The following is a 72089-nucleotide window of genomic DNA, read 5'->3' on the forward strand; positions in this document are numbered from 1 at the left end:
ATAATTAATATTAGTATTAAGTGTGTAAATAAGGTGCATAGAATCATCAGGACTCCTGAACCTCCTTCTGTGTTTAAGTCCTACAAAAGGCCCCACCATGTCTGTATTCCAAGCAAATGACACCATCGTAAATCAATAAAGAAACATAAAATCCATGAAACTGGGGATTTTATCATTTTTATTATAATTATTACTATCCATCCATTTTCTACAACCCCTGAGTTGCGGTGGCTGGAGCCTATCCCAGCTGTAATTGGGCGTGTGGCAGGGAACAGCCTGGACAGGTCACCAGTCAGTTGTAGGGCTGGCATACAAGAACAAACATCCAGGCACTCTGAAGCCCGGTTTAGACTGAGAGCGTGTTTTGCTGCTTGCATATGCTGCGCGTGTCTGCTCCGGCTCCTGCCAGTGCGGCTTTCACACGGGCCGCGAGTTTGCTGTGTGTCAGCTGCATCTCCCTGCTCTCAAAGCGCTGTCCTTCTTCACAAGTTTTACCTGAATAAAGCCCCCTACAAGCGACTTGATTCAGTGGATACAGGTAGTGTGTCGGAAACTATTTAAAATAAAAGCATAGGAGTTTCTCTACAGAAATTCTAAAACAGGCTTTTAATTTGCAAAGCACAAACCAGAAAAACACTTACTGTGTTTAACTTTCCTGTGACATATTCTCCCAGCATGGAGACGGAAAGCTTCACTACTAGGAGATCTTAAGAGAACAACTTTATCAAACAAGCATTTAAGCTTGTGGCTTTCCTCGGGGTTAAGAAACACATTGTAAACATTTTTCTAAGTGCATATGTGCTACAAGGATGTGATATGGCTCTCCATTTATTATTTTCTTCTCTAATATGGTCCATAGCCGCATGAGGTGCATGGAAAACATAGGCAAGACTTCGAATCTCTAAGCCAGGGTGTCAAACTTGATCACAGAAGGGGCCGGATTCTGAATTACGGTCTAACCTGTGGGCCTAACAGGGTCCACATTAAACCAAACGGTCCACCTAATTTTCGCCGGTAATACATTATGGGGAAAAAATAAGCACTGATGATAAATGATTTTGAGATTTAACAAGTCAAAATAGTAAGCTAAAAGGCTCAAAATCTGAGATTAACAGTCAAACTCAGTGCAAAAGATCAAAATGCAAATTTAGATGTTAAGATAATGCTTTTAAAAGGCAAATACATAAAATGAAAGTCACAATCATGTTTTAAAGGACAAAATATGTCTTGAAATTTAAAATTGTAAACCTAAAAGGTCAAAATATTAGATTAAAAAGTCAATTATAAATAGAAAAAGCCTAAATATTAGCTAAAGGTCCAAATAATAAATGTTAAACGTCAAAATATGGGATAAAAAGTCAAAATAATAAATGTAAAAGGTCAAAACATAAGATAAAAGTCCAAATAATAGATATGTCATAATTGTGGAATGCAAAATTGAAAATATGAAATGAAAACATAAATGAATTTCCCGCATTTCCTTTTATCCAATTATTTTTACTTTTCATTTTTTTACATTTTTATGACTTGAGGATATTTCACATCATCAAGGTAAGGGTTAACATTTTATACTGAAGGAAATCTGCAGACCTCATATTTTAGGGCCAGTTATAATAAGAATATGATATTATCTTGCGGGCTGGGTGTAACTGTACCATGGGCCGGATTTGGCCCCTGGGCCTTGAGTTTGACACCCCTGCTCTAAACTCTCCTGCCTGAGCCGCGCGTATCAGGCACGCGAGACACGGCGCACATGCAGGCAGTCTGAAAGCCCTGACTTGTTAACATGCAATCAAACTGAAAATCCAAGTGTGTCGCATTCAAGACGCGTGTGTCACGCTTCCAGTCTGAAACAGGCTTAACACTCACACCTACGGGCAATTTAGATTTAGCAATTAACCAAGCAAGCATGTCTTTGGTGGTGGGAGGAAGCTGGGGTAGGAGACATGCATCAGACAACATGCAAACTCTGCACAGAAAGGCCCTGAGCAGGATTATTATTATTATTATTATTATTTTTTTTTTTATTATTATTATTATTAGTAGTAGTAGTAGTAGTAAAAGTATTATTATTATACCGTTATTATTATCATTATCATAATAAAATAAGTACTTGTTGTAGAAGAGCTGCAGGACATCTGCAGTGTGCATAGCCTATATAGTTTATTTATATAAGTTACACTTTGTTTGGAGACATTTTATCCCCACAGATGTGGGCATCTTGGGTTAAATTTTGATTGAAATGATTAAAATGCACCTGCTTGCTCATATCTGAGTCTGTCCAGGATTAGCTCTTTAGTTCTAAGGCGTTATGACCATATTTGGGAAAAAATGCTTAAAATATTTCACTTCACAAGCTGTTTGCTTCAAGTAAAATGAACAAGGGCCTTTCATGCTTTTTGCCTGGGCCCTCAAAACCCCTAAAACCGCCCCTGGTCTTTAAGGAGTTGCTTCTGGTCTGGTGATGTTGGTACTGGTCTGGATTTTCAGCTCTGCTGGTTTCCAGGTGAGGCTGCGGAGGCTGCACGTGTCTGGTTTCTCCTCCGGGAGGGGCGGGGTCAGTTCGGGGGGGCGGTGATGTAGAGGAGGAGCAGCTGGTCTCGGTTCAGTCTGTCGCAACGTTTTCTTCTCCTGCTCTTTGTTTCTCAAGGAAAAAGTTCTGATGGACGGACTCTGAACGGTTCAAACCTGGTTGAAAACCGACCAAACCTGATCGAAAGTCAGCACTAGGTGGACTCGGAGCGTGACCTGGACCTGGAGTGGGACCAAAACCTGGAGCGGGACTCGGTGAGGGAGAGAGGAGAGTGGATTCTGCTCTCTGGCTGTTTGGATCAGAATCGCATCATGGGCTGGTAGGACGGACTTTGGTGGAAACTTTCACTTTTTGTCTCCATGGAGATGAGTTTTTCCCGCCACCTGAGGAGCTGATCACACTCTGATCAGGTATCGATACCTTGTATTGATCGTGTATTGATCGGCGGGATGGCTTCCCTCCTCCTGCTGCTGCTCGCGTTTTGGACCTACGGACATGCCGAGAGCGCGTTCCCGCAGAGGAACTCCTACAGCCTTTACGCAGGCGCGCACACCAACACGCACGGAGCTCGCGCCGCCAGCAGGCACAGGTAGGTTGACACGTGCACGGAAAGCCTGATGATGATGTTGAGGGTGATGGTGAAGTAGGAGGAGCTGACGTCAGAGTTTGATGACCTCAGTAAGAGTTTTAGTGTGTGTGAGAAGCTGCGTGAGTGGGACCAACAGATGTTTTATTGTGAAAGTGTGCGCAGGAAGTGTCAGTGGGCTGCTGGTTTGGATCCTGGTCTGGTTCTGCGGGTTGGATGTTTCAGATTACCAGCTGTTCTCGTGACGTCACTGTGATGCCACAGGATGGATACCAGTGTTAGGTTCTTGTGGCTCTCAGCTGCTCCTGATGCTGTTGGCTTTAAAGTCAGCACAGGTGGGAGGAAAAGTACCAATAGTCAGATATTCTCTGGGGTACCTGTACTGAGCATTTTTAATTCTGACAAGTTTTAACTTCCACTTTCTATCTGCAGACCTCTGTTCTCAGCCTGATATTTTTAAAACAGGTAGATCTACGTCATGATCGCTGCAGTTCATCTAAGGTGAACTATCTTCTCTGCCTCACGGCCTTCATCACATCCACACAGATTCCACCATGAGCAGATGGATGATAAAACACAGAAACGACAGATTCTTGGCGCCTCCATCAGTGCATACCACACAAATCACACACTGCATGACAAAAATACAGCATAAAAGATGTCAGCACAAGCCAAAACAGAACAAAAGGATAAACTGGAACTTTAAATGCTGATGTTTGTTGACAGTCGAGTTGCTATGATACAAAATTTTTACGTTGATATAAAACCCATAAAAAATCATTGGTATAAATACCTGTTTTGGTACCAAGGAAACATAAAACGACGTCCTATTCACCCAAACTTCGTTGATTCAGTGCGGGGGTGTCAAACTCAATCAGAGCAGGGGCTAGATTCTGGATTTAGGTCTAACCTGAGAGCCTAACAGGGACCACATTCAACTATAAACTGTCAACTTCATTTTCACCTGTAACAAATGATAAAAAGCACTGATAATAAATCATTTTGAAATGTTAAAAAAGTCAAAACGAAAAGTTTCAATCTCATGAAAATAATTTTAAAACGTGATAAAAGGTCGACACACAAAATTGAAATGGAAAAATTGTGTTTTTAAGCTGAATTCATGAGTTTGTGAAATAAAATTCGAAATCATGTGTTTAAAAGTCAAAATATTAGTTAAAATTTTAAATTTTGAGTCTAAAGGGTAAAAATATGGGATAATAGCCAAAGTTAAGGGTTGAAATGGTAAAAATAAGAGAAAAAAACTGAAAGAATGAATTATAAAGGTCAAAATAGGACTTAAAATTCAAAACTGTCAATCTTAAAGGTTGATATATGATATAAAAAGTAAAAATCAAGATTTGAAAAGGCCAAAGTTTGGAATAAAAAGTCAAAATCATAAGTTTGAGTCATAACTTTGAGAAACATAAAATGAAAACACAAATTTTCTTTTCCAACATTCCTGTTTTTATCTCTCTTCACTCTTTGCTTTTTCAGATCTTAAGGACTTTAACAAGGATATTTCAAACCATCAAGGTATTTATTGGAGAAAATCTGCAGACCTCATACTGGACAGCCAGTTATTATAGAAATATGCCATTATCTTGTGGCCAGATATTACTGTACAGTGAGCCAGATTTGGCCCCTGGGCCTTGAGTTTGACACCCCTGATTTAGTGACTTCTGACTCCCCACCTGTAAATCAGATTCAATGAGACACAACAAAGTCAGACTCTTCTAATAGCATGTATTAACAAATTATACTGTTTTATTTGCAGACATCCAATAAGCTGATTGTTCTAAACTAATTTCAACCAATATTAATAATCATTCAGATAAGGTAGTTCACTCTAACATTTAAGTCAATAAAGCACAGTTTAAAGTTTGAAGATGACTGACACCTAACTAAAACTCCCTGAACTTTAACATACATGAGGTCAATGTTTAAAGCCAGTATAGGCTGATGTAGACTGAAATGTACTCTTGATAAAGGCTGATGAATAGAGATGCACCATATAAGATTTTTACAGATATATAATATGCTGTTATGTGCATTACTAATTTTTGCATGTTCTGATATGGATAGATTTAGATGTACGCTAGTTCTACAACTTAAGTCCTTTTGAAGACATAATTTAAAGTCTGAAGATGAACAAACTTCAACCTTCAGTCCTTAGAATACACTTTAAAGTGTGATGAATGATGATAAATAAAGAAAAAACTTAAGCTGATGTAGTTCAGTTGGGCCACACTGAAACTCCATTGCTGATATAGTCAAACTATATCAGCTGTAAATATCAATCTTCATTGTTAGGGATGCACAATATTTTTAGCATGGCATTGATATTCGCAGGTATGAACATGTAGTCTGATATTTACTGCTGATATAGCCCTATTTTGGCTAATATTTACAGCTGATTAAAGCTGGTGTAGTCTGATATTAACATCCGATAAAGGCTGATATTTACAGTTTATATAGACTGATGTAGTCTGATATTAACATCTGATAATGGCTGATATTTACAGTTTATATAGACTGATGTAGTCAGATATTAACATCTGATAATGGCTGATATTTACAGTTTATATAGACTGATGTAGTCTGATATTAACATCTGATAAAGGCTGATATTTACAGTTTATATAGACTGATGTAGTCTGATATTAACATCTGATAAAGGCTGATATTTACAGTTTATATAGACTGATGTAGTCTGATATTAACATCTGATAAAGGCTGATATTTACAGTTTATATAGACTGATGTAGTCTGATATTAACATCTGATAATGCCTGATATTTATAGCTGTTATAGGCAGATGAAGGCTAATATTTACAGCTTATATAGGCTGATGTAGTCTGATATTAACAGCTGATAAAGGCTGTTGAAGGCTGTTATTTACAGCTGGCTGATGGGGGCTGATTTTAACAGCTGATTTAGGCTGATGAAGGCTGATAATAACAACTGATAAAGGCTGATGGGGCAGATCTTTTACAGTTTTAAAAGGCCAATGAAGGCTGATACATACAGCTGGTTAAAGAGGTTTAAGGCTGATATTTACAGGTGTTAAAGGTCGATGAAAGCTGATACATACAACTGATAAAAGCCAATGTAGTTACATATTTACAGCTGATAATGGCAGATTAAGGCTGATATTTACAGCTAATATATTAACCTATTCTGGCTGATGTTTAAGGGTTATTTATGAATTGTAAATATTAGCAGAATTTTCTTCATATCTTCCAGTGCTGATGATTTATTTTCTAAGCTAATATGTGCCGAATATCTTACCAATATCCCTAATCCTAGTAATGGATGAGATTTTACCCAAATTACTATCAAACAAATAATATTTACAATAGGGTAGGATACAAAACACTTTATTATCCCCTTGGGGAAATTTGTCTTGGCCTCCATCTGCTGCACACATACAGCTGCCACCTAAATGATGAAAGAGAGCTGTAAAAGAAACAATCCACACAGAGTAGCACTCAGCGATAATGAAGGATGAACCAATGAAAAACCACAAACAACATGAATGTCATGCATCCATTTTGCACAAAATATGCATATTTTGCCTGAGTTATCATTATTAATCCATGATAAACATATGCAGTAGGAGTGGAACTGTTCAAAGAGGTAAATGTTCAGTTTGTTCCTCAGTATTGGAGTTAAAGTTTAGAATGAATTCAGTACAACAAGAAAAGCAACAAAGTACATGAATGACTGAATGAAGGGAAGTAAAATCAGTTGGCCATATTCTCATGGCAGCCATGTTTGTAGAACTTCATGCTCAAGCTGCAACACTCAAATGTTATCATGTTATACAGTTATATTCCAGAGGGATGCATCAGTTTAACATTGGTGTTGGCTAGGCCTGGTCATTCCTGAAATTCATATAACAGTATTTTTCTTGCCTTTTATGGCAACACTTCAATGCTGTGATATTACAAATTTAAAAGTGACAAAACATTTAAATGCTTGTGTCTGTGTTACAACCCCCTTCCTTCCCCTATTACCCTTTGAAGGCGTTCTGAACTCATGTCTGAGCATAAGGGCACAGAAATATGAGTTGAAAAGCCTCTGTATACATCTTGTACCTGCTCCTGTAGTTTTAAGTTTTGTTTCCTTCCTGAGAAATGAAACTTAAAACTACAGGTGCAGCCCTACTCCTTAGTAAGATGCTGGTATAACACCCAGCTCTACATCAAAGTCTGCCTTTCAGTAAATTGCAGTTATATTGCCCAGCCCTACCTCACAGTCTACTTTTTGGTTAGATACATGCTTTCTCAACAAGGACTAGCCTCTCTGCAGCTCAGTCTGTTTCTCTTCTCATCCAGGATTTGAGATACAGTGGTGGTGTGCCACATGCACGGCAATCAGTTGCAGGTAAAGCTGGTAAAGCTGCCTTTGTGCGCTTTGCTTAAAAGGTGCATATTATGCAAAAACCCATTATCACTTCTTTAGGCTTTTCCAACAAAGATATGTGCACCTAGCCTGTCCATAATACCAGACAAATATATTTCCTCCCACCCTCTCTTTTCCACCTTTCAGAAAATGTGTGCTGAAACAAGCCGTTCTCAGGTTTTCCCCTTATGATGTCATGTGGGGAGTTAGCAATGCCCCCATGTTCATTTGGCCCTCCCCGTTTGGAAAAAACCTCCGCCCTCCTCTCCTGATCTTCCTCTCAGCTGGCAGCTGAGGGGAAGGTCAGGAGAGCCACATCCATTTCCTTAGGGGGGGCGTGGTCTGGGGTGGAGTCAGACAGCTCAGTAACATTTTAAACTACAGACACATCGTTCTGAGCTCGGCTGAAACAGAGGGCTTTTTAGACATGCAAATATCCGATACTGGAGTGTTTTTTCAGAAACAAACTTCACAGGCATGTTTTGGGGACGTCTGAGACCAATATAAACCTCCATGGATTAAAAGATGTTTTGGGGCTCTTGCCAAGAGGATCACGCCAGCAGTAGTCCGTGTGATATGGTTCAAGTGTGTTTTTGTTGCAAGAGGTTTTTCTTGATGTTTGAAACGAATTGTTCCACTGGGTTGAGACGTCCTGCTGCCGTCTTTATGGCTGCATTCCCGACTCTATCTGCACAGCCTGCTGGTGCAAGTAGACAACAAGAGACTGTTTAAAGTGTCCAGTTATTTCTCGGCTAACTTCAACCATACCAGAGACTATGCATGATGCAAACTCAGCTATTCTGGACAGACAGCTGTAGGGTGCATGCAGCAAACACTTGTCAAAAACCTGTCTGTCATTGCTTTTGTCATGTTTGAGCTTTTTCTCTTACAGCAGCTTGCACTTCAGATTTGTCTGTTTTCCACATTTGAAAACATCAGCAGCTGTCATCGGTGGGTCTTTCATTTATTGCTGAGGGGCCAATTAGTGTTAACAAGGCTACCATTGGCCAATGCTCCACTGATAAATTGGTCAAATATGAGAAAAAATCTTGGCATTGTGAGAATATTGTGCATGAAGAAGTATCAGCCATCAACTGAATAGTTTTTTTTAAATATCAGTATTTGCACTGACAAATTTTTTTTAAATTCCAGGTCATTTGTTTGATATACATATAGATTCTGACAACTTCTTCCAATGCATTATTTAATGATTAAATAGGGACTAATAAAAACAGTCAGTACTGAAATCCAGAGAGATGGGACAACATTTGATATTAAAGAACATGTTTAATAACCTATTAGCTACCATCAGACCAGATTCAGGGTCTGGTTCAAGTTGTTTTTGATCGATTTATTTGCAGCCAGTCAGATTATGACAGCCAAATTAGGATGCACAAATTACAAAACAGATTTAGCATGAAACAACACATCAGAGGAAAGCAATCCTATTTGAAACCGATTAAAACACGATAAATCTCTCCAAGAACAAAAGAAAAGCTGATGGTTTCACCAATCAGGGCAAATAAGAGAGAAACACATCAACCAATAAGATCAATTAGAAAATCACAGATAGATTTGGGAATTATGCCAGGGTAAAAATTGGAAAATGGTCCATTGTTTAATTCTGGAAATCTTTACTTATGAAAAATGCATGATGGGTAATGATTTGGAGTTAAGATCTGAATCGAATGGGATTCATTTTGAGTACTTGGCAGAGTACTGAGATTGGAAAATAAAAAAAGTGAAGCTGCAGGTCAAAAATACACTCAAGACCTCGGCTTTTATCATCCAGCAGTTTAAATATAACCCTCATACTCTGATTAGAGACTCTGAGAACCTAATGAGCCTCATATCTGCAGAGAAATTCCTGTAGTGTGAGGTATAAGAAATAAAGACGTGAAGTGTTAAGTATAAAAACCATCTTATCTGAGCTGAACAATGAGGACACTATAACCCTGCTCACATTAGTACATAAAACTAACACTACTGTCATGTTTTTTTCATGTTTTCCACGTGTTTTTCCATCATTTGAGCTTCCACTGTGACTCCTCTAATGACCTCATCTTCCCCTGCAGTAGTTTTAACCGCTCCGGTCACGTTTTGTTTGGAGGATTTTCTGGAAATTCAGTTAAAAGTCGGGTTCCTTTCTGATGAAACGTGACGACGGATCGTCACAGCGCTGCTGTGAATCGGATGGATCAGTTCCCACGCACACATGTTGACAGCTGGGTTTGAAATAGTTGCTGGTGTGTGAGTGTGGTTTGGTGGCAGGAGGCCGTGATGATAAGGGTGTGTTGTGTTTCGGTTTGTGTGTTTGTGGAGATAATGTTAGATCTAAGACTGTGATGTTTAGGGGTCTGTTGTTTTCCAGATCAGTGATTTAGTTTGTCATAGTAAGGCTTTATTTTGAAAAACATTTTTGCCCAGCATCTCTCCTAGACTGTATTTGAAAAATAGAGAACAAATAGAAGTCTTATGTTGTTGAATTAGATTTTTGCAGTTTTCAAAGTTGGAAAGTTGGAACATTTTTTTGTCGCTTGATGGAGTATTGATGTCTTTTCTTTAATAGAATAGATTTTGAGTGTAGCTAAGCTGTTTTATAAATAAAGTAGTGCATTAGCATGATTTCACTCATAACAAAGAGGAAGAGATGCTGAGAAATTTATTTTAAACTGGCATTTTGACACACATTTTAGATTAAAGACATATTGCAACTTCTGCTTTTAGAAAATATTGAAATTACTAATGTGAACAAACCTGTATCAATGCAAAATAACTGCATCCGTTACACAGCTGAGGCTGCCTTAGAGGCTGCTTACTGATTTATTTGATCATTTAAAATTCAAGTGTAAATGTCAAATCAGTGATTAATTGTGTTTAATACTTGTGATCTCAGTATCAAACAAAATAATCTTTTTTTGCCATAATTGAGCAGCCCAGCTTTAGAGTAGATACTGGTGCACCTCAAAAAATTAGAGTATCATGAAAAAGTTCAGTTTTTGTTAAGATTTACTTCAAAAAGTCAAACTTCCAAATATTCTAGATTCATCTTATGCCGAGTGAAATATTTCATGACTTTTTCTAGTATTAATCTTAATAATGATGGCTTGTAGCTCATGATAATAAAAAATCCGCTCTCTCAAAACATTAGAATATTTTGGAAAAGTCCGATTGGGTGCCATTTGCTTGTTGTAACTCCCCAAAATTAAACTTAATTTTTTGCATTCTTCAAAACTGAATCTAATAACACACATATGCAACAATTTAAAATGTGTGTTGGTCCATCTCAGGCAACTTTATTTAGTTTTTTCCTCTCAAGAAAGTGTTTATTTTAAAGAAATGGTTGGTTACATGTTCAGATAGTTGATATTTGTGACTAAAAGGCAAGCTATATTTTTCTAAAAGATCCAAAGCCATTTTTTCTTGCCAGTTATTTCTCCCACTCTGGTTGAGCAGACATAACCACAATCATTGGGAAGACTGCTGACTCGACATTTCTGTAGAAGACGGTAACTTACACCTTCTATGAGGGTAAGCCCTGGAAGGTCACTGCTGAAAGGGCAGGCTTTCCTCAGAGGGTGTATAAAAGCATTTTCACTGAAAGTTAACTGGGAGGGAAAAGTGTGGTAAGAAAAGGAGCACAACAGGGATGAGCTCAGCCTTCAGAGGACTGTCACACAAACCAGATTGAAGAACTTAAGGGAGCTTTACTAGGAGTGGACTGAGGCTGGAGTCAGTGGACCAAGAGTCACCAATCACAGTTATGTCTAGGTAATGGGATAAAGAGTTGTGTGTCTGGTGAGGAGCCTCTCCTGAACCACAGACAATGTTATAAGTGTGTCACCTGGGCTTATAGGAGTAAAAGAACTAGACCGTTGTGGTCTCAGTGGTCCAAAGTCCTGTTTGCAGATGAAACTAAACTTTAAATTCATTTGTAAATCAATGATTTTTGTTTCCAACAGGACTTGGCACCTGCCCACAGTGAAGCCAAACCTACCAGAAACTGGTTTACTGACTGTGATATTACTGGTTTTGATTGACCAGCCAACTGGTCTGACCTGAATCCCGTGGAGAATCTTTGAGTAAAATTCAAGAAGATGAGAGACACCAGACTCAACAACACAGACAAGCTGAAGTCTGCTATCAGAGCAACCTGGGCTTCATAATACCCCAGTGGTTATTTCTGCGCTCAAATAGGCTGAATGCAGAAATAAGCACAGTTTTCCAGATGGGTGACATTTTTGGATCATAAATCCTTTTATTGGACTGATGTTTTGAGATATTCTAGTATATTGAGATAGTGGATTTTAGCTCTATGTGAGCTGTAAGCTGTAATCATCAACATTTAAACATAAAGTCCTTGAAATATTTCCTATTTATGAGATGAATCTAAAATATATGGAAGTTTAACTTTTTTAAATTAAATCTTTCTCATGGTTTTCTAATTGTTTGAGATGCATCTGTATATTGAATTAACAGCATCAGAAGGGGGAGGAGGAAAGGGCAGTGAAGTGTCCTTCATGGAGTCCAGAGAAAGAAAGGCTAGGGTGAAAAATCGTCTCAGGTCTGGCTTTTTAAAGGCTTTGAAGAAATTTCTCCATCACTCTCATCTCTCTTTCTGCATTTCCCACCATCTCTTTTCAACCTCAGCGCAGCTTCAGCAGATAGCTGTTCAACATAAGTCTGGTTCTGCTCAAGGTTTCTGCTTTTAATGGGAACCTTTCATTGCTATGTGCTGAGCTCATGGTGGATTAATGCTGAGTCTATTTTTATTAATAGTATAACAGAGCGTCTGCTCTGGATCTCCCTCTTTGTAAAGTGTCAGGAGATAACTTTGGTCATGACTTGGTGCTATGACAGTAAAGACTGATTGAAGGTAAATTAAATGAGATGCATAGGTGTTCTTTTCCCATAGACAGTATATGGGTCTCATGAAATATTTAATAGGCAGGAGTAAAAGAATTAAACCCTGTATTGAGGTTTGTTTGTCAGAGTTAAAGGCAGTAGCACTCTTCCACCACGGCTGAGGTTTAACACCAAACAGAAGGCTAATAATGACAAGAACCTAATCTGTGGTAGAGAGATAAAGATACATGTGTTTAAGTCCTGTAATAGTTATCAGCTTCATTCAGAGGCTGAACACACACTCACACACTGGCAGTGAAACAGCGCTGATGTCATTGACAGAAAACCGAAACAAACGCCCGCCTGACTCATTTCCTGTAGAGAGAGTGACATCAATCACGCTGTCTCTCTCTCTCTGTGTACTTTTCTCCAAGGACCCCGGTGTACGGTTGGATTTTCTCTGCAGTTTTAAGATTAAAATCGAAGAAAAAAACACAATGTTTTGATATTTTCTACGGAATTGTTTCCACACAGAATCCTGCTCTTTGGCTCTTTCAGTACTGATACTCTATGACTTCATCCACAGGTCTGAGGACTGCCACAATGAAGCCCTAAGTCTGTCATTTAAGCGGTGGCCATCTTTGTGCACTGTTGGCAGAAATTAGCATATTTGGACGATAGGTTGGAGGCACATTGCTCTGTCCCATGGACACGTCTACGTGTCACTGGGATGTCCCACAAACTCTACTCTTGAAGGCCTTGTCCACATTCACAGTTATTTTTGGCCTTTTGTGCACAAGAAAACAGCATTTTAGGTCAGTGAAAATAAACTTTTTGGAAAATTCCTTCCAGAGAAGCGCTGAGCAGTATGGCCTTAAAATAAAAACTCAGTTTTCTTTTCAAACCAAACAGGATTCATAATTTTAACTGTTTTTTGGACACTTTTCTTCCTTCAGAAAAATGTAATGAAAAAGAAATAACAATAAAAAAAATGCATTAGTTTATCAAAAATATTCAACAAATATCGATTCTGAATCCAGAATGTGTTCACACTGGCATGATGAACCAGATTTATGCTTACAGCATCCCAGTGGGATTAAAAAAAGGAGATTAACCCCTTCAGAGTATGGAGAAAATGTTGGAAACACTGTATCAGTCTGCTGTTGATCATTCAGTTTGTGAGGAAATGTCTTTGTATGGAAGCCTGAAAAGGACACGCCTTTGCCAGTGACAGGCTGTTCTGCTGTCAAATCACGCTTTGTGGAACAGTGCATGTGCAACCACTTAGGAACTGAAGGAAAGAGGCTGAATGACTGAAAATGGAGAGAACGAGACACAGAGAGGCTGTGACGTGTCCCTCAATGTCTCTGCAGACAAGAACTGATTGAACAGTGACTTAAAAGAAGCTAATTCCAAAAGCGCAAGGACATATTCTTGTAAATATGTAAATATTTTAAAGACTTTTTGCAACAGAATGATTTTTTTACACCTCTTGGTCCCAGAGAGAGGGGAGAACAAGTTTGTAGAAAAATCATTACATTTATTGTGTTTAATACATAAAAAAATCTTTGAGTTTTAATTTCCACTTAGTTTTCTTTTTACCCACGCCGATGAAATCGGCAGGGGTTATGTAAAGGGTTCCGTATCTTTGTTTGTTTCTTTGTTTGTATGTGTACAAGATAACTCGAGAACGGAAAGTTGGATCTTCACCAAACTTTCAGGGAATATTGGGATGGTGACAGGGAAGAATTGAATAGATTTTGGTGATGATCCGCGCACCCGTTTCTTGGACTTTGACATTTTGAGCACAGTAGTAATCAGTGGAAGCTTAAGTTCCTCGGTGGCTCTGCTTAGGCATGGGTCTGCCGCCTCAGGCGGCCATTCTTGTCTCCTTTTGTCTTTATAGTCCCATAACTTTTTAAGTTCCAGTGACATTTCTGCAGCACACATATTCTCAAAGTCCAGGACGTCCAGAAGAGAAGGGTGTTTACAGCTTGACTGTGCACCACACCGTTGATGTTTTATAAGCTTAATAAGGCAAAAAGTTCAGATGAGACAAATAATAGCCCAGAGTCTCAGAGGGTTAAAAAAAAGTTTTATAGTGGATGTCTATGTTTGAATTTATCCCCTCTAAATGGTCAGAATTATACTGCTTACCAATAAAAATCTTTTTGGTCCCAGTATTGGCACCACCCCTGATTTTCTCATCGGTGCATCACTACAGTAAGCTTGTTTTTAGCGTGCACTACTTAGTTTCATGGAAGAGGAAGCTGCACGTGGATAAGCCTTGCTGATGACGTGCAGCATATCGAGACAATCCAGACAGAGCAGGATGCAGAGCACATGTTCCAGATCCAAATCTTGGTCCATAGGGGGAAACTGGACCTGGTTTAGGTCATGTGCCATGTGTGTTAGACAGCACTGCAAAACACAATCATAAAACCACATACTAGCCCAAATGATAACACATCAAAAATGTAATGCAAATAAATAACACCCTTAGTCATATGCCACTAATTGCCCATACCCACATTAGCTTTGGAACCTTTCTGTACATTTTCCTGAACTTTTGAGGCTATTTTTGTCCATCTATCATCCCAAGAATTGATCAATGAGACAACCTGCTTCGAGCTCTTCTCCCCCCTGCCTGTGTGTCTCTAGTGAGACAAAGTAACACTCACAAGCTTTGTATTCCTCTGTTTGTTTTGTTCATCCATCTATCCTGTTCAGTATAAACACACTTCTCACTGTTTCAAATCCTGAAGTGCCGTTCAGAGGCACATTCATCCTGATTGTTTCAATACGACGTTATAAATAAGCTTCCTCGTGCATGTGCTGTGAAAACTGATTCACTGAGACAAAGAAAACAATGATGAGTAGGGAGAAAGAGAGACTGAAGGAGGGGCAAGGGAAGCACCCTTGTGCAGGGATGAAGTGACCCTTAATAACCTGAAGAGCAGGGTAAAATAAAGATAACAAGGTGGAGGCCATAGGTATAACCAGCTTTATGCAGTACATCTACCTGTAAGGCAGTCCTATATGTATGTGTTCACTCTAGGGCCACTGATTGCCTTCATTGATTTGATTCAATTCACTATTTGATCCAATCTGATTTGATATCATTTCATAAAGGGATATTTTAGTCATATCAGGGTTTGCCTTAAAAGTTGATCTCAAACTCGTAGTATTTACATGACCATTTTACTTCCATGTGGCAATACTGCATTTGGCTTTTCTTTGGTCCAGCTTGCCTCTGTCTTTATAATTTTTAAATCCAAAAATGCAGCCTGATATCCTCATTTATGCTTACTAATAAAAGGACAAAACTCACAACAGTGACCAAAAAGACACGCATTCTTTTATCTATTCTACTGTACATTGTATGTTGCTATGAATGTTGTAATTTACTAGCTTTATAGAAAATCTACATGAGATGTGAGTTTATTAATCATCTGTTTTTAAATTATTGGAGTTCCTCTTCTTTGAGCGCTTCATTATTTCACTGCTGTTAACAGTGACAGTCCATGCTAATTAACATGGCTATGAAACAGCTGAAAATGGGAAGTGAAATAAAGCACAGTAAATAAAGGGCCTTCAGCCATGGAAGAAAGTATTGGCGCCCCTGGAATTTTTCCAGAAAATAAACCATTTCTTCCAGAAATTGTTCCAGTTACAAATGTTTTTGGTATACACGTTTATTTCGTCTATGTGCATTGGAACAAAACCAAAAAAAAAAAAAAAAAAACGGAAGAAAAAAGCCAAAATTGGCATAATTTTACACAAAACTCAAAAAATGGGCCGGACAAAATTGTTGGCACCCTCAACTTAATATTTGGTTGCACACTCTTGGGAAAAAATAACTGAAAACAATCACTTCCTATAACCATCAACAAGCTTCTTACACCTCTCAACTGGAATTTTGGACCACTCTTCTTTTACAAACTGCTCCAGGTCTCTCAGATTTGAAGGGTGCCTCTTGCAACAGCAATTTTGAGATCTCTCCATAGGTGTTTAATGGGATTTAGATCCGGACTCATTGCTGGCCACTCCAAAACTCTCCAGCTCTTTGTCTCCAACCATTTCTTGGTGCTTTTTGAGGTATGTTTGGAGTCATTGTCCTGCTGGAACACCCATGACCTCTGACGCAGACCCAGCTCTCTGACACTAGGCCCTACATTGCGGCCCAAAATCTTTTGATAGTCTCCAGATTTCATGATTCCTTGCACACAGTCAAGGCGCCCAGTGCCAGAGGCAGCAAAACAAGCCCAAAACATCTTTGAACCTCCACCAGTTTTGACTGTAGGTACTGTGTTCTTTTCTTTGTAGGCCTCATTCTGTTTTCTGTAAACAGTGGAATAACCTGCTTTTCCAAAAAGCTCTACCTTAGTCTCATCTGTCCACAAAATGTTCTCCCAGACGGATTGAGGCTTACTCAGGTACATTTTTGCAAACTCCAGTCTGGCATTTTTATGTCTCTTTGTCAGCAGTGGGGTTCTCTTCGGTCTCCTGCCATAGTGCTTCATCTCATTCAGATGATGACGTACGGTCCGAGCTGAAACTTTTGCACCCTGAGTCTGCAGGACAGCCTGAATTTGTGTGGAAGTTGACTGAAGATGTTTATCCACCATTCCAGCTATCCTGTGTTGCATTCTTTTGTCAGTTTTTCTCTTCTGTCCACGTCCAGGGAGATTAGCCACAGTTCCATGGATTATAAACTTCTTGATTATATTACAGTGGACAAAGGAATTTCCAGATCTCTGGAGATGGTCTTGTAACCTTGAGATTGTTCATATTTTTCCACAATTTTGCTTCTTAAGTCCTCAGACAGTTCTGGGCTCTTCTTTCTCTTCTCCATGCCTGGTGTGACACACACAGGCACACAACACAAAGGTTGAGTCAACTTTGAGACATTTTAACTGGCTTCAGGTGGGATTTCTAGATTGCCAGAACCTGTTACTGCCCCATGAAATGATTTACCTAAAGTGTTAAAGGGTGCCAACAATTTTGTTGGGCTCATTTTTTGAGTTTTGTGTAAAATTATGTCAATTTTGGCTTTTTTCTTCTGCTTTTTTGTGTTGTTCCAATGCACATAAAGGAAATAAACACGTGTATACCAAAAACATTTGTAATTGCAACAATTTCTGGGAGAAATGGTTTATTTTCTGGAAAAATTCCAGGGGTGCCAATACTTTTGTCCATGACTGTATATGTAAAGTTCTGATTATAGGTTTCTTTCAACGCAGTCCGAGAAAATTAGCAAGCAGTTGCATTAACTGTTTTCCACTCAAGTTAAAAAACTGCATAATACAGCGAACGTTTTCGACCAACTGAGGATGAGAAAGTCTAACAGCTGCCAGCAAGACTGGAAGCAAAGATTCTTGACAATTCTGAGTTTCTTCATGCACAAGAAATTTAAGAGTTGGACATGAGTCATAAAAAAAAAATAGTGCTGCAGCAATATGTACATACATCATGACACCATGCTTATAGCAACAACAGCAGCCAAGTTGTAAATAGTTTTCCTAAAAAATTTGTAATGTCTAATGACTTTAATTGTGCATGACTTTAGGGGCTGCACAAAGATGCACAGCAAAGGGGAGTGAGAACGCTCCTGGTTCGTACCTCAGTCAGGGCCTTTCTGTACAGAGTTTGCATGCTCCCCCTGTGCATGTGTGACTCCAAATTGGCTGTAGTTGCAAGTGGGAGTGTGCCTGGTTGTTTGTCTCTATATGTGATTGACTAGCATCCACTCCAGGATGTACCCCGCCTCTGGCCCAGTGACAGCTGGCATAGGCTCCAGCCCCCCATGATCCCAAATGAGATAAGCTCTGAAGAAGATGGGTGGATGGATGGATGGATTTAGGGTCTGCAGAACCCTCTACTCTCTGACCGTGTATATTTTTAACACGTCCATGCTGGTTTTGGATCTCATAATAACATGACATGGTTATTATGAGATCTGTTCTTTGTAATTAAAAGATAAAATATTATAATTATGGAATCTGTACCTCATATTTAAAAGGACAGATCTTGTAATTCTGAGCATTATGTATTTGGTGAAAGCTGTGTGCTTCTGTATGACACCACCAGAATCCAGTGAAGGAGTTTTTTCTAACAGCTTACCAGTTGTCACTGGTAAGAGATGGTCGAGGATACTTATTTGCTGTCACTGAGTGATTTTAATTCAGTCCTACCTCTTCATTCTGCAGCTCAAAGCTGACAGATGCTTCTTATACAGAGGATAAATTGACTTGAGATCAGACCAGCACAAGTAAAGATGAACATTTGTTGTCATAAATACACCAAAGTATTTAGGGTTGATGTTACTGATATAGACAGGCCTCACACTGATCGAAGCTTTGCTGTAGTTTGGGTTGAACCTCTCTGTATGTGATGTCACTCATGCCTCCAACATTAAATCATGTGTTTTATTTTCAGGACACTGTTGCTTTGTGTACTGAAGTCTGTCTTCTTAAGACTGAGTCATAGACGTGTTGGTATGTGTGTTTTCCTCCACGAGATTCCTGAATCACCATATGTTTTATATTAGAGTGGATGCACTCACAAGTCATCCTCTACTCTCTACTTGCTTTTATTATATCATCCATCAGTCGGTGATTTTTTTTTTTTTTTTCATTCTGTGGAATTAATTTGACCATTCTGTGTCCCATGAAAGCTCCACGTGGACAACCATCCATTTCCAAAGATCTCTGCAAGAAATGTTCCCAAAATTCGGTGTTAATTTTGGCAGCTATTTTTAGTTTTAGTCTTAGTTTCAGTCTTTAAAATGAAATGCATTTTAGTTTTGGTCACATTTTAGTCGTTTTTATCCTTTTTAGATTAGGCTACAACAACTCAGAACATTTTAGTCTAGTTTTAGGCCATAAAAAGTCCTCACATTTAGTCTTTACTTGTAGTCCAAGCATTTATTTTCTTGCCTAAATCTGGTATGAAACCGTGGTAGTGTGTTTTCTGCACTCTGCCAAACCTGGGGTCCCTGCTTTCTACAGCTGGGTGGCAGAATAGCTACAGATGCATTGTTTCTTGACAGATTTACCCCCAGTGGAGAAATATCATGGATTTATAATGTCTGACACAAACTACATTACATTTTAGTCTTGTTCCAGTCATCTTGATGAAAACTAAACTTACTTTCTGTCAGTTTTTGTCATTACAAATCTATTTTTGTTAGTCTTAGTCTAGTTTTTGTCATGGAAAAAAGGCTGTTGACAAACATTTTTAGTCATAGTTTTAGTCAACGAAATCAACACTGCTTGAATTTCAATACAAAAATAGTGATTGACTCTACAGCAACACAAAATGACCTCCTGGACACCCAGCTCTGATTAATGTTTTTTTTTTTTTTTCATTTACAGCCTGTGCATTATAACGGGTCACTGAACACAAAGACCAAAATTAGACATAATATTCGTCTAACGAAAGGCGAAATAATTGAAAAGTTTTTAAAACACCAAAAAAGCAAAATCACAAGTTTCCTCTGAATTTGCATCAATAATCCTGAAGTGCATGCAGTGATTCTTCTCTCTGTCTTTTTCTTCTAATGCTTTTATTTAGACATTTCTTTTATTAACATTTTATGGACGTAAGAATTTGTTGAGTAATTTGAAGCTCATGGTTAACAAGATTAGGTTAAAACCTAGTATACAGCTGACCGTAACTATAATGGATGCCTGTTGGCTGAAGTGTGTGTTCTGGCAGAGGGATTATTGTTTGGGTTGTGTAATTGCGCTGTGTCTGTGGGTTGAGAATGGAATGATCCCACAAGATAGACTGTTTCATTTATCCACTGCATGAATATATTTCACATTTATCTGGGAGCGCTCCCATAGAAAGTGTTTGGGAAGGGCAAGACTTTTCTCCAAAGGTAATTGAAGGAACGTTCTGTCCGTCACAGTAATTTTGGGCCAATCACAGTGACAAATGACGTTGTGTGCATGTGCTTCTCTTTAGCTGACAGTCTACTGCTGCCGTAGATTGTTAGTAGTGGAGCTTCTCGGTGAATTAATTTATGCCAAGGCCGCTCAAGGGATGTGCAAAAACGTCTTCTCTGCCAAGACAAGCTCTCGGTGTGGCTCTTTGCTCTTGTTTTAGAAATGTGGTCTAGTTTTGATTAAACTGCTGCTTTCCAACAGCTACATCCAAGCTAACAGCTACTGCGGCAGCTACCACTGGTTACACTGGCAGACCCAACCTGTAACGAGAGCAAACCCATTCTGAAGCAGGTCAGCAGAAGATCTAAAACACCTTTCCTGTCATGGAAAGCTTTCAGCGTTGCTCTCTGCCATTGTTTTAATAAAGAGACATCACCCAGTTCTGACAAAAGTGCTGCTGTGGCTAAGTCCGAGCTAATCATGCTACTAGCAGCAATTGTCTACACCCATTCACACAACAAGTAACCCTTTACCCCCCTTAACTCTCACAAACTCATGCTGAAGCAGGTCAGCAGAAGAGTGATAACATCTTTAACATCAGGAAAAACTTTGTGTTGTTTTTATTCCTTGTTACAATCAGAAACGTGCTACAGTTCTTGTAAAACTGACGCCATGCTAAAGCTACATCAGAGGTAATCAGTGCAGTGGAGGCAGCTGTTTAAAATGGCATTGAGTACAATTAAACCCCCACCCACTGCGCAACTCTGTATGTATGGCTCTGAAAGTAGAGTCAGTCAGTCAGTCACTTACAGACCTTTGTAGGGCTGACCTCAGCAGCCAGCCAAAAAGGTAGATTAGCATGTAAAATGAAATATTTCGCCTTCTTTCCTGTTCTCTATCCATCTGTAACGGACACTGATTTGCTTAATGAAACCTATTTGCTGACAGAGTAAAACAGATGTGTAGTGTTTTTGATAAAGGAGAAACCAAGAATTTCCACATCAGCAGCAATCAAACTAAAACCAGCTCCCTGGTGCAGGTTTGTGTGGAGGTGTTGATGTGTTTCTATATTCTTTGGAGTGTTATTTCTTCTACTATTTCTCCTCATCAGAAAATACTATTTCTCCTCATTGCTTTGATTATAACCACTGTCTGTCTTTGGAATGTGCACTGCTGCTCTCTCTCTGCTCATGTTTGCTTTGGGGTTGAAACTAAGACAGTAGATCTTTAGTTCTTTCATTACATTGGTTCTTATTAGTACTACTATACATTTAAAAGGGGATATTGTGTCATTTATTGCATGTGGCATTGAAGAATAATCAAAGTGTAGAAAACTTGGACAACCTTTATATCTGCTATTTCATAATTTTCCTTAAGTAACAACACTATGTCCCATCACAGATAGACAAAACAGCTGAACTTTTGACTAGCATTGTTTCCAGGAGTAACATCATAAAGATATCGAAATCCTGAGAAAACAAAATCTACTTGTTATTGCAGGAAATTGTAGTACAATAAAACGCACGGATGCATGTCCTCTTAGGGCGCCCATAAATAGACCTTTTGCATGTGATATCACACAATCTGTCCCATTCAGTCCCGCCCCTGCCTGGGCAGCAAAAGGGAAATGTCACTGACAAGATGTCAGCTCTAAATAAATACTCCTGTCCACCGATACCCTGTAGTATACTATGTAGTGCACACTTTGTACACCAAAAGTTTAGAAAGCTTGAAATGTCAGTATTAGACACCTGCAAATCAAAAAAATGTGAAACAGTGTTTTCCACAGCATTATCTCATTTGTGATGGAAGTCTACTTAATGGGCCAATGCTAACGCGAGCTAATGAAGTGTTACTAAACTAAACAAGATGTTGAAAATAGAAAGAGTATGCATGAATACTTTTTTGGAGTCTAATGAGTATATTCTGAATATTTTATGAATATTTTGAGTCCCTGACATTTGTGTTGTATAGGTTTGTTCTGATTCTGATACCAATATCAGAAATATGTCCAGTACTGCTTAAAATGCAGATGTTGGTGTTGGCGAGTGCACTAGTACGCAGTGATCCGATACCATTTGGTTTAACTCTATATTTTGCTTTGTGTAGCCATGCTAACTGTTAGTACTCTAAATGGGAAAACAATTTGCTGCTTGGACAGCACCTCATGCACGGACTACCATTTTAGAGCAGCAAAGAATGGTGGCTGTGTAACAGCTGTTCTCTGGATGTGACCGTTAAAATTCCTTTCAGACCGACGCTGTCGTACACAACAAGAAGTGACACAGTTTATCAAGCTTGCCTTTGTGCCCTCCCATTGACACTACTGATGCCTTTGAATACCTTGCAGCAGCATTTTCAGCATTTCAGACTTTTGCCGACTTTAATGATTAGACCCACACTAGTAAACCCGATATTTAACACATTTTTATCCATTTTAATCGAATTACGATCATTTATTAATGCTAGCTTGGATGCTAACGTGAATGCTAACCGCCATATTTTGTACTCTTTGTGAGGGTCTGTTAGCCAGTTGCAGGCTGTTCTATAATCACGTCAAGCTGCCCAGATAAGGCACGATATAGAGAGATAGAGAGAGCCTGTGATGCCGCCCCCTGTATCACTGTTATTTCAATATTTAGGAGTAAAACTCATTAGTCAGCAGAAAAATAACTTTAGGGTCACAGAGATGTTGTACATTATGATTCTATTAGTTGAGTCATATATACAGTACTGTGCAGAAGTTTTAGGCATGTAGAGCATTAACGGTTCTTCACAGGTCCCGATGGTCCACAACCCCGGGCTGAAGAGAGGAGAGAGGGCGGCCAGAGTCAGTGTCGACACATTTGCCATGTACGTGTGTCGCTCAGCAGCCAAGGCCGAGCTCAACAGCATTTCTTTCGTCCGGGCCTTTACACCCCGGGTAATACGCCCAGCAACCACCAACAGTTTTCAGGTGCTTAGAGCGACAACCAGGGGGTTGTGGCAACCTGCCCTAACAGTACCCTAGGCTATGTTTACACGCCACATCTACCCATAACTCCACCCTAAAGCTGTGGTTGTTTTGTTTTCATCAGATTATTTTCCCATGCCCTTGGTAATGTACAAAGACATCCAGAGCATGACCTGGGTTGTGTCAATTCTCCTTCCCACCCGATGGGGTCTTTAAGGTGGGCGTACTCACCATTACACGCCTTACTTCAGCCTCAAATTTCGGCCCAAACATGCCTACAACTTCTGCACAGTACTGTAGGTCTAAAATAATTTGCTGGTCTGCACAGTCAGTCCAGAAAGTTCACACTGGTATTGAATCAGGACTTGGTATCGGTCGATATCTGACATCTTGGAATCGAATCGTATCAGGAAGGAAAAATGGTATCGGAACATACCTTGTGTTGTACATGGTTCCTTTAAAAATGAGTAGACCCTCAGATTCATCTAAGGTAATTATTGACTAAAATTCACAGCATCCTAATGTCAACAGCAGTGACGGCTGCTGTAGAAAATTACCCCATTAAATTCATGTGTCTGCAAAAGCTGCTTTGTAAAGTTCCACTTTAGTCCAAATGTGACAAAGTTCATCAGTTCATTCATTTACTGCTTTACTAAAATCAAAATATCATTTTACAGACTGTAACACAAGATTTAAAACCATCCTCTCAAGGAAGATAAGTCAACAAATGTGAGTAGTTTTTTAAACACATGGAGAGATAAGTCTTGTCAAACTGTTTGTTAGTAGACTCCACAGTGAGATGTTGTAATCTCAGGGCGTCTGCCTTGAGCAGCACACATTTATCCCCCCTGTGGAGTCCAGAGACAGCTGCCGGAGGTGTTAGTGATGACTTCTGCTAGGGCGGATAAAATAATGGTGGTGATGAAACATCAAAGACTTGGCAGCGATGGCAGGTGTTGTGGCGAACATAAACGAGAATGATCTGGAGACAGAAAAAGCCCTATCTAGAGAGACAGCGGCAGTATGATAGGCTGACAATGAGGGTGTGTAGCAAAGCCTGTTGGATAAATGTGAGCAGCTGATGAAAACAGCTGATGTCTGCAGGAAAATATGAGAGCACGAGAGGACTGAATGCAGAGTGGTTTGAGAAATAAACAACAGGCCCAGAATGCAAAATAGAGACGCAACTTCTAACTTCAGCAGAGAATACCAGGGATGTAGTTATACTGAGGATGCTCTGGCTGATCAGAAGCCGATCATTATTGTTTTTTTTTTTAAGTACATGATCAAGATTAATGCTTCTAAAACCAAAACCGATCACATTTGGTTTATACTCAGACATATGCATCTAAGAGAAGCCCTGTTTGAGTGGTTTTGGGTATGTGATAAAGTTAATATCAGCCAGCATGTATACTGCACATCAGCGTTGAGAATCATAGTAGACTGAAATGCAGCAGTCATCTTGATAATACTCCCTCACCTCGTCTGCTGCTGCTTCTTCCATGGGTCAGTCATTCTCCTCTCAAAGCAGCTGAGGTCAAATCTCCAAACTTTGTAGCAAGTCCTCTGAGTGAAACTGTTAATACAGTGTTGCCAAAAGCTAGTTAGTTCATCAAAATAAAAGTCTTAAAATATATTAAAATTGACTTTTTAAATGTAAGGCCTTAAAAAGTCTAAAAAAGTTGTATTTTCATTAGTGAGCTGTCTTAAAATTTTGGACGACAAATTTAACTATTGATGTGTCTTTTTTAAATATTTGTGTTTCACCAACATGTATTTGATTTAAATCATTCTTTTTTTAGAGCATATGTTTGTTGTGCAATGTTATAATGAATATCACTATACTGTATATTGATAGAAAAGAGGTATTTGATGTGCCAGAAATAATCAAATTTGGGTGTTATGACCAAAACACCTCTTTTTCCTGCTCTAAAAATGCATTAAACCAGATAATTCAGTCCAGGTTACCGAGGATAATCACATGCCTTTTATTTTTGACCATCTGCTGTACAAAATCTGGAGTGAATTTTTGTCAGCTAAGGTCTTAAGAAGTCTTAAATTTGTTTTGTAGCCCTTAGGGGTCCGTGATCACGCCGGCGTGATTTCATCATGCCCTACTTTTGTCACATGACAGCATGAAAACAAAGCCACATTTCACATTGCAATCACTTTGTGTTGAAAGCATGACCTTTAACCTTTCAGTTTTTATTTGATGTCAATAGGCCAAGTAAGGCAGGAAATATTATCATTTTAATTAGTGGGGATGCTGAGCATCCATACTATTGATATTCCCGTCAGCCATTTTGTTTATTATTCTTCTTCTGTGCCGGCTATCTCCTCCATCATAGTTTGTCATATCTACACCGTTTAAACTTAAAAAAAATTCAGTTTCTTCGTCTTTCGACTGCTATGACTTTTCTCATTTCTAACTTTTATAATTTTTTTTTAAATATAGCTATTTTCATGCTATTTTCAGCTATTGAATGCACTTTTCAGCTACTTTTTGGCCCAAATCAGCAATTTTTATGCTGTTTTCAGATATTTTTTAGTTTACTTTCAGCTATTTTTTTTAAATCATTTTTGAGCTATTGAATGACCATTTCAGCCGCTTTAATTGCCATTTTATGCTATTTTATGCTATTTTTATGCTATTTTCAGCTATTTTTGTGCTTTTGGATATTTTCAGCAGTTCTTCCACAATTCAGCTCTGAGCATCCCCATGCAATTTCAGCTGAAACTGCAATTTTGATCTAGTTTGATATAAAATGAATGTTACACATAGGGGACAGTGGACCATGCTGAACAGGACAGGCACTGGTATTTCTTCATAATTTCAGTATAATGAAAATTGATTTTTAAAAAGGAAACATATTGTTTTAAATAACAATTTTTAAAAATCAATTTTTGTAGGGTGTTGTGTTTTTTGAGGCCCTATATCTAATACAGTTAATTAAAGTAAAAAAATATAGTTTTTATTTTATAGAGTTGGGGTAGTGCCGAAGAACAATATACCAAACATGAGCATGGTAAACGTTTTCTGAGTGGTTTATTTTGTCAGAAGAAAATTAATAAAATGGCAAAATAGCCAGTGGACTTCTAAGGATTAAAAGAGTGCAGGAACCCTGTTTAAAAATGCCTCCATAATCTGGTTTAAGCTTCTGGTGGACCAAAGCCCCACCAAAGCATTTTAGCAGGATAATGAGTACATTCCAAGTTTTCTCAACATCTTAACTTATTTTCCTCCATTCCAGGATAATAAAGCTGCTCTTCCTCCATATGAGGTAAATTCCTTAAGATCTCTGCAAAATTTACACATCATTATGTAAAATGTGGTAAAATGTGTTTATTTTGTCCTGTCTGTTTTTTCAGTCTTATATTTTTGTTCCACCCAAGATCCAAACTGTCTCATTTTTTCATTGTGCAGATGTGAGTATTTGAAATGTGGGTGGTCAGTAAGGAGACTGTGGTGGGTTCTGAGGCTAGATGAGAACCACTGCTTTAAAACATACCATTACTAAACTGACAAAGAGAGGAGTGATGTGATGGCTCTAGCACAGGGGTGTCAAACTCAATCACAGCAGGGGCCGGATTCTGGATTCAGGACTAACCTGAGGGCCTAACAGGGTCACCTTTTTAACCATAAACCGCCTTGTTTCATGAATAATAGAATATGAAAACAAAACCCTTAGCACTGATGATGAACGATTTTGACATTTAAAAGGTTTAAAAGATCAGTTTAAAGTCTCGCAATCTTAGAAAAGTTAATTTATTAGTTCAAAAAGGTCAAAACATGAAATTGAAATAGTAAAATAATGTTTTTTTAATGGCAAATATATTAGAAAGAAATCAAAATCACAAGTTTAAAAGGTCAAAATATGGAATAAAATTTGTAATCATGAAATTAAAAGTCAAAATATGATTCAAATTTTTTAATTGTTAGTCTAAAAGGTCAAACTATTGGATTATGAAGTCGAAGTCTGGAGTTGAAAATATGAGATAAAATACAAAATAATTGGTTAAAAAGGTCAAAATATGACTTAAAAATTAGAATAATGAATTTTAAAGCTTAAAATATTATATGAGAAGTCAAAATTATGAGTTGAAGCTCAAAGTATGAAATTAAAAGTCAAAATCCTAAGTTTGAGTCCTAATTGTGAGATGCTAAATTGAAAATGTGAAACTAAAACACAAATTAATTTCTTTTCCCACATTGCTGAGTTCTCATCTAAATATTTTTACAGATTTTGTGACTTAACAAGGATATCTTAAATCATCAAGGATAAGTTCACGTTTTTATACTTGAGGAAATCTGCAGACCTCATACTGATGGGCCAGTTCGAGCAGAAATATGAAATTATCTTGCGGGCCGGATTTAACTGTTCCACAGGCCAGATTTGGCCCCCGGGCCTTGAGTTTGACAGCTGTGCTCTAGCAGGTCATTGTTGTTAGGGGGTTTACTCTAGAGTCTGTTTGATAGTGCCTGGATTTTCATTATGAAAGAATAGACTGTGGTTGTTGGTGAATGAGTGTGTTAGTGTGTGCTGCGTTGGTCATCAAACTCTATAAAAGCAAAGCTGTAAATCAGTCCTTAAGTGTGTGTTAAGATTTAAAACTGTTTAGTGTGTGCCAGGCTTTCAATCTCCATGTTTCTGTGTTTAAACCACGATTATGATGTTAATACTGAGAGATGAACCACTGTTACATCATTACTGTAGATATGAAATTTATTCAGAACCTTTTTCCTGCTGTTACTGTCTAGTAGATTGATCCGACTCCCTCGTATGAGCATGTATCTGTTGTTGAACGCTCTTTTTTTAACTTAAGCAGCATCATTATCTGGACGTTTAACATCTGTTTGGCTCCTAAACAGCACAGCTTACATTCCTGCTCGCTTTTCTACAGCCCGGAAAAAATAAATCTTCATTATTGAATTAAAACACAGAGACAAGGCCTGTTTGCTCCAACATGGCCGACACTGAAACACATTCACACACTCCGCGTTATAACAGCGTGACATCAGCGGCATGCGCTGAATGGCAATTCATGTGATTTAAGTCACAGTATGACAAACTCTATCACAGAGTGGACGTATTTAATGGGTCTCTGTGTGCAATAGTGTCAGATGATCTACATGATGTTTCCATTAATAGGCTGAATTCATAAACTGGAGTATTAAGTTCATAAAGCAGAAAATGCAGCTGCTGCCTCCAGCTCTCTGGCTGTATTCCTGTTTATTCCCTAGAAGTCAAAATTTCAATGTTGAAGTGACTCCAATCAAGAAAAATGTCAGAGAACATTATTTACACCTTATTACTACCCTCTAAATTTGTGTTTTATTTCCTCCACATCTGTGTCTTTTTACACTGACTGAGCGTTGTTGTAAGGAGAAAAAGAAAAATATGTCTGACAGTGTCGTCAGGTATCGGAGGGTTACTCTTTAGCTCAGGCTTGTCCAGCTCTGATCCAGTACCTGGGGTTTGAGTACCTGCCAATACCAATCTGTAGCCCCTTCATGAAGTGATTGCAAATTGCAAGTTTTGCAAATTTATTAGAATAAAAGAAAAAACATCAAAAATATCACATTGTCATGAATATTCAGACCCTAAGCAACACCACTTGTAATGTAGCTCAGGCTCCTCCCATTCCTCTGGATCTTTGCTGAGAAGTTTCGATACTAGGGTTGGAGTCCACCTGTGGTAAATTAAGTTGATTAGATATGAGTTAGAACGGCACAGAAGGCCTCAGCTGACAATGCACATTAGAGCAAAAACCAAGCCATGAGGTCAAAGGACCTGCTGCAGAGCTCAGATTGTTCACAGGCACAGATCTGGGGAAGACTAATACAAATCTGCTACACAGTGGCCTTCGTAATTCTCATAAGGAAGAAGGTGGTACAACCGCTTCCAAGCACTGGTCACCCCTGGAAACTGAGCAAACAGGGGGAAGAACCTTAGTAAGAGAGATGACTAAAATTCTGATGGGCCACTCTGATCAAGGTGTAGCAACACCTCAGCAAAGTTCGGGATGCTTCAGACTGCAACATAAGAAAAGTAAAAAAAGTGTAGGGGTCTGAATACGTTCTGAATGTCCTATTGATTCTTCATAAAGGACGAGGCTGTGGATCATGTATGTGCTGCACCAAACTCCCCTAATTTAGCAAATTAACTTTCAAGAAATGAACACTTGTAAACTTAAGTTGAGCTTCACTGTGAGTGCAAAGCAAAACTGTCATTTTCATGTTGCTAACATTGTTCCTTAAAGGTCATAGATGGTAGACAACTGACAAAGCCTTTTTATGGTGTTGGAGTAGCTGGAGTGCGATCTCTTCCAAATTTTAGCTGGTAACACTGCACTGTGTGCTAACGTCATCTGCAGGTAACAAAGGTGAAATAATGAATGAAATGTGCTAGATATATAAACGTAGCACAAAAGTAATGAAAATTGTGTTTGGTAGATAATGTCTTTATTGTAACAATGCACTTGGCAATAAATCTTATACCGTTGGAAAGCCTGTTTATTACCCTTTTAAATGGTGCCACGTATGTAAGGAACATGCATTTGTTGGATGAGCAGCAGAGCTGAGGATGTGGTGTGCCTCCTGAGTTTATAAGGTTAAATTTACTCAAAGTACAGATATCTGTTGAGTTGTTTTGTTCACAGTGCAAATGAGAAATGCAAACATCTGTTCCATTTAGTTGAATTTGTCTGATCATGTTGGGTTCCTTTTAAGGCGGCTCTGTGGGTGAACAACTAACACACTGTATGATTTCATGAGTTCCTATGGGCATTTCACAAAAGTTGAGAAATCCAAGGGATTTTTCATTAGTAAACAAAGAACTAAATCATAATTAAGACAAAAAAGTGACGGTGAGCCAGATATCCCTGATTTGCAGCAGCAGTCCTCACTTCAAAAACCTCTGTCTTCTGAAACCAGCTCTGGGTTTTGATTACTGAGGCCCGGTGCGACTTATTGAGCAATCAGTGGCTTCACCTGAGGCCTTGATGACGAAGCTGGATTTTATCGAGTTAACTTCAGGATTAACCCTTGATTTTCTGTATGACAAAGCTGGATTTTATCGAGTTAACTTCAGGATTAACCCTGGATTTTCTGTACGACGACACTGGTTCACTTCTTACCAGGATAAATCACCACAGTAACTTATGCTAAATGGCTAACCTGCTCCCGAGCAGGTTATGTTCTGGATACGAGATCAGAGAGTATAAAAGCACTGCCTTCTGACCAATCAGTTCTCTTGGAAAATGGCCTGCCCATTATTAGAAGACTAGATGTTGGTGCATGGATCGTGAGAAGAGCGCTTAGGAGAGAAAGAATATTTAGGGATAGATGATAGATAAATTCCGGTGATTTCATCCATACAACAGAGACAGTGAGGAGAAATAAAGCCTTGGTGTATGTTTTTATATTTGATCTTTACTTGTTCCCAAGTCCTTTTTGCTTCACAAGGGTTGCATCTGACATAATGGGGTAATAATAATGGTCACGCATGGCATAACTGCAGAAACATGGATTAATGGAACACACAACTTCTCGTGCCGTCATGGTGAGGAATTAATATTACAACTCAAAATTCGCTGAGGAAGCTCTGCCCCAAACAGCTGTACTGTAATAAAGTGAAACCGTGTGATCAGAGTACTGTCTTTTTATATTGTCCGATGAATTAATATTGTATAATCCGACGAATTTACACATTAACAGAGTCGGCAATTTTCTGCCAGCATTCCTTCCTGGCTTTTGCTGCGTTGAAAGGTTTGCTCCTGGCCTTGATGATGGCTTTTAATTCCTCATATTTTGTAAGAATGATTGTCTGTTCCCCCATTGAGAAATATGCTGCTCTGCAGGGTTTCTCCATGTTTGCGATTGGTCAGACGCTGCAAACACCACCCCTTTTATGTGAGCACGCACTGATCCAGATTGGAAAACCCTGGGTGCAGTTGTGGAGGTGATAACCAGCGTACAGATGATCTGGATTGCGAATGTCTTCATAAGTCAATCCAGCTAACGGGGAGATATCCCGGGCGTGTTAATCCGGCTTCACACTTGCAGTTGTCAGCATAACAAGAATGAGATACATCCACACTGGTCAGCTGTTGTTTTAGCTTGCTCCATGGTATGCACATGCAGACCAGAGAACTGAAGATGGTACATAAACTGGACTATAACACAGGATGGCATGAAACTGAACTTTGCAGTGAGATCATGTACTTGAAAAAAAAAAAAAAACCTCTACTCTGTCTAATGTTTTTTATACTCAAAGATCTATTTTAGCTCACCAATACATACATTTCTCATGTTTTTCACCAGTCATTTAATTATTATACCTTGTGAATAAATATAAATGTATTTATACAGAATATATTTTAAACTGATAAGATACTAGAGAAAGTTAAATGATTTAAGTGTCTGATACCATTTATAAGTCGTGTTCAACCATCTTTGGAAAGTTTTCTTGTCTTTGATTATTATCATAAACTTTGTGAAGTGCACAAAAACATCGGCAAAAATGCGCAAAACTTTAGTACCAAGCACGTACATGAAACACTGTTAATACTTCCTTGCAATCTAGACAGTTCACAAGAATCTGCTCCTACTTTAAGTGGTAATTCCTTTCCTACTTACCTGTCTTATGGAAAAAGAACTTTCTGTTGTAATTTTGTACTGTTTGACACCCCTGAACAAAAAATAGACTGAAACTTTATGGTTTAATAATATTGGGGCAAAAAAAGTCTTAGGAACGTGACAGACTTTTGTGGGAGGACCACTGAAACACATTTGACACTCAGAGATGAGCTGTGTGGAAAAAAAGAGAATATAAACCGCTCCAAAACATCTGCACATGCTCAGTTTTGACCTTATTTGACCCAAACAGATGTTTTCTGTTAAACATTTGTATCTGCTGCTGACCAACAGAATAACAATGTGGAGTAGAAGAGAGTCATGAAGAAATGTATCTAAACCTCAGTGAGTTTGGCTGATAGTAAATCATCCAGCATAAAGTCCTGCTGTTAACAGGCACAGTGAGACTTTATATCATAATCGTTTTTGAAGAAAAGTCATGTGAAAGGAGCAGAGTAAGACCTCCATATGATGGTCAGAAAAGGTCACGGCTAAAATAGACAGAGTGAGACCCCCTTTGATATGAGATGGTTTGCAAAGGTCATGTAAGGACTGAGTCTATGTGGTAAATGTTTGTGTCATGGACTGTATATTAAGATGGATGGAGCAACAGCTGCCTGAGAGTGAAGACAAAATAGCAAGAGCTCCCCCTGCTGGCTGGCTGAAGTAGAAGTATTTATTAACTTCTTACACATGCATATAACTCATGATATACGCGTAATAATTTATTACAATGTTAGAATGGGATTTTTTCCTCAGATCCATATTTGGTCATGGTGGTTAGTTAAGGTTTGGGATGAATCTGTTACCAGTTAAATTATGCTAAATTCCCACAATAATCCAAAGGACAAAGTGAGTCTGCTAAAATTTCAAATACCATGAAAACTGTTTGCATTCACTACAGTTTTTCACCATTTCTAGGACACATTTATTGAGTCTTCTCCATTTTCCTTAAGAAATATTTAAAGAACAAAATTGTCGGTACACCTGGGCAAGTGGATATGAGAAAAGTTGACAATCAAAACAAAAACCATCCAACACAATTCCAAGATTTGCTGTTGCTTCACAGTTTTGCATCACTCAGACCTTCATAAGATGATTCATTTTTAGAATAAACACGATGAAGGTCTGAGTACTGAAATGTTGGAGAGCAACTGGAATTGCAACAGCTGAGAGCAGCGTGTGAAACTTTGTTTTCTTTATTTTTTTCATAGGAATATTCACAACTCAGTCATAGTTTACATATTGCATAGAGTAAGTGTGATTTTTCACACACCTTCCTCATTATCATTCCATGGGTAAGAACTTTGTCTTTCCCAGTTATCCCAGTATCATCTGAAATTGCTCTTCTTGGTCATCCCTGTCTTCTTTCCCCTCTTTCTCCTCTCATAGTCGTCTATCTCTCGCTCTTCCTCCTCAGACTCTCAGATTGTCTCATCTTTATTCTAGCAAAGTGTTATAACCTAAAATTCATATCTAAATATTTCCAGGCTTTAGTGAGATACACAATACTGTATGAATTACAGTGTTTTCTTATTCTCTCTAAATTTCTGTATTTTAATTAGAGCTGAACGATTTCGGAAAATAATGTAATTGCTAATTTTTCCTTTAATATTGTGATTGTGATTTGATATGCAACTATTCCTTAACTCTCTTTTATTCCTAAACAAGGGCTGAATTTTTTTTTTAAAAATGAATTCTGATGATTTGGATTAGTATTGCAGATTGGATATAATTGTTGCATTAAAAGAGTTTTGTTTTTTACAAAAAGTAAGGTAGAATTTTTTTATAGACTTGAATTATTGCATATGTCATGCATAGCATCTCTGCTGCAAAAAAAAGTTTAAACCTGCTATTTTGACACAAATTTCAGGTCGAAGAAATCTTGCAACTTCTGTGATTTTCAAATTTCATCAGGCCATATTGCTTTTTAATCTAATTTTCAATTAACTGCCCAACCCTATTTTCAGTTCAGCCCTCTTTTGCATAAATAACACCAGTACGATAGTTTTCCAGGCCCTTCTACCCCTCTCTACAGTCTGTTAATGTGAATGGAAAGTTATAAAATGTTTTCTCTGTTATGTTCAAGGGGGTGGGAAAATAATCCAAATTTGGATTAAATCAAAATATGGCCTACTGCAGTTTTCAGATTGCAAAGATGCAATATTTCCTTAACCTAAAATGTGAGGCAGACTTATGCAAACTTTTTAAGTGTCAGTTATGTAGTTTAAAACAAATCCTACTTAGTTTTTAAATGTTTGTCTTTAAAAAATGTAAAATCATCATCCCCTTCAATAACAGCTCTTATCAGTTTTGCAATGAATCAATATATTGCAATTATATTTTTTCCCCCCAGAATTTTCAGCCTTTAATCTACCAAATACTGTTTCTATTTATATAAACTTATTGTTTCTTTATTGTTTTTGAAATACGCAATATGGGAGGGTGGGGGGTATTGCGGTTAGGTCATTTTCCCAAATTGTTCAGCCCTTATGTTTACTACTGTTGATTGTAAAAAAAACCTTTGTCATTAGGGATGAAACAACGTTACACAAAACTCAGTCTCCCAAAAGCAGTCTGTTCCACCCATTCAGATTCAGAGCGTTGATAATTTAGTCTCGTTATCTGCTGATCAACAATTGAAAAGTGTCTGACAAGTTCTTTGACATGTGAGCGTCTTTCAGACTTCAGACTTGACTCTGCTGTTTTGGACCCGTCGTTGTGGAAAGGTGGGTCACATTTGTCAGCTGCTTGGCCGCCTTTTCTCTTACTGACATGTCCAACTGTGTTTTTTGTGTGTTTGTGTTTAACAGGAATTGGTGTGCGTTCGTGGTGACAAAGACGGTGAGCTGTGTGGTTGAGGATGGAGTGGAAACGTACGTGAAGCCTGATTATCATCCCTGCAACTGGGGGAGTGGACAGTGCAGCAGGGTGGTGGTGTGAGTATACGTACACACAAACATATTTTACTCCCTTTACCGGCAGATGTGTGAAGTAAACAGTGAGCAGTAGCGGAAGGATACAAAATGGCGAAAGCTGCATCGTAAGTTAGTGCCTGACACAGAGGGGGTTTTTAGGAGAAATAAAGTGCTGTGTACGTTTTCGACACAGCAAACAGGCAAGCCAACATATTTTCTTTGCCCATTTTATCGTAAAAGTCATTCATTTACACGGACAACATGTTCCCATCTACAGCCGCTATGCGCCGGCTCTTTCCAAGCTCATAATAACAACAGGATCAAATTAGACGGAAATCACTGGAGGCTAATGCTACCACTATAGCCAAGCACCTCATACGACCCAACTTCAAAAATCCTGAAATATCCCTTTAAATGGGTTTTCATGGACATGAGTGTCCCAGCTATGAGCCTTATCCTGGTTTTGATCATATCCAGGAGTTAAACAGTATATGATAGAGATAAATCAAGAAATGAATGGTAAATCAACTCTTACCATTACAACATTAGCTGTGCATCTCTAAACTTTTTATGTTCATTTTCTGTAAACCTAATACTCTGTTCCTTGTGTCTCTGCAGTTATCGGACATACATGAGGCCGCGTTATAAAGTCGCCTATAAAATGGTCACGGATATGGAGTGGAAGTGTTGCCATGGCTACAGTGGAGAAGACTGCAACGATGGTCCAGTTGGAGGAGGGGGAACACAGATATCCACCACCAGACCTCAGCCTAGGCCAGGACAGGGAAGTGGAGGACAAGGGGGAGGAGGATATGGAGTTGGAGGAGGACAGACAGGAGGCGGGGGATATGGAGGAGGAGGAGGACTTGGAGGAGTTGGAGGAGGACAGACAGGAGGGGGATATGGAGGAGGAGGACAGTCAGGAGGCGGGAGCTACGGAGGAGGAGGGCAAGGAGGAGGCAGCTCAGGATCTGGACAAAGCGGTGAGCAGGATCTCTTTACATTCATTCTACTATTTGAGCATAAATCCTTACAAAGATCCAATCCTTTATGTCGTTTGTCATGAGATAAATTGAAGTGTAGATTAGAGCATCAAAAGTCCAAAACGCTGGAGTTCCTGAAGTGTCCACCGGAGGCTGGCTGCCTCATGAGGTTCTGTGATAAAATGACAACTTTAACAGCAGTCAGCCAGTTGGTAGGGGGAATTCAGTCAGTTAGAAATAGTGTCAGTCATTAAGAGCGGTATGTTGCTGTTTTTCTGATTACAGACAACAAAAACATGTTAAGGCCAAGTATGAACTAAATTAACACCAGAAGTTCTGGAGGCCTTAAAAAATTTCGTTTTATATTATAGAAGATTTCTGTGAAAATTCTCAGAAATTTAAAAAACCCAGAATATCTTCAAATATTCCCTGAACAGTTCCGTTAAACTTCCTGAAAAGCCCAAAGATTAAAATATTTCTTTCCAAAAGTGTTCATGAAAATTCAGAAAAATCTCAGGTCAGGTCCACCCAAAATTTCAAAGCAGTTTCTACCAAAATTTCTAATTAAATTTCCCGTATTTGCAAATAAGTTCGCCAAAAAAATCTTTGGTAATTTATGAACAATTTCCTAACAAATTCCCTCAAATTTCCACAATAGACCCAGGAAATTGTCAGGGGTAATTCCCTGCAAAATTTTTTGTTAAATTCCCAAAAAAAGAAATTGTAAAATTTTACTGAGATAATAGAAAATGTCCAAAAAAAAATCCCTTAAAATTATCATGAAATCCAATAAAAAATTGAAAGGAAAATGCCCCCTAAAATAAAAAAAAAAACTAATTCTACCCCAAATGTCTAGTCATATTCTCAAAAAACTTCACATACATTATCTGAAATTCCATTAAAATTTTGGGAAATTTTCCAAATAAATTAAATACAATTGCCATGGAATGACCAGAAAAAATTTCAAGAGAAATTCCCTCCTAAATTAAAATTTTCAGTCATGATTCTCCATGAAAAGAATTCCTCAAAAGTTCCTGAAAAATTAAGGAACATTCCCATAAAATACCCAGGATAATTTGAAAGTTAACCCCCTAAAACGTTTAATCAAACCCTTCAGAATACACAAACATATTCCCCAAACATTCTAAACAAACAACATAAACTTCTATGGGATTTCCAGACAATTATCTCAAAAATTCTGAGAGCAAAATGTTCTATGGTGTTGTATATGTAAGTTTCTCTTATGTACATGCAGGGATTCAATAGTTTAAGACAGAAAGACAAAGTTATTATTGACCTTTGCTGACCCCTGCTGGTGACCAGCATGAATTTCTGCCTTTGCTTTGCCTTGTTCAAACTTCTCTGTTCTAAACTCTTCAGCATCATTGTCTTCCAGGTCGAGCTGAGAGTGAGAGGGTGAGGCAGCTGGAAGAGAAGATCCAGCATCTGACTAGAAACCTCAATGACCTCCAGACCACAATGAACACCATGAAGGAGAACTTCCAACAAGAGGTCAACAAGCCTGGCTTCAGTGGAGGAGGAGTAGGAGGAGGCTCCTCAGGAGGGAGAAACCCTGCAGATGCTGCTCAGCCAGAGATTAAAGAGACAATTAACAGCATCCAGAACAAACTGGACCAACTGGACAACCGCACACAGGTCAGATACTGCTCAGTTTATCAGAAAGATAAAGCTCAGAACCAATAGAGTGTTAAATTACATAAAAAATGTAATTTTATAAAAATAACCATGCTAATCAAAATGAACCAGACTGATGAAAAGAGATTAAAGGGTAGGTAAAAAAATACTGTAATTGACTAGTATTAACTATAGATTTATCTATGTTTTTCTCTTGTTTGACATTTTTGTCTTCTGGTAAAACCCAAGGTAATTTTACAAAGCACCACTAAATTTTTCAGGCTTGTTGGAGATAAGAAAGGTTCATCCACAAAGCTGCTCAGATCAGACTGTTCTTTATCCCGTTGGTCTTTATGAACAATGTTAAAGGGATGAAACTGACACTTCTGTTTCATTAGGCTCATGATAAAACCCTGGTCAGCATCAACAACCACCTAGTGAACGGGAAAGGGAACGACCTGGACGGAGGCGCGTCTGGAGGGGGGCTGAACGGAGGGAGGCTGAACACGCTGAAGGAGGAGATCCTGAGGGAGTTGGAGAGGAGGGTGTCCCTGTCCTGCTCCTCCTGCCAGGTATCACATCCACCTGTAGTGGCAGAGGTTGAAACGCTGACATCAAAGAGTCCCATTCTTGTCTGATGAAGTTTTGAGCTGCTCAGCAGTTCTGGGTGTTCTTTGCTAGATTTTTCCAATGCATGAAGCTCCAAATGTTTTTCTTTTGGTGAAAGATCTGGACTGCAGGCAGACCAGTTCTTCACTGGACTTTCTGTTGTGAAGCCAGGCTTTTGTGATGGATGTGGTATGTGGTTTAGCATTGTCTTGCTGAAATAGTCAAGGCCTTCCCTGAAAGAGACGTTGTCTGGATGGAAGTATATGTTGCTCTAAAATCTCTATGTACTTTTTAGCATTGATAGTGCCTTTCTGGATGTGTAAGCTGCCCATGCCACAGGCACTATTGCAGCCCGATACCATCAGAAATGCAGGCTTCTGAGCTGTTAAATGGTCCTTCTCTTCTTTGGTCTGCAGAACAAAGTTCTTGGTTTTGGAAAAAAAAATTAAATTTTTAGTTATCTGACCACAGAATGGTTTTCCATTTTGCCTCAGTCCATTTTAAAAAAGCTTCGACCCAGGGAAGATGGTAGTGTTCCTAGATCGTGTTTATATGTGGCTTCTTGTTTGCATGATACAGCTTTAGCTTGCATTTGGGGAAGGCAGGCAGGTACTTCCGAAAGTGTTCCTAAGCCCATGCAGTAATGTCAAGTCCAGAATCATGCCTGTTTTTAATGCAAAGCCACGTCAGAGCCTCAAGATCACTAGAATCAAATAGTGACCTTCAGCCTAGCCCCTAGCTCACAGAGATTTTTCCAGATCTTTTTTATGATATGGTGGACTATAGATGATGGAATATTAGAAGTCTTTGCAATTTTATATTGAAAAAAATTTTCCTGAGAATTGTTCCACAATTTTAGACGCAGTTTTTTGCAGGCTGGTGAACCTCTACCCATCTTTCCTTCTGAGAGACTCTTCCTGTCTAAAATGCTCCTTTTATACCAAATTATATTAGTAACCTGTTTCTAGTTAATTGTTGGCAAAATGCTTCTCCTTCCGTTTTTTATTAGTGCTTCTTACTTTTCCAGCCTTGTTGTTGCCTTGGCCGTACTTTTTTTTCATGAAATGGTAAAAAGTCAGAGTTTCAACATCTTCTATGTTCTTTAAGTTCTGTAAAAGTTCTACAAAATGGGGGTTTATGAGATTTTGTAAATCATTGCATTGTTTGTTTGTTTGTTTTTTCATTTTTCACAACGTCCCAACTATTTTTAAATGGGTTATATATGTAATATCACTCAGTAGAGTATCTTATTTTATGACAGCCAAGTAGTAAATTTTGCATGCCCCATTGTAGATATTTCTTTTCTTACAAGCAGTGGACTTTTCTTGACTTTATCTGGACTTTTATAAGTGTAATAAGATATTTTTGACTTTGTTTTCCAGGCTGGTGTGGAGGACCTACGGAGACAGCAGCAGGCTGACAGAGAGAGCATTCGAGCTCTGCAGAAGCAGATAAACGCCATGGATGTACGGTATCAGCAGGGCCTGGACAGGCTTCAGCGGGAAGTTCTGCGTTCACAGGGATGTTGCGACACCGTCAATGACCTCCAAAGACGCGTCACAGATGCTGAGCGCAAAATTAGCTCCGCTTCTGAAAACTTTGATGTCCTGAACAACCGCCTAGACAAGGAGCTCAGTGGGGCAGACGGCAGCAGGAACAATGAAAATGGCGGCTTTGGCGGAGGAGGTTTCGGGGGTGGTGGTGGAGTTGGGGGAGATGGTAGGGATGCTGTGGTGACAAAGGATGGACTGGACAATCGGCTGAGGGAACTGGAGCGGCGGATCAACAACACAGTCCAGCAGACTGAGCAGAGCTGCTCATTGATAGAGAATGACCTGAAGGATTACTTCCACAGAGAGCTAGGAGACCTAAGGACGGTGTTCCTCGACCGCTTTGATGACCAGGCCTACAGGATCGCAGATGTGGAGCTGGACGTGGGGCTGGTGAAGGACAGGGTGAGTGACCAGGACAAGAGGCTGTCCAAACTGGAGAACAGCACCACGCTCCTGAGCCGCAGGTTTGACGAGTGTGGCTGTGGAAGCTTAGAGGAGGGAGGAGGAAGAGGTGGTGGACATACAGGAGGAGGAGGTGACAGGGGAACCAGTGGAGGAGGGAGGTGGGGAGGTGGAGGAGGAGAAGGAGGGACGACAAGTGGAGGAAGAGGTGACGGAGGAAGAGGTGGCATGGGGGGAGGAAGTCATGGAGGTAGAGGAGGAACTACTGGAGGAGGATTGCCTGGAACAGGAGGAGAGAGAGATGACACAACGGAGAAATCTCTGGAGTGGAGAGTGGTCGCCAACGAGGATCAGATCCGGCACTTTAACACTCGACTCAAAGACCTGTCAGTGTCCGGAGACTCTCTGCTTGACAAGGTGAGACTTTTATTTAACTCCAGATTTTGAAAACAGAATCACTGTAATTATGGAAAGATGTTTAAAAAATAATTTAACCCTCAGACCACTTTTTTACATGAAGATGCATGCTCATGTGTATTAAGCTGCACTGTTGATCAGTTAGGGTCCAGATCTTGTCATTTGAGCTCAAAGTATTTAAGAACTAAATTTCGTCTTCAAAAATTTTTTTTGAAAAAAATCTACTGGCTGATCTGTTGCTGAATGACTATCTGATGTCTCTACAAAACTCAACGGTAACCACCCAACTTAGATCATAGCAGTCCACAGCTCCTGCTCCATTAATCAGAGATGTCGAAGTGGCACTTGGTATATTTTTAATTTCAGGCAACCACACCACATTACCCACAAGCCTTGTGTCTCTTAAAGAAGGTCAATAATATTTTCTAATGTCTTCTAAGGAACCATTTTTCTTCGTTTTCCATTTTATTGAAGATCAAATATTTAATTTGTCCAGTTGCAGTGACAAATTGAACACAAGTTTTGCACCTAAAAGCGAGTTCAGCCAATCGGAGACATCCCTGTGACACTCGAGAATTGTGGGTAATGTAATGCTGTTGACTGCAATTGTGAATAAACATTTTTCCCAGAATGAAGTGTGTAGTATACAAATTTGTTTCCTCTACATCAGTGGTTCTAAACTGGTGGGTTGGGACCCAAAAGTGGGCCAAGAAGTTCTTTCCAGTGGGTCATGAATGTGTGCCAGGAAAAAATAACTGGATAAATTCTCTAAGGCAGATGGCCTAACCTCCAATTTCCATATACAGCGACCGTGCTGTGATCCGCCGGCGAATCATCACATTGCGCTTTCTCTAATCTATCAGAGCAATTCCACAGCCGGTGCTCCAGACTGGCAGCGGTGCGTGCCTGAAGCGTCATTTTGCCCTGCTTCGTACAAGATACGCTGCATGTCTATTTTTAGCGCCAGCCATTACCAAACAGCATCAATACTTGTCGATTAGAAAACTTCAAAGATGAAGTCACAAACGTAGAATATCGGGTTCTTTCGAAATACAACACAATGCACGGACTCCTGATTGCAAATCATCACTATATCAACATTATGTCTCATCCTGCAGTGAGAGCAAAGGGTCACCGAGAGGTCAGTGGGTCACAGAGCTACAACGGTGTCATTGACGAGGAAAGGTTAATTTCTGGGGACTTTAGCCAAAGAATTCTACATTAAACCACAGATCCTTTAAGCAAACATTAACCTTTTAACTTCCTAATGTACTCACTCAATGGCAGAAGCAATAATATCATGGACTTATACCGGAAAGGATAAATGGATGGATATGGAGTTTTTTTTTGTGGGTCTTGATGCACAGACAGTTTAGAACCACATGCTCTACATCAGGAGTCATCACCTACATTTGTAAAAGTGCCAGCTTTTTGTCTTAATAGATGCTTGGGGGGGGGGTTAGGGTTAGGGGGTACAATGCAAGAAAAAAGTTTAGATAGCGAATAACTGAGTTTTTTTTAAATGATGTGTCTTCAACACAGAACCAGGATGTCTGAACTGAGGTGGCATGAGTGTCACTGCTCTGACCTCCATCACAGGATCTACTCTCACTACCTATTTAAGTCACCAGTAAGCAAATAGTTTGCATTCAGTCCCTTTATCATGTTGTTGTCTTGTTAATAGTTGTCATCATAAATTAAGACAGAGACAGTTATGTTAGGCTTTATGATTTCTATTCTGCTGTGATTACTGAAATTATATGATAATAGGTATGTGCACACTGGTAGTCTCTGAATCTTTTTTTTTCAGGACAGAATGAAGAGGTTCAAAAGAAATAATAGTGATGCAAAAAGCTTGTTATGCTAATTTTGAAGTTTTATCCTAACAATGCAGTGTGTAATGAGAAATAGGGCTAAACGATTTGGGAAATCAATCTAATTGTGATTTTTTTCTCCAATTATGTGATGGCGATTTAATGTGCAATTATTTTATATTTATTTATATTTTAAATTCCACATCTTATGTATTTTCAATAAATACAAGCAGAAAATCCCTCTATATTTTAACCACTGCAACATTCAATAAATTAAAGTAGGGCTGGGTGATTTCTTTAAAAAAATCTTTAATCGCATTTATTTTGACTTATATTGCAAATTCAATGTGAATTGTTGTATTGAAAGGAATGATCATTTTCACTATTCTAACAAAATGTGACACAGATGTTTGCATGATGGGTGGAACATATCTCTGCTGCACACAGTTTTTATTAACTGGCATTTTTAATACATTTTTTTATTTCAAAGAAATATTGCACCTTTTGCGATTTGAAAATTGCAGTAGGACATACTGCAATTGAATCTAAATTTTGATTAATTGCCCATCCCTAATGAGGAACCTGTCCCAGATTAGACTTATCTTGAGTGTTTAGTTTATTTTTAAGCTACCCCAATTGATTGGTGAGTCTATGGGTGCAACTTAGTTTTTCTGTAGTTGACTACAGGCCCAGTTAACTGATGATAGCACAGTGTGCTGACTCATACAGGAACATGATATTGTGCCAGTCACTGGGAAAGAAAACTTTTATAAGTCAGTGTGTTTTCATTGGGGGATTTGGGGATTGAATGTCAGGGAGTGACTCCAGTTATTCCCAGCTACCTTCAACTTCATTCTTTGTTATTATTTGAGTGCCCCCTGGTGGCAGAACTTACATACCATGCACTTAAATGCAAATACAAGGGAAAAATGCTTGTGATAATGCAATTTGATTTTATCATTATGAATAATGACATCATCAATCATCTCCTAGGTGGTGGACTTAAGCCATGATGTGCGTAAAATTAAAGCTCTGACTGGTGATCATGGTGAGCACTTCAACAGAATCGTGACTGAGGTGGAGATGCTGGGCCATGACTGTGAGCTGTGCCAGAAGGTGGACGAAGAGCTGCGAAAGTTGAAAAATCAATCCCAGGATGCACTGGGACGCATGCAGAACCACATCAACAGACTCAACATTCGACTGGATTCAGGGAGAGAAGGCTGCTCTCAAACCTGCTCACACCTGGAGGATGAAGTCCGCCTGATGAGAGACGATGTCAGGAGGTGCACCAGCAGATGTAGAACCAGCCCTGACACACCCACAGGTCAGAGAGACTTGCCAAGTTATCACTGACTAAACCTTAGTTTGAAATCAACCTTTCTATTTTCAAAACTGCACAAATACACATATGAACATAGCAGCAGAAGCACAACAATACTGTGCTCAAGCAAAAGTACAGCAACTTTAATTAAATATTACTTTTGTAGCAAGTAACTTATTTTGACTCTACTATTTCTGAACAGAAGTTAACTGCTCAACTATAAAAGCTATGTAAAACAATAACTCTTTCTAGGTGGTGGTTCTGGCAGCACTGGTGGTACTGGTGGACTTGGGCCTGGGTTGGATGCTGAGAAGCCTTTAGATGGCCACAGCGTGATTGGAGGCTCCATCAACAACAACCAGCTGAAGACTCTGCAGGGTGAACTGTCCGAAGTCATCCTCACCTTCAGCTCCATCAATGACACCCTTAAAGGACTCGAACACACGGTGCAGAAACACGGCAGCGTCATCACCGACCTTGGTGCGTCCATCTAAACAATATCCACTCTCTGCATCCATTTTCACATTTTCCTGAGTTAAAGTCATTAATTCATTCTTTGAATCCTGACAGGGAACACCAAGGATAAGATCATCTCTGAGCTCGATAAGATCCAGGAGGAGGTGACGGACCATGTCGAGGACAGCCGTGAGCGTCTGGAGGGGATGGACCGGGACATCCGGCGGTTCGAGAATACTCTGCTAGTGGAGATGGGAGACTGTAGGCGGTCTGGAGACGGGCTGGAGAAGAGGCTGTCAAAGCTGGAGGGAGTGTGTGGGAGACTGGACAGTGTCTCTGACTCCATCCTCAAAATTAAAGAAGGTATGCTTTTTTTTATATCGATCCTTTTTTCTTATTTATGATCTCTTTGAAACCCCTCAGTGTATCAATGGAAGTTTCATATTCAAACACAAACCAGACATGATGCTAGAGCTGAAACACTTGGGCAACATTAAGTACAATGAAAGCAGAGGCCATCTAAAGTACTATTCGCACAGTAGTAGTATTACCTGTGGATAATTCATGAGTTTCCCCCTGACGTCAGTGTTTGGTGAGGTGCATTTGCACGGAATAAGCAAAGTCAACTGTACTCAAATTTACAGACATTTCTTCAGATAAACATAAGGGTGCTTCATGGCTGCAGCAAATAAAGTATGCACAATGACATTTTTTCTACAGTTCAGCAATGTTGTGCACATCACGTTCTGAGGGGGAAGTTTCCTGCATGTGTCCTTTACGTACGGTCACTCAGAAGTTCCCAAACTTTTCCTGTCGGACCCCGCTTTTGCAGATGAAAATACTCTCAGGCCCCCCTGCCCCTCATATCGACATATAAATATATGTAAACGTACAACTGACAGTCACAGTATTTCTAACAAATTCCTTTTGTCTTAAGAATTTACTACCACATTAAACCTCATTAAACCTTGTAGTAATAACAACAGTCTTTGTGGCAATAGCGACGATCTTCAATTATTCCCTTAAACAGAGTTTTAAAGATCTGACTCTCTAAAGATAAACAATCTCTTTTAAAGGAACCCTGCATGTTCAGACAGGTTCATCTTGATGGATAGATACTTCTACCTCTCATATGTATATTGAACTAAAAAACTCACCAGATATCCTAGATATCTGCATTTTTAAGTTTGAGCTTATGAACTCACCAGGAAGCCGCCATGTTTTGGTCCGCATTGGTACTGTGACTCCAATAGTGCTCCTCCTCGCCATTCCTATGCAGTAACCATTTTTCCAGACTTGCTGTATGTTTTTCTGCTTGCAGCTGTTGCTGCCATAATAGCTTCATACCAGGCACGAGTTTGCTACGGGTTGGCTTTGTCTCCCTGCTGTCAAAACTCTGTCATTCCTAAGTTTTACCTCAACAAACTTCCTTACAAGTGACTGGATTCAGTGCATAGTGGAAGTGTGCCTGTAGCTTTTCAAAATAAAAGCATTATGTACATACGAAGGGAGTTTCTCCAAAGGAATGCTAAAGTGGGCTTTTACTTTGAAAAGTACAAACCTTTACCTGCAACATTTTGAACCATGTTGAAACAGAAAGCTTCATAAATAGTAGGTTTGGGGAACAATTTTTTTAAACAGACGCATTTTAGCTTGTGGCCTTCATCTGATTCTTCAAGAAATGGATTTTAAACATATTCCACCGATGTAGATACAAATATTTTTTTACAACACGGTAAATATTGCTCTGCTTTTATAATTTTTCTGTCTAGTTTGAGCGATAACCGCTTGTGGTGCAATTAAAAATAGAAGAGACTTCAAATCTTAAAATTCTCTGTGCGTGAGACATGCAGTGTCTCTAACACTGGCTGCCAGTCTGAAACAGCAGTTACTGCATAGGAACCCTATGGAGCGCTGCAGTACTTTGACGTCACACCACCAGTGTGGGCCAAAACATGGCGGCCTCCTGGTAAATTTATAAACTCAAATTACTCAAAATACAGATATCTTGTGGATTTTTTAGTTCAATATGTACCTATGAGAGATACAAATATCTATCCAACAAGATGAACTTGTCTGATCATGCAGGGTTCCTTTTAAGATTTATACCCCCAATCCTACATAATTTTTGTGACCATCATGGGCTACAGATCTTTTTGAGTCCTCTTCCGCTCCAATCCAAAATGTGGACAACATCTTGGACTTAAACTGCCACTGCATTGCTGATTCTGAGGTGGTGTTACGTATCCCTGGTGCCCCATAAACTAAACTAGACATCACGAAGAATAAACACTACTAGGGGTATTAAGAATTAGTGGGATTTAACCTTACAAGGCTTTATTTTCATATAAATCCTCATCTCAAATTAGCCGTCTCCTCCCAAAACATTGTGGCTATGTCACACTGCTACTCTCTGCTAAAATGTCAAGATTTGGACCTTAGCTGATTAATAATACCAATAAATCCCCATGTATGTAAGTTTTAGGGATGTGCAATATTGGATTTTTGCAGATATCTGATATGCCGACATTTACAGATTCATTTTAGCCAATACTGATGTTGAAACTGATATCTAAATATGCTTTTCAGACAAGAAATTTCAGTCCTTTTGGACACACATTAAGGTTTAAGGATGGCCAAGGAAACAGTCCTTAAAAAACACTTTAAAGTTTAAAGAATGAGGATGAATAAAGAACAAGACCTCAACTGACATAGGTCTGTTGGTTCAGCCTAAAACTCCACTAATTTATTAGTGTATATCAACAAAATGTACTGTTGATATATGCTGAAATACACAGACAAAATATCAGATGTACATTTTGATATCAGCCGTTACTGATATTTGCTTTTTAAAGATAATATCTGCCGATACCTATACCAGACCGATAGTATTGTGAATCCCTAGTAAGTTTTTCATCTAAAAAGTGGTGTGAGGGTTTAGTTGGACCACAATTAGGGAGGCTGTTTGTCAGTTGATTGGATAATGATGCTTTGTTAGGAGTGAAATTAGCACAGCTTAAGTTGTCTGCTTGAGCCAGCCAGTCTGTTGAGTGTTACTAGAGAAATGTTAAGTCTGCACAGCAGCTGGAGGATTGATAAGATCTGACAGTAAACAGATGAAAATGATCAGTAGATCCTGACTCTGTGGCTTGTGGTGTACTTCTTGTTCAAAGTAAAAGTGATCCAGCTGATTGTCTTTAAATTTACGAGCACAGCTGATATGCGTTGAGTCTCATGTTTTATTGTTTTCTATTCTTTTATTTCTCATGACCTGCAGGACTGAACCGACATGTTTCCAGTTTGTGGACATGTGTTTCTGGTCTGAATGACACTGTCATCCATCATGGAGGAATCATGGACATAATTCAAAAGAACCAGGACGACGTCTACACCAGGATGAAGACAATGAACTCCAGCCTGAACCAAGTCCTGAAAGACTTGCAGGGCTTCTCTGAGCATGACTTGACTGGTGAGCTCTTTGTCTTTGCTCTTTTTTATTTTTTATTTTTTGTCCAAGGTCTCTCAGTGACAGTTTCATACAGATGTCTGAAGAGTCTGGGATATCCCATTTTTCTCTAAAGCCTTAACAAGGTTCACTTCTGTTTGTGTTCTACATTTGTCTCAGCTGCTTCGGTCGAACATCCTTGGTCATACTTGGTCAAAAAGGTTAAATTCTTTTTTAACCCTCAGATGATCTTGTTGACCCGGAACAAAGATGTGTCAGTGTAAATAAAAGTTTTAGTGATTTTGTGAAATAAGCCTTTTTTGTGTAGTCGATCAGCTTCTCAGATGTTAAAATAATTACTTACGTGCATCTTAAGTCTCTTAAATGTTGTGTTCTTAGTTGTGCAGTCAAAATGTTTGGTTAATTTCGATTAATTAATCACAGGATGAAAAATACAATTTGAAATGTATGCTGATTAATCACACTTTGATGCTGTCACACAACTAGCTAAAGTAGCTTTGTGTCAGACCTGAAAAGACCAATCAGCATCATTCAAGGAGAACAAGGCAGTAGCCTACAGGCGGGCTTATGTTGTAGTTAAGCCACTCATTCTGGGTCCAAAGCCATGGTATGGTCACAGGAGATTTTTTTTGGGGGGTGCCAAATGTCTTCAGAATTTTGTTGCTATGGTATTTAACGATCGCCTAGTCATGGGATTCTAAATGCGTGAATAAAGGGAGTATACTCGCCTAATTTTTCTAAATTCATGCAAATAATTTGCTTCACTTGCCCATTAAATGGCTCATATGTGAGTGCCCACAAGACACAAGAAAGGAGGGGCTGCCTTCTCCAGCAACCGGCATTTCAGTCAGCTGTCAACAAACATGGCTGAGCTTGACGACACTGAGAGGATTGCTGGTTTGTATCTGCTGTGACAAAGTGACTGACTAAAGTTGTCACAACTTAACAGGCAATATGACCTCCTCACCAACTTTCCTCCAATACACCTCCTTCTTATTGCTGTGCTGGTAGAACAGGCAGGTTGTGTCGTGTAGCTCGGGGTAGCCACAGACAGACACCACAAGTTTCTCCTCCATTTTGCGGTTGAATGAACCTCCCCGCCTCAGGCTTTGGGTATCCTCTCCACTGTAGCAATCAGCTTGATTATTGCTGTAGGAAAGCAGTAGTTAGATCTGACCATGACCACATTTCTTTATCAAAACAAAAGCAATGAGCCACACAGAAAGCTCCTCATGGCAGAGGAGATGTTTTTGCACAACTCTTGATGGACTTCAGCGTTCAGTTTAGCCACAAACAAGTTTCACTGTCCATAAACTATGGCAGTCAGAGACAAAACTGCAAGTAAAAGCCACAAGTGTGGGACATAGGGATGCAACTGTAGAGGCTTGAGATGCACATTTTGTGTAGGGGACTTTTTTCCAAGCACCAATGATGCAACAGAAAAAAAGACTGTCCTCTTTTCTAAAATAATATTTTTCAAGTAATTGAATGAAGCTTGAACTGAAAGGCTGAGAACAATGGATTTAATAAAAACAATAATAAAGACAGTACACTGACACAGCTGAGAGAAACTGTAGAAGCTGTTACCTATTTAACAGTCAGACTGAATTCAAAGTCAGATGTTGTGTTGATGATATATCGTTTGTTTTGTAGGCACCACGCTGCTCAACAGAGGTTTGAATTAGCTTTTATGTTAACTCACTAACTGTAGTCAAAGTGTTGGTTTGATGTTTTAACAACCAATGGATTGAAGTCCCAAAAACACTCCCAAGTTTGTCTCATCCACATGTTGAATGTTGACTAATCCCAAAACATAGAGTCTGTCATTTTGCAAGATGAATATATATAGAAGTGGAGCTCAAAAAGAGCTCAAAGTCTCCATATCCAGCTGCTGTCTGTCAACAAATAACATTAACCCTTAGGGGAGGTTGTGCACATTTTACGTGCTTTTCATTCTTCATTTCTTGATCATTTCGGCTGTCTTCATGAGTATGGCATGAATTTTGGCAAGATCGGGTATTTTTATTTGATCTTGTTATTTCAGCTCACACAGTAAGTCTAAAATACACTGTTTAAAGTTAGAGTTACACTCAAGCTGTTAGGTGCAAAAAAATAATCCATTGAAACCCATTCAATCTGGGATTTTTGATCTTACTTCTATTAAAGCATCATACATGCATTTTATTATATCTGGGTGTCCATCTGAAAAAAATGTGCTAAACATGCAAAAAATAATAATGCATTAAAATCTATGTTGTTGGTAATAACTGTCATGCCCCAGGCTGTAATATTTCAACACAAAAATTTACTTTGCATGTATTGAAAATGTTGAAAATGTTTATATATGTTTATTATATATAAACATCAAAACACATGCTGGCATCATGACAAAATAACTGGCATTAAAATGGTTAAAATCTTTAAGAATTCATGAATATTTGATACCAGTAATTAGTTCAGCTGTATTTGGAGAAAATAGCTAAAAGAAATTAGAACAAGGTATTAATGTATAGTATTTTTATAGCTACCATATGACCATAAAAACCCATTTTTTGCACAAGCAGCTCGAGTGTGACTGATATTAAAACTATCCCTAAGGGTTAACACAACCACCATAGAATAAATCAAACGTACTGACAAAAACACCCTCTCTAACTACAGCTGCCAACTAACTACCAACTGACTTCTACCACTCACACCAAATCCACATGAGTACTGAAATCAACGTCATCAGTACCACACCACCTTCAAAATAATGAACATTACCACTAGGGACCTCACAAACAATGACACACAACCAGCATCAACACAAAAACCACTAACATTACCATAAACATGACTGAAACCAAGGCTAACATCAATACAATGCACACCAACACTACCCATATCAGTGTCAAAAAAGAACATTTATAGCACGAGGTTTACAGTAGGGCTGGAACTGATTCATACTGTGGTTGAATTGTTCTTATGTTTTATTAACTGAGCTACACCAGAACAGAGGAGCAAACAAAGTTCCTCTCTTTTTCCTCTCCGTCTATGGCACATACATGCACTCATTTCATCTTTCATCCCTCCCCTCCTCCTGATTTAATATGAGTAATGATAATCAGCTATTGTTTTATAGGATGTGGAATGTGAAGTAATTTTTGGCGTGCTTTTAAACAGATGAAGATGGGCCTTTATTGTTATTTTTTTCTGGGCTGTGCTTCAATGGCGAGCGTGGTTCAACTGCAGTTTACCTTCAGAGGAAACTTATAAAAAGTTACAGACTCAGCACCTACAATTATCACCATGCACTAATAAACTTTATCTTCATTCCACACAAAAAGGATAAAGATATGTTTAAAATTAAAAAAAAAACCTTGATGGTTTAAATTGTTTTTGGCGTTGTTGCTGCCAGATTATTAATAAAATTCATAATTTCTCTGATCTGATCTACACCCAGTAAGCAGAATTGAAGTGTTTTTAAACTTATTTTGTCTTGAATCACATTATAGCCACTGGTGCATGTTTAACAGTTCAGCTTCAACTGTTTGACTAGGGAAGACCATCCTGCGGTGCCATCCCTGTGCCAGCCATGGCCATGCCATGTCATGCAAAAATATCTGCAGTATATATGTGCATTCTCTTTCTTAGCCAGATTAGCTCAACATCGTTATCAGGAGTCATTTAATCACTTTTAAAGTATTTTCACACACAGACAGTGGTGCTGCTGGTAGAAATGGACACATACTCAAATACATTTATTAAAAAATACACTCGTTATGCAGCACCGTCTTCATGATGGTAATTAAAGAAATACCATGGCTATATTTCAATACCCTGGGGTAACTGCATGCAGTTTTTGCATGATTGATAAACATGCACTCTAGTTTAGCTTCAGCACACGTGCATTCTGGGCTCTTTCCCTGTTAATTTTCCCTCATTATTAGAAATGTATGAATAAAAACTAAACATCAGTTTTCTGTTGACAGACCTTATGAGATGCCTTTACTGAACAGTCCTTAATTCAAAACAAGAGGTAAACAGTGGAGATGGGCCAAATTGGCAGCAGTGGTGTGTAATCCTCATATTATGTTATTGTTTCAGTTGAGAGCCCCAGTTGAGAGGTGGAATTTCACATACTGTGGATTAAAAATAATGTGAAACTCTTTGTTATCCATATCTAAGTGGTCAGTTAATGACAGTGCACAGTAACAAACATGTCTGTCAAATGACCTGAGATGAAGAAATTATTTTTCAGAAGTAGCCATTTATATCTTGGGAACAATTGGAAACAAGTTTGGGGTTACAGTATATAAAAAAGACAACATGAAATAGTATCATCAGCCTAGCACAACAAAATAATCCAACTGATATCACCACCAATAAAACCAACACTACAATGAAACTGGCATCACAACCACCATCAACACAACACTAATCCAACCACCAGTGTAACTTACAGCAATGATATGTCTATGGTGTTATTTCTTGTTTTAAGTCTTTTGTTTTGTTCTACATGTTGCTGGCATCTTCTATGTCTTGTCATCTTCAGTCAGTCTCTATTTGTCTTTTTTGAGCATTTATGTGATCTAAGTTGATATTGAAGTTGATTTTCTTCCTAATTGTTGATCCTTTCATGTTATTTTGCTATGAAAAGAGATTTAACACTAACACAAATCCACACAAAAATTTTATGATGCTATCAGACAGAAAAAAAAGGATGTGTAACAACCATGTTTTGTGTGGATCTGTGTAGCTTTTTAACTTTTTAAACCGGAGCTGCTTCACTTTCCTTTACACCTTTGAGCCATTTACACACTGCCACAACTTACCTAGTTCTGATCCACAAGCACCTATCAGTATGATGTTTTTTGTGAATTATTATCATTTTTATCTCCACACAGGCCTGCCAGGACCTCCAGGACCCCCTGGAGAAAGAGGCTTCAGTGGGCTGCCAGGTCCAAGAGGGCCTTTTGGACCTCCAGGACGACAAGGTGAACCTGGAGCACGAGGTCTACCTGGTACGGCAGATAATTCATAAACTGTGATTCTTAAGGGACTGGTGGAGGAAGTAGGGCAGGGGATAGGAATGTTAATTCATTTCACACCTATTTAATCTTTATAGAGCTTTAATTGGCCAGCTGTCTGCATTAATGTTTACCAATTTTCAGCAACTTGCATACGTTGTCGACTTCTCTTTTTGATGTTAAATTCCTTCCTTTTCTAACTTCTGCTCTCATTTTTACAGGTCCCAGAGGTGAAACAGGTATGTTACAGAATATTAAAAAAAAGACATTTCACACAGGAAAAAAGGATTAAAAGGCAATGGCATTTAAGTTGTTACTGTCACATACATAAAGTAATGCAACAGGTAATGCAGTTACAAGACAACTTCTGATGCAAGTGTGGCTGCACTCCAGGTTAGATCCAATTAGATCCAAAGCAAATCAGAGACAGTTTTCTCTGTCAAACATAGCAATTTATTTAGATTTATTTTAAAATGAGCATCAAGTCAAGAGTACTTATAAAATAAAGCATTTATTTTAACAGTCTTTTTAAAATGTGCGCAAGGTTAAAAAAAACTCTACTTAATTGTTTTGACTTAAATAAAGATTTAGGAAATAAATGTGAATTTGCACACTAAGGGCTTTAAATGTTTGCTGGTGCCTGGGGTTGGCTGTAGACTACCTACTACACACTCTGGTGCCAAAACCCTGCACTTAAACACACGCTGCAACCAAAAAGAAAGAAAATGCGCTCTGGGAGGGAAAGCAAAAGTACAAAACAACCACTCACACAATTAAGGGGAGGTGAGGTGCAGGAGGTGATGCCGGTACCCCCCACAGCCCCTCGGCCTGTGATACTCACCAACAAAGGAGAGCAAAAGAAAAACAGAGTTAACAAGGATGTCTTCATAAGGGCAGAAAACAATCATATTATCAATAACAACAAAACTCTGAAGAACTATTATTCACTCTTGATTACATTCGTATTAATTAGTGTGAGTTAGAATAATATAAATCACTTGAAGTACTACTGCTCACAGCCATAGATGTCTAATCTTTGCTTATAAGAGTGTCTTTATTTTATAACAGTATTTTTTAACATTCCTATGGCACAAGAAGATATTTTCCCCTTAATTCAGGGATCTGGTTTGCTCCTCTGTTTCTCCACTTGTTTCCACTGTTGCTTATAAATCTTCTGGAATAACAACATAGTTTTTATTGTTTAATTGAAGAAAAATTAGAGAAATGAAAGGACTGAACATGCAAGAGGGTTTCTCTCAATGCTGCTGTCTTCTTTACACGTTGGATTCTTGAATGTGAGTGTGTATGTTTGTGTGTTTTCAGGTTTGCCTGGTGCTGATGCTCACATACCCAGACTGTCCTTCTCTGCTGCTCTGACTGTTCCCATGGAGAGATCAGGGACCATCGTCTTTGATAAAATCTTTGTTAATGAAGGAGACTTCTACGACCCAAAAACAGGTATGCATAAGGGAAGGTGCTGTCTCCTCTCTCCAGTTTCTATAGAGACTACTGTATATGCAGGCTGAAGACAGCTGGTGACCACATAGTCTGTATCGTCTCTATATACTGTAGTTCTCCTGTTTTGTGCCTATTCTTGGTTGGGATCTTTTCAGAGTCCTTACAGTATTTCATACTTAGATTATTCTTGATCTTCTTCACATTGAGCTGATGAATGTTTGCTCTGCCACATGGCTTAATCCAGAGGAGACGCTTTGCTGTGTTTATTTGAAGTTACGAGACTGGAATGAAGTATACCTCATTCTCTATCTTCTCAGATAACCTTGTAGCAGCAATGCCTCTACCCCATGCATTGTTGTTGTGACAATTTTCTAAGCTGTAAAGGGATGTATACCTATGGAACACATATTCAACATTTATAAAGCTCCTCTATGGAGGTCTAAAAGCTGGATGTTGGAATCCAGTCAGTAGCTAAAAGCAGTGTGACTGGCTCATGGTTTAGAGCAGGGCTCAGCAAGAAGTAAATTTCATTGACTGTAGGATATTTATTGCCATTCTGATCTTGGAAACATGAAGAACAAAATGCTGAATTCAGGTCTCAGTAGCATTTAGGAAAGTACAGCAGCTTGAAAAAGTGCAGTGTGTGACCATGGTCACCAGTCCATAGATCTGAGGCTCTGACAGCTCATCAGTCTGCCAGCATCCAAGATGAAACTGTTCTTCAGTCTATTGGTCCTTGCCCAGATGCTGCACAGCTTCCTGCCTGAAGAAGGGGGGGCAAACAGTTTTTCTGCAGGGTTTGGAAGTCCGAATGTCAACAGTGGGAGGTGAGCTGCATCCATTGGCCCTTTATGCAGACTTTACCACTGCAGTGCCTGTTTCTCTGCCACTGTGCAGCTAAACTGCAAAACACAGTTAGTAAACCTTACTTTAAAAAATCATGCAAATCAGTGACCTTTAAAAAACTAAGTAAAAACATTTTGACCTCAGTAAAGTAAACAAGATATTTTGGATTGCATTTACAAAGAGTTTTAATGTTGTGCACTTGAGTTTAAGCAACTTAAGATACTTTAACACTTGGTAAATTAAGTAAGATGTACTAATGACTAAGAGTACAGTTTATATCCATTTAATACCAGTAGGCAATTTCAAGTAAAATCAGCTACTTGTGGCAGGTATTCAGACATTTAAAATTCTGTCAGTTCAATTTCAATTGTTTATTTATGTAAGATTGACTTTTTAAGTTAAACTACATGATGAAAACTTTCCTAAACTTAAAAATTCTTTTTGAATCCAACCCAAAACAATGTTTAAGTACTTTTCATTGAGTTACATGTTTTTCGAACACTGCAATTTTCCCTTACATTTTTCATATACTTAATTCTTGAACATTTATGCCACTGAAGGTAGGACAATTTAAGTAACAACAAGTGATAGTAACTGAAAGGTGCACACTGGACCAGGAAGTCCTGTTCCATCATGTTCAGTAGAGCATCCATTGTGTATTGTGGTTGCTCCCCACAGTCAGGACTTCCCTTAGTCAGTGACTTCACTCATGGAGCAATAGTGTCTAATGCCAAAAGGCATTCTGGAGAAACATTCATAAAAAATAGTTTATTGTAATTTCATAGAAAATGTACAACGAAATGTCGTCTGGCAGTCTCCTCTGTAGCAGCAAACACAGTCGTCCAAGTGGTGGTTAGAAATCTGGAGCCCCACATCGGCCATCCTGCTGGCGAGGGAGCAGGCACCCGTGAGAAAGATGCTCGGTATGGCAGGTTTGTGTGCCTGATAATGAACAGACAGGGTATAGGGTGCAGGGAGTCCAACAGAATCCTGGAGGCCAGCTTGTGGAGACGACTCTGGTAGATGTGTTTAAGGGTTTGGAGGGGAGAGCCAACAACCTCCCTCTAGTCTTACCGGAGTCAGGAGTCCATTCCGCTCTGTGCTGCTCTATATGGTGCTGCCTAGTAGTTCCACGGCTAGGTCCAGAACGTTTTCATGCAGCCAGGCCTCTGTTGTTATCAAGACACAGTCGTCCAAGCCATGGTTAGAAATCCACACCCTTATGTGGTCCATCTTGTTTGCAAGGGAGCAGGCATTTGTGAGAAAGATGGTTGGTACGGCAGGTATGTGTGGGGCTGTTCTTAGCCTCGCAGGCTAGGGTAAGAGCTCATGTGAAGGAGCCTGTTCCCTCTCTCTAAGGTGTCCTGGACTATACATCTTCTTTGTTGTCACAGATCTCAACACATGTTGTCAGCTTAATTGTGAAATAACACTACAATTTAAGCAATAAGCTACACTACAATTTAAACAATGAGCAATAAGAAGCAATCATGTTCAATTAATGTTACCATAAAAATAACACTTTCACCAGTTTTTACTACATGATCAACCTTTCCAGTCTGAGAGATTAAGCGCTTCCTTGTTGCTGATCCCAATTCACTCTGTCCCCTCCAGGTATTTTCACCGCCCCTGTGGACGGACATTACTTCTTTAGTGCCATCCTGACGGGTCACAGGAACGAGAAGATTGAGGCAGTTCTGTCCAAGTCTAACTACGGCATGGCTCGGGTGGACTCTGGAGGTTATCAGCCTGAAGGACTGGAGAACAACCCTGTGGCTGAGGCTAAAACCACTCCAGGATCTCTGGCTGTTTTTAACATCATTCTGCCTCTGCAGACCAGGGACACAGTCTGCATCGACCTGGTGATGGGCAAACTGGCCCACTCTGTGGAGCCCCTGACCATCTTCAGTGGCATGCTGCTGTATGAAGACATGTGAAGTGTTAATGCAGACAAACAACACCATTCAAGTTTCATGACAAACCCACAGGAGGTTGCAGCCTGATGTATGATGCCACTTCCTCATTCAGGAGTGTTTTTACGCTGATGACAGAATATTTTAAATGAACGTTCACGACTGAACAGAAATCACATGTTCTTAACAGAAAATAGATTTTGTTTTTTTAACTTTAAGGAGTGTTTGCCACTTCACATTTGGACTACAGAATGAGTTGAATAATGGCTGACTTATTTAACTGGTCAGCTGATGTGATAAGGTCACATGATCTGACGTCAGAGCAGCACTTTGAGGACAGAATGACGTCACTGATCCTGAGGAGAAGTTTCTTACTGCTGCTTGAAGCTTTTGAACATTTTTATGGAACTAAACACTCTTGTGTTGAACGGTTTCGGTATTAACAGTGTCAACAGCTATTAGCGTCCCCTACAGGCTACACAGATTACTGTCTTGGCCCAAATATAAGACAAAGACTTCATCAAGAAACACTTCAAAAACGTCAGATCATCTGGGTGCCTTGTAAGGTTAGGTTGGGCTCAAGATACGCAAGCAGCTGGTCGAGTCTGGCCTGTGGCTCTTTCACTGCATGTCATTCCCCACTCTCTCATCCCTCTTTCCAGCTCTATCCACCACCTTTTACAACATTTTACCAAATACACATGGAATGTGGCACAGCCGAGTCATGAAACTTTTTTAAACCAGGTGTTATGTTGGCACATAAAGAAAGATATGAGAGCTCAATATATCCATATAGAAATCTCCATTAGTTTGTTTAAAATTTTCATTAAAAATTGTTCTACAAACAAGATTCACCTTTTAAAACTCTAGTTTCTAAACATTAGTCTTGAAAAGCTAGGATTGTCTTAAAATCAGGGTTCAGTCAGGGCCTCTTAAGTTGATCTGAAGTTCTAAACATTTCTCTTTATTTGCAGTGTTTCTAATTTTGCACTGATTGCTGTTATTTATTTTCGGTGGAGTGGCTGTTCTGGGATACCTTTGCCCTTCGACACACCTGGAAAGCATCAAGCAGGAACAGCCCACGTTCCTCTCTTCCTTTGCCTAAAAGGAAAGCCTAAGGCAGGGAAAGAAGCAGCAAAAAAGCCCAGACTAGAGCAGGCATCAGTGACAACAAAATGACATTGATTAAGTCAAACACATAAGGAGAAGCTGGGATGGAGGAGGGTTGTATAAAGCTTTTTTTTTTTTCTTTTTTTTTTTGCAGAGGAAGCAGCAAAGATTAGGCTGGTAAGAGCATCTTAAACGAGAGTGATTAGCCAGTGGTAAGCTTACAGGAAAATCTGGCTGTCAGCTGATGAGGGCTTGCATGACATCAGCTGATCTCAATTATACAGCAGGACTTTTCTCCGTGGCCTTCCTGAAATAATGCTATATGCTCAATTTGTCTTATATATGGGCCAGAACAGTATTACCACTTTAATATGAACCAAAAGTGTCCTGATTTTTTACTATTTAGAAGCTGGGTCTTAATGCAGGCGTAGCATCCTTCAAAGGAGTCCTCATAACCTGTGTAGGCTGCTTCGGCTTGTATGAAATAAGACTGTCTGGTCCTTAAAGGATGAACAGTTTGCATCCAGCCTTTACCCTTTCACCTCTTAGCATCACTTCAGTCGCCCAGCAACCTCTACAGCTGCACTTGAGCTAGCTTAGATAACTAACAGCATGTAATTTAACCTGTTATTTAAAGATATTTTGAAGTTTGAATCCTTTTTTTACCAGCAGTATTGGTGGCTTTTGGGTGGAATTCACACCAAAGACTTAAATATAGAAGAATTATGAGAGTCCACCAGCCAGTTTGAATGGGTGATCCATGAATTTCAAGATATGGCGGCCTTCTTAGGATGCATCAGATGGATACTTCATTGGCCTGGGAGAGAAGGACTCATGAATCAAACAGTGCAGCCTTCTGTACACTGCTTTGACATAATCAGCCTTGAAATGCATTTTCTAAAGGATACAACCCCTGAATTGGATATAGCTGCAGTCTCAGGAGCTAAAGGAACATTTTTTGTCCAGAGGTTGGAGGCTGCAGGAAAGATCGTGGCCTCGTCAAAGGCCCATCTCAAACAGAAATGAGATGTGGACATTAGTTGATTTTCTTCCTTAGAGATGGTAAGAGATTGGTCTGTTACTGGCTTTTGGACTGGTAGATGCTCTGACTATATTTGACCATCTGACTGTTAGATGTATTGAACATTTACTGGTCATCTGACTGGTAGATGTGATTGTGGATCAAGATGTTGGATGGATGGTTGGACGCTCATCTTAAGCCCTGCTCCTAGCAGGTCAGACGTCATGGCAACAAACGAGGATGCGACTTTAAAATGGTGAAAAACAAACGAAGCTTTTTGCTCTAAAGCTTTATAGAAGCAGAATGTGTTTTCTGTTTAACGACTGAGATGAGTTCACATTGTGAATGTTTTATTATGAGATGCACCTTTATTGTTATATCTGTGTTTTTATGTCAGTTTTACCATATACATAAAATTTCTATAGGACAAGGATGGAAATACTTCATATTTTCTTGCTATCAATAAATCCTTTTAAATACAGTGTTGGAAAAAAATCATATGTTTCCTAAGTAATTGTTACCACAGTGTTAACACATTACATTACAGGCATTATCCTACTTTCTTAATGTTAACAATAAAACATACTGACTGATTTTTCAGACAATGTATTCTATGTATTTAAGTAAAATAACACCAATGAAGTTCTGTGTCAGAGAAATAAAATGTACACTATAAGGGTTATATTTACTTTATACATTATCATTATTTATCCAGGGTTGTAGACTGAACAATAGAAATATTATCATGAAGAAGGATAACACACATTCAGAGACTTACCAGTGAGGTAAGAGTTACCTTATGTCTGACAATTAGAAATATACTATTAGTTAACCACTGAACAAATATATAAATTACTTCTACTGTATGTAATAAAGGAACAAAAAGGCTCCAAACTGCCGCTTTAAACCCGTGTCATACTGGGAGCAGCAAGCGCATCTCGACCGCAACCCGCCTGGATTTTCAGTTTGATTGCATGTTAAGTCTGCTATGGGTGCAGCTCATGATTACATGTACGAGCAAATGACCACCAGAGGGCAGCAGAGATACACCGACGATTTAACAGAATGTTTCCTGTGTCCATGAAGGCATCTGTCAAACACTGGACATGTCACTGAGGGTGTTAAACAGCATAAATACAGACAGCCCAGTCAGACATCTGTACTCTGCAAAAACTCCACATGCATTTTTCTTATTCTAGTCAATAAGTTCCCATTACAGTTAACTAGAGCCATATTCATTTGACAAGTCCAATCAAAGCTGTTACAAGAAAAATGAAGGCGCATACTGCTTTTATGAGTAACACTTGCTCTTGCAGCCGGCCATATTAACCAAGGTCTTTTAAAATGAGATTATTGAAAGCAATAATATAATTTCCTGCACTGAAACTTCAGTCCGTCAATCAGCTGTGCGTGTATGCAGGATGCATGGCTATATGAACTAATACATGAGAAATTCACAGCTCTGGGAGCTAAATGTGACTATGGAAAACTAATGATACTCAGCAGATATCTTAGTTTTAAAAAGCCTAAGTATTAAAGCCTTTTTTGTGGTAAAATGTGCCCTGAAATATTGCTACATTGCTGCTATGGTGATGACAAAAGTGTTTGTGATGATCAGAATTCATACAGCCTGATGTTACTACATTATTAATATGATGAAGGTGCAGGGTAAAACAGTTCATGTGTAATACTGTCCTTGCAGAGACAGATTTGTTGTACAGCAACTTCAGGGAGAAGTCACTTTAAATTGACTGTGAGTATTGTGGAAATGATGCATCATCTCCTTCAACTGCTGCGGTGCGATCTGATGCAGCACGTCGCAAGAAGTTGCTAGTTTGGACCTGCCTTGTGACCTGTAATCCACACGCACAGGGCTGAGCAGCGTGAGACAAGAGGGCAGAGATCATTGAGGAACTGGAACTTCATATGGGAGTAGTATGTCAACAGTGCTGTTTATTTTGTTGATTCCTTGGTTTTATTGCTTCTGCCATGGGTGAGTATATTATGAAGTTAAATGTAAATGGTTCCTACAAAGGATGTGTGGTTTTATGTGTTTTTTTCCCAACGTAAAAGTACTTGTCAATGGCACTGCAGTAGTTCTATGATTCACTTACCTCCTGATGACCTTTTGCTTGTGCTGCTGATATAATGATGATTTACAGTCAGGAGTTTGTGCATTGTGTTGTATTTTGAAGTTGACAGAAGCTTTGCTCATTTTTCCCACTGTTTGGTTTGTTTAGCTTTACATGGTTTGGCAGTGCAGGGGCAGTGTGAATGCTCTGATTGACTAGAGAGGAATCAATCTGTTAACCTGACTGTTCCATATATCTAATGCATGGATATTTTTCACATTCAGCTGGGAAAGCTCCCATAGAAAGTGGTTGGGAAGGGCGGGACCTTTAAAAAATTCTCAGAAGATGACTGGAGGGACTTTCTGTCTGTCACATTCATGACTCAGATCAGTGTGACAAGGCAAAATAAGGTTTTATGCATGCGATTCTCGTGAACTGACAGGCTACCGCTGCCATAGTTGTGAAGCTTCTCTGAATAAAATTGATGTTAAGGCCAGTCGGGAGAAGAGCCAAAACATCCAATGCCATGCAAGCTTTTGGTGTAATCTCAGTACTTGTTTTAAAAAGAATTGTGGTCCAGTTCCAGTTAAACTGCTGCTTTCTTACAGCTGCATCTGAGCTAACAGCTATTGCAGCAGCAGCCATTGGATACACTGGCAAACCTCACCCATGCCGAAGCAGACCAGGTGAAGAGTGGAAACATCATTTTAGTCATAAAAAGCTTTCAGTGTGGCTCTTTGCTCTTGTCTGAATAAAGAAATGTCCAGTTCTGACAAAACCACTGCTGTGGCTAAGTCTGAGCTAATCCCTCTCCTAGCCGCCACTGTATACAGTACAACTAACTACCACCCTGTAACTACCACAAACTCAAGCCCAAGCAGGTTGACTAAAGAGTAAATTCAACTTTTACATAATATTTCATACAGAAACATGGCCCAGTTCTGAACTACTCACTGCACCGGAGGCAGCCATTGCAAATGGCTAGTATAACTAAACCCCGCCCATCGCTATGCTTCATTCTCCTTAAATGGTGCTGATTGGTCTGAACAGTGCTTGGTTCAGCACAAACGTATACTGGAGCTTTTCATGATGGAATTGTCTGATAACAGTCTGGCAAATCCGCTTTGCAAGGTTAGCAATTTGCTCTGCAGTGGGTTTCAGTATGTATGTGTGAATTAGGTTTTATAAACTTTTTTAAAACTTTTGGTCTGAATTGGGCTGAAGGGTACTCGACTTTAACCTCGCAAAACAGATGGATATGCCCGTTTCCTTGTTTCTCACTGGCGAATCCATCTTGCGGAGCTCCCATCTGAACCATTTGGGCCTCAGTTAGAAAGTGACAGGACCGATCAGCAACGAGGGGCAGTACCTTCAGGCGCAGCAGAGTCGTGACGTAAGCAAGCAGCGACAAGAGGCTTTTGGAATTATGGCAGAAGAGATTAGCGTGGATGCTGCTAAAGTGCCAGTTTCATCAGAACTTGACAATATTTATTTGTTATAGGAAGAACAATGAAACAGCAGTGAGTTGTTGTCCTCTGTAGCTGCACATGCACACCTCGGTCAGGGATACGTCACATCTTTTGTTGCTCTGATTGGCCCGTAAAGATGTGACAGACAGACCGTTCATCCAATCACCCTCTGAGTTTTTCAAAGCCTCTGGCCTTTCCCAAATACTTAGTATTGAAGGTTTTCCAGATGGATGTGTGAAAGATGGATGTCTGGAATTTTAAAACCCCTTCAAGTTTTTGGATGATGTATGATGTGATAGTCTGACTTAAAATTTGAATAACATTGTTTTGTGAAACACACCCATCTGGCGTGTCAGGTTAACTTGACTTCCTGTTTGGAAGAAAACATGGAACTTTGGTTGATAGAAGATTACGACATTAATTTAACCAAAAAAGGAACTTGTTATGGATTGAAAAAGAAACAAGTTACCAATAAAAAGTTAAATGTTGATAACAGAATGTGCAGATGACTTCTGACTTGTCCACTGAGCTGTCTTTGAATGTTTTAAAGTGAAATGATATTAAGGAGCAGCGGTGGATTCACTGTATAACACTGTGGCTGCAAAGAAACACTGGCATGGATTAAGCAAAGTGTGACTAAAGGGACAATAAAGAATTAGGTTGATTTTGATTTGAAAAAAAAGTAAAGCTCTAGTTAGGGATTTGGTTTAATCATGACTAATCCAATAATCTGGACAAGCTAAAAAAAAAAAATCAATAAATGTTCTAAATAGCAAAAAATCTTTGATAAATTTTGTAGCTTTGGGTTTAACTAGAAATTGAATGAAAAATGTTTAACTATGAGGCAATGTAATGTTTTAGTTTTTGCATATATGGCTCTTTTCAGCTCATTTGGAATTTCAAAAGCCCATTAAAGTTTTTGGATGATGTATGATGTGATCATTTGACTTGAAATTTGAATAACTTTTTTTTTTTTTTTTTTTTTTTAACAAATCCAGTTTAATGGCTGTGGACTTCAATGTGCAGATCTCTTGGGGCCCCAGCAGAGGGTGCTGGTGTTACACAAAGCACCAGTCCCAGTGAAAACTCATTTGAATGCATTTTAACAGTGTTTAACAATCAAAACAGTCAAATAAAGGTAAATGATGGCACATATAATCAAATACAGTGCACTGGCAGATGTGTTGGTATTCTCTGTAGGTGCTCAGACCTCAAAGCACCCATGGCGTCTGTGCCCATGTCAGCTCTTTTCTGTGCAGGTTTTGGCTCCAGATTATGTCACCAGCTCTTAATGTCTGCACCCATCATGGATAAACCAGCTCTGACAAACAACAAATTTAAAAAGCAAATAAAACACTGAGAATCTGACTGAATGACAGAGTCGAGCATGTTTTCCTCTCACAGTTTAAAGTCTTTGAGACGTGGCCCCTCCAACTGTTTGAATCAGTGCATCTCACTTCAAGCTTCTTCTGGGTTTGTGGGGTAAAATCTCAAACTAAACAAGAACTTTGTACTTGTTCTGGGCCTCACTGAGTCTTCTGAGAGTCATATTAAAGTCATCGCTCACGGCTCAAACATCAGACTTTGTTTTGTTTGAAGTTCATCTTTAAATCTATGATGATAAAACGTTAAAAAATAAATTAAATATCCCATTTTCATAACAAAGTTTGAGCTGCTCTTCTCCCCTGTCGATGGATCAGTGTTTGTTGGATCAAAGTCAGTATTTGATGTCAAAATATTGGTTATTAATTACTCCCCAGTAGGCCAGCATAGACACATATTTGTGATGTGAGTTTGTGTTTGTGTAATCTCACATTAATTCATGTTTGATAATTAAATCCAGTGGATAAAAAGATTCCTCTGCTGCTGCTGCTTCAGGTTGTTTTTCCTTTAATCGTTCGTATGTTTTGTATTGTTTGTTTGCTGCTAATTTTTTAATTAAAGATGCTAATTTTACCTCCAGCTACCACAGCTGATTTGCATTTCTGCTGCAGCAAAGAAAGAAAAAAAAAAACAGCTTTACAGATTCTGCTGTTTGGACTGAGAGAGGAGGAGGAGGAGGAAAGTCCAAGTCCATCAGATCAAATTGAAAGATTAGAAAAAAGATTTAAAGAAAAACTATAGGGATTTTATAAAAGGTACATTTAAATTATGTGGTCATTAATCTCCTAAAACAAGAATTACAGTGTTATTTTATCCTCATTACTACTGTGAGACCCCCCCATCTATCAGAACGGAAATGCAAGTTAAAACCTTCAAAATAAAATCTGATTTTACTTCCGCTTAGCGTTAGGAGTGTTAGGGTAAGGATAAAGGTAAGGGGGTCGCTCGGACAAGTTCAGCCTTTATGATCCTTCTTGCTAAGATATAAGGTAAAATGTTTTTAAAACTTTTTCATTTGAGAAATTTCAAAATATTTCAGGGTTCAACTTTTTTTATGCAAGTCCTAGAGCTCTGACAGTTTGACAGCCAGGGAGATCATGTGTGAGTTTCAGGTCCCAGCTCTAAAAATGCCTAAACAAGGGCCCAAAATGTACTCCCTCAAAAGCAGTCTCACTTTGGCTGAAGGATGAAGGGAACTTGCTTTTGACATTTTGCAAAGGTGAAATGAGGGCCAAAAAGATCACCAAAAAGTTGTGAAAGGGCCACAGATATGAAAATTTAAGCACGTACAGCACCTGACCTAACCTTGCAAAGGAGATGGATTCGCCAGTTTCCGTGTTTCTTACCGCCATCTGAACAGTTTGGGCCTGGTTATAAAGTGACAGGACCAATCAGCATCGAGGGGAAGTACTTTCAGGCACAGCAGAGTCGTGACGTAAGCAAGCAGTGATAAGAGGCCGGGGCAGTTATGGTGGAAGACATTGGCGTGGATGCTGCTAAAGTGACAGTTTTATCAGAACTTGATGAAATTTTTTCGTTACAGGAAGAAAAAAGAAGAGCAGTGAGTTGTTTTCTTTTCAAAAACAACAAAAGTTGTGTACCGACATATCTACAGTCGCCATGGTTCGCCTTATGCAGTTCTATTGAGTTTACTCCTCAGTGGGGGTGCACCTCAGTAAGAGCTACGATGTCATGTGTTTTGTTGCTCTGATTGGCCCGTAAAGATGTGACAGAACGTTCATCCCATCACCCTCAGAGGTTTTTTTTTTTTTTTCAAAGGCTCTGCCCTTCCCCAAATGTTGTCTATGGCAGGTTTACCAGATGAATGTGTGAAACAAATCCATCTGGAGTGTCAAGTTACACCTGACCCACGAAGCGATATGATTAACATAATATTAAAGGGTGTTTAAGTACTATAGGCTGGGCCCTGGGTACTTTGGTTTATATGGCTTACCATGCTAACCTGTGTAACACGAGTGAAAATAATTTACTTTTAACTTTTAACTCTTGTTAATGTTGTTTAATTAATCTAAATCAATGGCGGTGCCTCCACTTATTGAGGAAAATAAAGTATCACTCTTAAATCCCACTAACCACAATGTCCCTTTTTAACTTAAGACACACACTGATAAAATATGGCAAAATACTCAGACTTAACTTTAAATTCAAGTACTGAAATTAGTAATATTAAAGGTTTAGACAATAGAAAAAATAAAAAAACATCAAATATGCTTCAAAATGCTCAAAAATATTTCCTTTTTCATAATAAAACACTTTTAATGACTGACAGGTTAAGAAAATTCTGACTTTAGGGTATCCTTTAAATTATAAGATTAAAATTTTAGAAATTGTCCTTTAAACCCAAAATAAAAATGTTGCAGGCCTGATTCATCGCTTATGAGCGGTCTGACCAAAAACAGTCACTTCCCTGCTACAGCAAGGAAAAGAAAAGAAAAGCTTGTGCACTGGTTAGTTTTTACTCACAAATCCTTCAGTTGTGTCTGTGGCTGGGTCAGAAGGTGAGGAGAGGGTAATGGGTGACACAGCGGAGTCCCGACATGATGATGGCTGGTTGGGAGACTTCTACATTTCCTGTGGGTCCAAAGAGAGCTTCCTGGCCCACTGTGTGCATTAAAATGTCTATCAGCCTATCTTAATTACCTCTGCCAAGGAGGTTATGTGATCGGGTGGGTTTGTTCATTTGTTAGCAACACAACTCAAAAACTTGTAGACGGATTTTCATGAAATTTTCAGGAAATGTCAGAAGTGGCATAAGGAAGAACTGATTCGATTTTTGGAGTGATCCGGATCACCGTCTGGATCTAGGAATTTTTTTAAGGATTCTGTACTATTGGGAGATAGGGCTGATGGTGGAGGTCTGCGCTGTTACCAGTTTACACCAGGAGATGGCTGACATGACTAACTTCAATCCAGCAGCATTTTTGGTGTGTTTCTACTAAAAGTTTTGGAGTTTATAGAGTTTGGAAGACGCACGCCTGGTTGAGGAGACAAGTCAGAGCATAACAGAGAGAAAGACAGCGAATTGTAGCAAGAATACTCAATGCTGGGAGGAATAGGGGAATATTCACCCTCTGCCATTACTTCCAGTCGTCCAGTGAGACCATGGGTGAGACTCTCAGTGCATCTGTTGCCTCTACCTTTCTGATACATGACAACCAATACAAATGGAAAAAAATGGCAGCTGAACGCCTTCCATGTCCAGTGTACACACTTTTTAAAATTTCAGTCAACTTTATTAATACCTTGACAAAGATTTTGCAATTAGCTAAAAGCTAACTGTTACACACTGTTTTTAAGACCAAAATAAAATGCTTTGTTTTTCAACATGACATTTTCTCTTTTGTAGACATATTTATCTTTCTTATTTCTTTTAAGCATTTTAAATCTCTTAAAAGGAATATGTTAAAATGTCTTCAAAGGGATTTTGACACCTTTATTTGTCTGACATATATTTTCAACTAGGCTTCACAAACTATTAAAGGCCTCGGACAAAGTTAACTTAAAAAAAAAACCTGACCCACAAAACCATGTTTTAAAAAGCTGAGAAAACATGCTGCTTACAAGAATAAGACTTGTCCTCCATGAAAAAAAACCTCTAGCATAGCTGACATGCTACAGCAAAAGCTAACCAAGCTTTGTTAAAAACATAGCATTATGCAGCTGATGTAGCAAAATCTGAAGCTTTGTTAGCTACTGTCAGCTACACGTGTAACGTGTAACTAACATAACTAAAGCTAAGGGAGCTATGCCTACATTAGTTGCTGCGTTTCCTTTAGCTAGATCAATTTTAGAAGTAGAAAAAGAGTGTTAAAGGATTCTACCACAGGCACATCTAAAGAAGAAACTTTAGCACACAAGTCACTTTTCAGAATTTACTCAGGTACAGAGGACTAACGTTTCAACGTAACCACGTCTTCATCAGAGTCAAAGAGTAGCGGTACGGTCGGAAAAATGTAAATACCCTCGTCATTACACAGTGTCAACCCTGACTCCAGATTCTTCTTTGGATTGTCCTATGAGACGTTATTAGTCTTGTCTGTAAGCACCTACCTCTACCTGTGGAGGGGCCAAAGACTCCTACTCCATTTAAGAGGTGCTTATGCAAATGGTAGCACACTTTATCTACATTAGCTTCAGCTGAAGCTAATGTAGCTATATTTCCGGTAAAATTAACTATGTAGCTCGCAAAGCTGTGTAAGCTTTAGCTAAAGCTAACAAAGCCAAAGCAAAACGTCATTCACGTAACTACTTCTCAAACAGGCCGGTACGTAATTAATCCCAGATAAGACATCTGATATTTCTTTTGTTTCATTTATGTAATGTTGTGGTCGGGGGGGGTTAGTTGTCTGCAAGGGGGTGTGCAGGCTGTCACTCTCCTATACAGCACTACACACAGGTATAAATGCTCCATATAATATAGCAAGTCATGGTCAAAACAGGCTACAAATTAACTTTCACCTAAATGTACGCTAAACAGAAAAAAAAATAAGAACAATTTTATTTTAGCCCTAGAAAGCCTCTGTGTTTAGTACTATTTAAGAGCAAACAAATAGGTCACATGTTTCTTTCTTTAATCAGCTGTTTGGGCCTTCAGTAGAGACAACAAACTAAAAGTGTGATTTTATGGTTCAGAGACTGTGTGCCACAGTCAACACAGCAGCAGGAACAATGACTGAAAGTTTGACAAAGCAAGATGATAAACTGAGCCCCTAAAACACACTTGATACACCGTATTGTACTCTCTTTAAGGTCTCAAACATGAATGTAAAAATAGCTGGGATATATCAGCACCCACACTCTTCTACTGTAAGGCCATGCTGTTGTGATGGATGCATTATAAAGTTTAGCTTTGTTGATGCTGAAAGACACATTGTCTGGATTGATGGGAGGAAATGTTGCTCTAAAGCCTCTATCTACTTCTCAGCATTGACAGCACCTTTTCAGGTGTGCAAGCTGCCCACGCTGTCGGCGCTAATGCACCCTGATAACATCAGAGATGCAGGCTTTTGAACTGTGACCAGACATCAAGCTGGATGGTCCCCCTCCTTTTTATTTCGCAGCACCTAGTGTTAATGTCAGTCCCAAAAAGAAAATCACATTTTGATTAATCTGACCACAGAACAGTTTAACATTTTGCCTTTGGCCCAGAGAAGACGGCGGCATTTCTGGATCATGTTCACACATGGCTTCTTCTTTGCATGATACAGCTTTCACTTGCATTTGTGGACGGCACGGTGAACTGTGTTGACAGACAATGATTTCTGTTTTTAATGCAGTGGCCCCTGTGGGCCCCAAGATCATGGACTACAATACTGACCTTCTGCCTTGTCCCTTGCACACAGAGATTTCGACAAGTTCTCTGCATCTTTTGATGATCAACTGTAGATGGTAGAATATCCAAAGTGTAGTTTTCATTTACATGGATTTTTCTGAAAGTGTTCCACAATTTTTTACAGATTGGTGGACCTTTGCCCATCTTTACTTCTGACTCTGCCTCTCTAAAGTGCTTCTTTAGCACCCAGTCATGTCACTGACCTGTTGCCAATTAGCCTATTAAGTTGCAAATTGTCCCTCCAGCTGTTTTTCATTAGGACTATTTACTTTTCAAGCCTTTTGTTGCTTCCCATTTTTTTTAGATGTCGCTGTCATCAAATTTAAGGTTAGCTAACATGTTGCATGAAAAAGTAAAATTTCTCAGTTTCAACATCTGATATGTCGTTTATGTTCTATTGTGAATGATAAAGTAAGGGTTTATAAGATTTGCAAATCATTGCATTCTGTTTATTTACATTTCACACAGTGCCCCAACTTTTTTGGAATTAGAGTTGTAAGGAGCTTCCATAAAGGGACGAATTATTCCTTTTGGGGTTATTTCTTTCACCAAACATGAAACTTTGTGTCTGTTTGCCAGCAGACTAGGAACCACATAAAACTCTACCATATGACAGGTTTTCTTTGTCTTAAAAAAAATACAAACACACATAAATAGATTAATGAAGTCGGCAGCAGCTCCTTTGTCATCTCTCCACACTGAGAGTTGATCTGCTGACCTGCACGAGTGTTATTTGTTTAAAGCAGAGCTAATCCTCAATTGTCACGCTCCCATAATCCCATCGCTGGCCTTCCTTTTCAATCCCATCATCCCCCTCTCTCTCTCACACTCCCCAGACCTTCAGACAGCGAGAAGAAATCACCACGACGGCCACTCCAACATGAACCAAATGTCAGCGTCTCCTTCCTCACCGAGCCGCAGACGGACATGATAATTAAACCGGCCGCTCGTTTGCCGATCAGCACCCATCAGACGCCATCTTTCCCTCCTCTGACCGCCACAATGGGACGGCAAATACAACATCTGAAGGACTCTGAAGGTGAAGCCAGGGGAGGAGAATCTATTAAATACAATAATAAAAGGATCTGAGCTGAAGATTAATCCACCTGAAAATCTGAAGTGTTTCTGAAGTCCAAAAGTCACAGGAACATTTCAGAAATATTTCTTTTAAAAAGTATATTTGCTGATGACAGGAGATTTTTCACCTTTGGAGATTTTGGCAGCGCTGTGATCATGTTGCTGGTTAATCGACCTTCAAGCTGCAAAGGCGAGCGGTTTACGAAGAAGGGGAGGCAGAACTGATCAGAAACACTATTCACATTTGTGTTTATGCCTGCTAAATGTCAGAGTTGTTCTGAAATCCCTGCATGTTCTTTGACGGGAGACTTTGAAAACAATTATTAATTATTGGTGTGTTGTTTTTCAGTTTGGTACCAGTCTCTTTTTATCAAGTGGTTAAGGTCAAAATATTCAGTGATTTTATAATTTTTTTATGAGTCAGTACTAATGTCTGTAAGTTTAACTGTAAGTAAAACTGTTCAACTGTTGTTTTTGGTTTGTCCTGCCTTGCTGGTGTGCCGCCACCCATGAGTCAACTCCATGAGGGGCTGCATAACGCGAACCGTGGCGACTGTAAGCATGTCAGTACACAACTTGGCATTTTTGTAAAGAAAACAACTCAATGCTTTTATTTGTTCCTTCTTTAACGAAGAAATGTTGTCAAGTTCTGATAAAATTGGCACTTTAGCAGCATCCATGCAAATGTCTTCCGACATAATTCAAATCGGCCTCTTGTCCCTGCGTTCTTACATCACGACTCTTTTGCTCCCGAAACTACTGCCTCTCAATGCTAACTGGTCCTGCCACCTTCTAACTGGGCCCAGTCTGCTCAGATGGGAGCTTTGCAAGATGGATTCACAAGTAGGAAACATGGAAATGGGCGAATCCATCTGCTTTGCAAGGTTAGCCTTGCTTATTTTGATCAATAAAAAAACAGGAAGGTCAATGAGTGTGGATAATTCAGAGCTTGGAATATACTGTTATATTGTTATTGTTATTCTCTTGGGTGCATCTTTGGGTATCATTGGCAAGACTGTGTTTCTGACCGTGGGAAGGGTCAACTGCTTTTAAGGGAACAGCAGTTAGGCTTTTACAGGCACCTGGCACATTTTCCCTGATCCAGCTCCCAGCATACTGGGTCCCCAGAAGGTATATATATAAATATATATATATATATATAATTTAGCATTAAGAGTAAGGGCATGGCCATTTCTACCATTCAGAAGAGTGTCATTCTGTGGGATGCTGTATGAACATGGGCTCATGTTTAGTCTTTTATTATGGTGTGTATTGTAGTCTCAGAAAATTATCTAGCAACCCTCGAGGAGAGATGATGGGTGCTGGGTGTCTCCCACCCGTCACTCTGACCCCAAGTTACCCCCCTCATGTGTCACCCGTTCCATCCCGCCTCAGGTTTGGTTTTAATGGTAATGGCCTGAAACAGCTGATCAGGACAGTCACTGTCTGTTTCTCTGAGGGAGCAGAGCGCCAAAGGTTTAGCCTTTCCTCCCTTTCAGGTCAACAGAGGAACAGTTTTTTCTTTAGTCTCACATATAGATCGCCACAGAGCTATGGTGATTAAAAGCTGACATATCTATGCTTTCAAACAGGCAACAGATGACATCAAAGCTGTCACTCATGGACAAAACAGACAAAATCTAAAACTCCTACCTAAAGTCTTAGATATTCTAGGAGGAAGCCATTATTTTAGAAACTGATAGGGTACAACCATAACTAATGCATAATGCAGACAAACAGATTTCACAAGACTCTCAGTTAACCATTTAGTGGCTTTTCATCTCAAATCACAGCTTCAAGACATGAATTATGATGAGCACACCAGGCCGCCACATGCACAGTCCCGCTCAGTAAAATGAACAATTAAGAAGCGGGCCGCTAATTAAACGCAGACATCAAGCGCCTTTCTCTCCCCGCCCTGAAGGAGGTTTTTCCACTGGGCCTTTGATC

General features: G+C 39.2%; 1 protein-coding gene across 1 annotated transcript; it reads left to right on the forward strand.

Moving 5' to 3' along the window:
- Positions 1-2600: 2600 nt before the first annotated feature.
- Positions 2601-59266, forward strand: LOC121528932 (EMILIN-1-like). Its single transcript, XM_041816630.1, has 15 exons — positions 2601-3122; positions 34662-34787; positions 35385-35583; positions 35686-35756; positions 37141-37405; positions 37783-37956; positions 39376-40365; positions 43173-43506; positions 43756-43983; positions 44074-44322; positions 47237-47428; positions 52315-52431; positions 52659-52676; positions 53761-53895; positions 56356-59266. The coding sequence occupies exons 1-15, from the start codon at positions 2983-2985 to the stop codon at positions 56676-56678; spliced, it is 3561 nt and encodes a 1186-aa protein (XP_041672564.1). The 5' UTR covers positions 2601-2982; the 3' UTR covers positions 56679-59266.
- Positions 59267-72089: the final 12823 nt, after the last annotated feature.

The sequence above is a fragment of the Cheilinus undulatus genome, linkage group 1, assembly GCF_018320785.1.
Source record: "Cheilinus undulatus linkage group 1, ASM1832078v1, whole genome shotgun sequence".
Lineage (NCBI taxonomy): Eukaryota > Metazoa > Chordata > Actinopteri > Labriformes > Labridae > Cheilinus > Cheilinus undulatus.

Excerpts from the sequence above, each read along its gene's own strand:
- LOC121528932 (XM_041816630.1), top strand. The coding sequence starts at position 2,983 with ATGGCTTCCCTCCTCCTGCTGCTGCTCGCGTTTTGGACCTACGGACAT. Across the intron at positions 35,757-37,140 it reads TCTGGACAAAGCGGTGAGCA|TCCAGGTCGAGCTGAGAGTG; the intron begins GGATCTCTTTAC and ends GCATCATTGTCT. Across the intron at positions 37,957-39,375 it reads TGTCCTGCTCCTCCTGCCAG|GCTGGTGTGGAGGACCTACG; the intron begins GTATCACATCCA and ends TTTGTTTTCCAG.